At 47.1% G+C, this 61,250-nt stretch overlaps 1 pseudogene; it reads right to left on the reverse strand.

Moving 5' to 3' along the window:
• Positions 1 to 4,662: 4,662 nt before the first annotated feature.
• LOC121562420 lies at positions 4,663 to 50,398 on the reverse strand (annotated as a pseudogene).
• Between the last annotated feature and the right edge of the window lie 10,852 nt (positions 50,399 to 61,250).

Genomic DNA, 61,250 nt, shown 5'->3' on the forward strand with positions numbered 1-61,250 from the left:
CTACTGTTTATTTGTCCACCTCTTTGTCACATGTCTTCTTGACTGTTTGTTTATTCGTGAGAGGACAAAGCTTAGTTATTTATTCTATAAATGTATGTATTTAACATAAAGTAGGTCTCCGTATTTGTTAACGTTTGAGTTCAATCCATAATCTCCATCCCAAGGCACAATAAAATAGATTTACATCTGCGTTATTTAAATAATGAGCTTCAAGAAAAACGAGCCTCAAGACTACAGACGTTTTACCGTCCCGCAACACATGAAAATATCAAGTTTCCACCGGTGTTTTTGTTCTTGAATTTTATTTATTAATGATTTCAATTTTTCATAAGAACTTGGTACAAAAACAAAAAGTGAGGCTACTCTTAACCATTTACCAACTTCCATCAATCAACTTTTTAAATGCATCACCACCAAGATAAAACGACATTGGCACAGACGTTCCTATACACACTATCCACTGGACAGCCCCCCCCCCCTTATCATCAATGCCAAAGGAGAAAAAAAACCACTACTTCAACAGCCAAAAGACATTTCCATGTAATAAGTGTTCATCTTCTCTCCTGGTTTTGTTCCTCTTCCTCATCATGGCAGAAGATCACATTGAACATCGGCCAGCTCATAACTATGCATCATTGGAAAACGATAGAAAAACACTCCAATGTTTATTTTTTATTTATTTTTGTTCATCGTTGATAAAATAATATAAAAAAATAAAAATAAAGGAAAAAAACAAAAATCTGCATTTGTTCAAACGTTGTGTCTTGAGTGTATTAAAATATATCTGTATTAGCGCCGCACAGTTTCTCCCGGAGGATTCTGGGTGATGTAGTCTGGGAAACCTCTTGAGGGATAATGAATGAAGGGCACACAGTGGAGGTGGTAAAAGCTGCTTCACTAACCTCTGATCTGGAGTCAGTTAAGTTTGTTTTTATTCTGTATTCTCCTAATGTTAAAGTTAGGATGAGCTGATTCTAGATCTGTGGAGTTTTTTTGGGGGGGGGCAACTTCTACCTTGATGCGACATGGAGCACTGATATGGTACGAGTCTTCTAGTCCCCCTCTCTTTTGGGGATTTGATTCCCATCAGAGTGGTATGCTGTACGCTGTGCAGATGCCCGTCTCTGTCTCTGTCGTGGTCTGTCTGTGCTATTCCATGTGGGGAAGAGGCAGAGCTCATGATATGCACTGAATGTTAGACGAGACAAGACTTGGGAATGGTAAAAGCCCTATTAGATAGACAGCCCATACAAACTACTGCTCGGGTTTCAGTTGCACCTTATATAGGATCTTCCATTTTTGTTGGTTTGCGAAAGGCAAACTTGATATTGATGTCCTCAGTGTGTGTGAGGCTTGGTATTGATGTCCTCAGTGTGTGTGAGGCTTGGGGTGTTGATGTCCTCAGTGTGTGTGAGGCTTGGGGTGTTGATGTCCTCAGTGTATGTGAGGCTTGGTGTTGATGTCCTCAGTGTGTGTGAGGCTTGGTGTTGATGTCCTCAGTGTGTGTGAGGCTTGGGGTGTTGATGTCCTCAGTGTGTGTGAGGCTTGGGGTATTGATGTCCTCAGTGTGTGTGTGAGGCTTGGGGTATTGATGTCCTCAGTGTGTGTGAGGCTTGGTGTATTGATGTCCTCAGTGTGTGTGAGGCTTGGGGTGTTGATGTCCTCAGTGTGTGTGAGGCTTGGTGTTGATGTCCTCAGTGTGTGTGAGGCTTGGTGTTGATGTCCTCAGTGTGTGTGAGGCTTGGGGTATTGATGTCCTCAGTGTGTGTGTGAGGCTTGGTGTTGATGTCCTCAGTGTGTGTGAGGCTTGGTATTGATGTCCTCAGTGTGTGTGTGGCTTGGTGTTGATGTCCTCAGTGTGTGTGAGGCTTGGGGTATTGATGAGAGTTGGGACCGGTCCTCTCTATGACCCTGGTTCTGTCAACTACTCAGGTCCAAAGTGTGCTACACTACTACGTCATTGAGTCCTGTCCGGGTCAGGATCCGTGTAGCAAACAAGTCTTCTTGATATGAATTAGTATGATGACCTCCTAATTATTGCATTTTCCTCTCATTTGAGCAGTTTGGTTAATAATGTTGTCCTCTCTTTTGAGAATGATATATTTTGTCTTGATTCCCATTTTTTTTGTTCCTCAGTGTGTAATTGTAGAATAGAGGGATCCCACGACACAGCGTTGATTTGATCAACAGAAACGCATCATGATAATAGTTAAATCGAATAGAAATGTGTCAACACCTTTAGGACCCCCTTTTGTTGACAGCGGGAAGTCTAACTAGAGATCAACACTAAACTGTTGCAGAATGATATGACTGTTCTCCTCCCCGTCCCAGGTGACTGGTGTTTGATTGTTTACAAAATGATATAAGATGAAGAAACCCTGGTTGTATCTAGTTGTTCTTGAGGCAGTGTTCATTTGTACCGTCTAGCAGACTAGAAACAGTTCATTTGTACCGTCTAGCTCACTAGAAACTGTTCATTTGTACCGTCTAGCTCACTAGAAACAGTTCATTTGTACCGTCTAGCACACTAGAAACAGTTCATTTGTACCGTCTAGCAGACTAGAAACAGTTCATTTGTACCGTCTAGCACACTAGAAACAGTTCATTTGTACCGTCTAGCACACTAAAAACAGTTCATTTGTACCGTCTAGCAGACTAGAAACAGTTCATTTTGTACCGTCTAGCTCACTAGAAACAGTTCCTTTGTACCGTCTAGCACACAGAAACAGTTCATTTGTACCGTCTAGCACACTAGAAACAGTTCATTTGTACCGTCTAGCAGACTAGAAACAGTTCATTTGTACCGTCTAGCTCACTAGAAACAGTTCATTTGTACCGTCTAGCAGACTAGAAACAGTTCATTTGAAATTGCCGTCTAGCACACTAGAAACAGTTCATTTGTACCGTCTAGCAGACTAGAAACAGTTCATTTGTACCGTCTAGCACACTAGAAACAGTTCATTTGTACCGTCTGGCAGACTAGAAACAGTTCATTTGTACCGTCTAGCACACTAGAAACAGTTCATTTGTACCGAAACCACAGAAACCGTTCAAATCAGCAGGCTCTTCAAATGTCAAGTCATCATAATGAACAACATCACACAACTAGAGTTAAAAACCGAATATTGTGAAAGTGATAAAAACCGAATATTGTGAAAGTGACAAAATAGAAAACCTATAAAAATCAGGCAGGGGTAAAAAAGCATGCCAGACATATATATTTGATACGTACACAGGAGTTCCCAGTACTAAATGTAATGGGTTTTTGGCATATTTTCTATAGTGGTGAAAAGGAGATTCAAATGGTTGGATCACACAATTACAGGACAGTTCAAAATGGCCGCTTTGAGTACAGCTTTGGGGGGGAGCAGGAACATGTTGGGTTGTTGTTGTTGTTGTTGTTGTTGTTGTTGTTGTTGTTGTTGTTGTCCAGTAACAGTAACATGGAGAAGGACCTGGGATAACAATACAACTTATGTACAGTGATAGATCCTTCCATCAATACTCCTCAATACTCAGTAACTCGGTAATCAACAGCATGAAAATACTCAACTCTCCTCTAGAAATGCTAAAATTCTGTAGTCATCTTAAATACTTTTTATTTTATTTTAACTCCTTTAACTCTATACTAATACTGGAAAAAAAATTGATTCTCTGTTTTTTTTGTTTTGAAGGCTTGTACGCTTTTCCGTACATACACAATGAAATCTTCTCCCCACCTTTCACCTCACTCACCTGATAATCATGGCAAATATTGTTCAGAGACCTACTCCAACATAGCAGTAGAGTCCTTTAGTTCCACGTCTTCTTCATTCCTTCCATTGTTCATTTGTAACTAACTACGCTATCGTTGTCTCTCTCTATCTCTATATGCACAACAATTATTATACCAGGTTTTTTTTTTTTTTTTTATCTGAACGATTTTTCGGCCACACAGAAAATACCTATTTCAGTTGCAGCACTGTGATCTAACTTCTTATAGTCGTAATAAATACATTAAGGCCAAGAAACATTAATAATAAATAAAATAAAAAAACTATAAATAAAATAAATCTCGTTAAGCACTGTAGGTGTTGGGTTTAAAAAATACTTGTAATGAACTGTAGTGAAAGGAAGATGTTTCAGTTCTTCCCCCTCCACAACAACTCTCCAACCACGTGGTTCACTAATATTCAATGGTTTTCGATGGCGTCTCAGACGACTTCTTCTTCTTCAAAAAAAAATAGTTGTCTCAACGTTTTCTGTGAGGTGTCCTGCCATTCCGCAGGTGGCCACGTGGCATGGATGCTTCTGCTGAGGCACCCTATTCCCTATATAGAGCACTACTTTAGACCAGAGAATGGCACCCTATTCCCTATATAGTGCACTACTTTAGACCAGAGAATGGCACCCTATTCCCTATATAGTGCACTACTTTAGACCAGAGAATGGCACCCTATTCCCTATATAGTGCACTACTTTAGACCAGAGAATGGCACCCTATTCCCTATATAGTGCACTACTTTAGACCAGGGCTCTGACGCCAAATGGACACGTCTTCGAAACTGCCCCCCCCCATGGGGGTCCTGGTTAAAAGCAATGCACTATATAGGGGATAAAGTGCCATTTTGGTGGCGCACCCTTTGAACTGTGAACTGTGCCCCCTGGTGGGCTGGAATGGTGCTACAAGAGCTCAGTTGTTGCCCCGGGTCTGGCTCTGAGACTGTGGCACGGCCAGACTCTTCTGCTGCAGTAGCAAGACGGTCCAGCAGGGCGCTGTGTGGCTGGGGCTGCCGGAGGGTTTGATCCAGGGCAGGAGAGCAGGGACGCTCGGTGGTGGTGGTGGTGGCTGTACATGGTAACCTGGATCATCTGGTCTCTTTGGATCAGACGAATCAGAGCCTTGAGACGATCCAGGGAGGACTGGGTGTCCCTCTGCTGACCAATCAGACGCTCCCGCACGTCCATCACCTTCTGCTGGGACAGACACACAGGAACATAAACATTTCTAAGTACCGTGGAAGACTTCTGGCTAGTTAGTAGTAGTATACTTCACTGTTGAGATCCTTCTGACTAGTTAGTAGTAGTATACTTCACTGTTGAGATCCTTCTGGCTAGTTAGTAGTAGTATACTTCACTGTTGAGATCCTTCTGACTAGTTAGTAGTAGTATACTTCACTGTTGAGATCCTTCTGGCTAGTTAGTAGTAGTATACTTCACTGTTGAGATCCTTCTGACTAGTTAGTAGTAGTATACTTCACTGTTGAGATCCTTCTGACTAGTTAGTAGTAGTATACTTCACTGTTGAGATCCTTCTGGCTAGTTAGTAGTAGTATACTTCACTGTTGAGATCCTTCTGACTAGTTAGTAGTAGTATACTTCACTGTTGAGATCCTTCTGGCTAGTTAGTAGTAGTATACTTCACTGTTGAGATCCTTCTGGCTAGTTAGTAATAGTATACTTCACTGTTGAGATCCTTCTGGCTAGTTAGTAGTAGTATACTTCACTGTTGAGATCCTTCTGGCTAGTTAGTAGTAGTATACTTCACTGTTGAGATCCTTCTGGCTTGTTAGTAGTAGTATACTTCACTGTTGAGATCCTTCTGGCTAGTTAGTGGTAGTATACTTCACTGTTGAGATCCTTCTGACTAGTTAGTAGTAGTATACTTCACTGTTGAGATCCTTCTGGCTAGTTAGTAGCAGTATACTTCACTGTTGAGATCCTTCTGGCTAGTTAGTAGTAGTATACTTCACTGTTGAGATCTTTCTGGCTAGTTAGTAGTAGTATACTTCACTGTTGAGATCCTTCTGGCTAGTTAGTAGCAGTATACTTCACTGTTGAGATCCTTCTGGCTAGTTAGTAGCAGTATACTTCACTGTTGAGATCCTTCTGACTAGTTAGTAGTAGTATACTTCACTGTTGAGCTCCTTCTGGCTAGTTAGTATTAGTATACTTCACTGTTGAGATCCTTCTGGCTAGTTAGTAGTAGTATACTTCACTGTTGAGATCCTTCTGGCTAGTTAGTAGTAGTATACTTCACTGTTGAGATCCTTCTGGCTAGTTAGTAGTAGTATACTTCACTGTTGAGATCCTTCTGGCTAGTTAGTAGTAGTATACTTCACTGTTGAGATCCTTCTGGCTAGTTAGTAGTAGTATACTTCACTGTTGAGATCCTTCTGACTAGTTAGTAGTAGTATACTTCACTGTTGAGATCCTTCTGGCTAGTTAGTAGTAGTATACTTCACTGTTGAGATCCTTCTGGCTAGTTAGTAGTAGTATACTTCACTGTTGAGATCCTTCTGGCTAGTTATTAGTAGTATACTTCACTGTTGAGATCCTTCTGACTAGTTAGTAGTAGTATACTTCACTGTTGAGATCCTTCTGGCTAGTTAGTAGTAGTATACTTCACTGTTGAGATCCTTCTGGCTAGTTAGTAGTAGTATACTTCACTGTTGAGATCCTTCTGGCTAGTTAGTAATAGTATACTTCACTGTTGAGATCCTTCTGGCTAGTTAGTAGTAGTATACTTCACTGTTGAGATCCTTCTGGCTAGTTAGTAGCAGTATACTTCACTGTTGAGATCCTTCTGGCTAGTTAGTAGCAGTATACTTCACTGTTGAGATCCTTCTGACTAGTTAGTAGCAGTATACTTCACTGTTGAGCTCCTTCTGGCTAGTTAGCAGTAGTATACTTCACTGTTGAGCTCCTTCTGGCTAGTTAGTAGTAGTATACTTCACTGTTGAGATCCTTCTGTCTAGTTAGTAGTGGTATACTTCACTGTTGAGATCCTTCTGGCTAGTTAGTAGTAGTATACTTCACTGTTGAGATCCTTCTGGCTAGTTAGTAGTAGTATACTTCACTGTTGAGATCCTTCTGGCTAGTTAGTAGTAGTATACTTCACTGTTGAGATCCCTTCTGGCTAGTTAGTAGTAGTATACTTCACTGTTGAGATCCTTCTGGCTAGTTATTAGTAGTATACTTCACTGTTGAGCTCCTTCTGGCTAGTTAGTAGTAGTATACTTCACTGTTGAGATCCTTCTGGCTAGTTGTAGTAGTATACTTCACTGTTGAGATCCCTTCTGACTAGTTAGTAGTAGTATACTTCACTGTTGAGATCCTTCTGGCTAGTTAGTAGTAGTATACTTCACTGTTGAGATCCTTCTTGCTAGTTAGTAGTAGTATACTTCACTGTTGAGATCCTTCTGGCTAGTTAGTAGTAGTATACTTCACTGTTGAGATCCTTCTGGCTAGTTAGTAATAGTATACTTCACTGTTGAGATCCTTCTGGCTAGTTAGTAGTAGTATGCTTCACTGTTGAGATTTTTCTGGCTAGTTAGTAGTAGTATGCTTCACTGTTGAGATCCTTCTGGCTAGTTAGTAGTAGTATACTTCACTGTTGAGATCCTTCTGGCTAGTTAGTAGTAGTATACTTCACTGTTGAGATCCTTCTGGCTAGTTAGTAATAGTATACTTCACTGTTGAGATCCTGATCAATGGGAAATCCCTATGTTCTAAGACTGTAATCAGAGAGGAAGAGGCGAAGCGAGAGGGTTCACTCCCATCAAAATCTGTCCATGCGGGAATACAGCGATAAGCAGACCACCTGCCTTCCCGCCTTTGGGTCAGCGCCTCCCATTTTCAGGGTGGACACCATCTCAACATTATATACAGTATCTCTGCTGTAATTCAATCAAACTTGCAGTGTGGTAAAACCACATTCTAGGTATGGGTGAGGGATCAACCTAGTCTAGGGTACATGTGTGTTGAGGTTTCAGGGGTTAGAGATCAGAGGTCAGAGATCATACCGTGAGGGACTTGCTGAGTTTTTGGTCCTGTTCTCCAGGTGAGCACACTCCTTCTTCAGCTCCACGTTCCTCCTGAGCAGACTCCTCTTCTCCCCCTCTCTCACTAAACACACACACAATACACACCTATTATTAACACACACCTATTATTAACACACACCTATTATTAACACACAATACACACTTTATTAACACACAACACACACCTATTATTAACACACAATACACCTATTATTAACACAGAATAACACATGCCAGCTAAGTAAAGGTGTCCATTCTCACCCGTCTTGTGTGTAACGTAGGACTGTACAAAGTTCTGTGGCCACGACATGTTCTCTTTGTTCAGAACCTTCAGGAGGAGGGAGAATACACGTTTAGAAAATGGAGGACAATGTTGCCTTCCCTTCATATACTACATTCAGTAGTTTTGCTGTAGTCATTAGATGTCATTCAGTTTGTTTTGTTACAGTCATTAGATGTCATTCAGTAGTTTTGCTGTAGTCATTAGATGTCATTCAGTAGTTTTGTTACAGTCATTAGATGTCTTCAGTAGTTTTTGCTGTAGTCATTAGATGTCATTCAGTAGTTTTGCTGTAGTCATTAGATGTCATTCAGTAGTTTTGCTGTAGTCATTAGATGTCATTCAGTAGTTTTGCTGTAGTCATTAGATGTCATTCAGTAGTTTTGTTACAGTCATTAGATGTCATTCAGTAGTTTTGCTGTAGTCATTAGATGTCATTCAGTAGTTTTGTTACAGTCATTAGATGTCATTCAGTAGTTTTGCTGTAGTCATTAGATGTCATTCAGTAGTTTTGCTGTAGTCATTAGATGTCATTCAGTAGTTTTGCTGTAGTCATTAGATGTCATTCAGTAGTTTTGTTACAGTCATTAGATGTCATTCAGTAGTTTTGTTACAGTCATTAGATGTCATTCAGTAGTTTTGCTGTAGTCATTAGATGTCATTCAGTAGTTTTGCTGTAGTCATTAGATGTCATTCAGTAGTTTTGCTGTAGTCATTAGATGTCATTCAGTAGTTTTGTTAAGTCATTAGATGTCATTCAGTAGTTTTGCTGTAGTCATTAGATGTCATTCAGTAGTTTTGCTGTAGTCATTAGATGTCATTCAGTAGTTTTGTTATAGTCATTAGATGTCATTCAGTAGTTTTGCTGTAGTCATTAGATGTCATTCAGTAGTTTTGCTGTAGTCATTAGATGTCATTCAGTAGTTTTGTTACAGTCATTAGATGTCATTCAGTAGTTTTGTTACAGTCATTAGATGTCATTCAGTAGTTTTGCTGTAGTCATTAGATGTCATTCAGTAGTTTTGTTACAGTCATTAGATGTCATTCAGTAGTTTTGTTACAGTCATTAGATGTCATTGCAGCATTACAAAGTATCCATTCTACCCCAACCAGATGTATTTCCCCCTCCACTCTGTAGCTTCTCACCTTCTTCTGGCACTTGGGGCAGACCCAGACCCCCCGGGGGGGTGTTTTGAGAGGGGGGTGCAGGCAGTCAGGGTGGTAGGCTCTAGGGCAGTTGTGGCAGAGCTGCAGCTCTCCGTCCTCCTTACACACGGAGCAGTAGTCATCATGCTCCAGCTCCTCCTGTTTAGACAGACAGTCACACATTCAGTACCGCAGACAGCTGTTAGTGCTGCTATTCCACCTGCCATTCAGTACCACAGACAGCTGTTAGTGCTGCTATTCCACCTGCCATTCAGTACCGCAGACAGCTGTTAGTGCTGCTATTCCACCTGCCATTCAGTACCACAGACAGCTGTTAGTGCTGCTATTCCACCTGCCATTCAGTACCGCAGACAGCTGTTAGTGCTGCTATTCCACCTGCCATTCAGTACCGCAGACAGCTGTTAGTGCTGCTATTCCACCTGCCATTCAGTACCGCAGACAGCTGTTAGTGCTGCTATTCCACCTGCCATTCAGTACCGCAGACAGCTGTTAGTGCTGCTATTCCACCTGCCATTCAGTACCGCAGACAGCTGTTAGTGCTGCTATTCCACCTGCCATTCAGTACCGCAGACAGCTGTTAGTGCTGCTATTCCACCTGCCATTCAGTACCGCAGACAGCTGTTAGTGCTGCTATTCCACCTGCCATTCAGTACCGCAGACAGCTGTTAGTGCTGCTATTCCACCTGCCATTCAGTACCGCAGACAGCTGTTAGTGCTGCTATTCCACCTGCCATTCAGTACCGCAGACAGCTGTTAGTGCTGCTATTCCACCTGCCATTCAGTACCGCAGACAGCTGTTAGTGCTGCTATTCCACCTGCCATTCAGTACCGCAGACAGCTGTTAGTGCTGCTATTCCACCTGCCATTCAGTACCGCAGACAGCTGTTAGTGCTGCTATTCCACCTGCCATTCAGTACCGCGGGACAGCTGTTAGTGCTGCTATTCCACCTGCCATTCAGTACCGCAGACAGCTGTTAGTGCTGCTATTCCACCTGCCATTCAGTACCGCAGACAGCTGTTAGTGCTGCTATTCCACCTGCCATTCAGTACCGCAGACAGCTGTTAGTGCTGCTATTCCACCTGCCATTCAGTACCGCAGACAGCTGTTAGTGCTGCTATTCCACCTGCCATTCAGTACCGCAGACAGCTGTTAGTGCTGCTATTCCACCTGCCATTCAGTACCGCAGACAGCTGTTAGTGCTGCTATTCCACCTGCCATTCAGTACCGCAGACAGCTGTTAGTGCTGCTATTCCACCTGCCATTCAGTACCGCAGACAGCTGTTAGTGCTGCTATTCCACCTGCCATTCAGTACCGCAGACAGCTGTTAGTGCTGCTATTCCACCTGCCATTCAGTACCGCAGACAGCTGTTAGTGCTGCTATTCCACCTGCCATTCAGTACCGCAGACAGCTGTTAGTGCTGCTATTCCACCTGCCATTCAGTACCGCAGACAGCTGTTAGTGCTGCTATTCCACCTGCCATTCAGTACCGCAGACAGCTGTTAGTGCTGCTATTCCACCTGCCATTCAGTACCGCAGACAGCTGTTAGTGCTGCTATTCCACCTGCCATTCAGTACCGCAGACAGCTGTTAGTGCTGCTATTCCACCTGCCATTCAGTACCGCAGACAGCTGTTAGTGCTGCTATTCCACCTGCCATTCAATGCCGCAGTAATGTCAAGTCTAAACAACGTCCCGTTTTTTTCCGGGGGGGGCTTTCGACTGTAGATCCACTGTAAAGCACTGAATGATTGACTGATTGATCCAGTGTAAAGCACTGAATGATTGACTGATTGATCCAGTGTAAAGCACTGAATGATTGACTGATTGATCCAGTGTAAAGCACTGAATGATTGACTGATTGATCCAGTGTAAAGCACTGAATGATTGACTGATTGATCCAGTGTAAAGCACTGACTGATTGATCCACTGTAAAGCACTGAATGATTGACTGATTGATCCACTTTAAAGCACTGAATTATTGATTGATTGATCCAGTGACACACTGAATGATTGATTGATTGATCCAGTGACACACTGAATGATTGATTGATCCAGTGACACACTGAATGATCAAGGAACTATCTTCTACGATCATGATAGTCCTCTGTAGCTCAGCTGGTAGAGCACGGCGCTTGTAACGCCAAGGTAGTGGGTTCGATCCCCGGGACCACCCATACACAAAAAAAATGTATGCACGCACGACTGTAAGTCGCTTTGGATAAAAGCGTCTGCTAAATGGCATATTATATTATTTTATAATCCTAAAGTTTACAGGACATGCTAAAAGAGCGTTTTGACCCTGTAGAATAATCTTTACTGACAAAATTATACCCTTATCCCGGGCCCAGCTTCTCTTTTTAATTAAATTCCAACTTGTGGGAGGTTATCATGGTGTGTGATTTGAACAGCCAGTCAACCCCTGATCTGAATAATAAGAGTGTTGTGATCCAGCCTACAAAGAGAGAGTGACTTTGGGACTTCAGAAGATTTTGGGAAGGTGGCTTTGGACCTGCTGTTTGCCTGATATCTGTGTGAGCCAAACGCAGGCTTCAGTGAAATGTCAGAGCAGTTTAATCCTGACGGAGCAGTTTCATCCTGACGGAGCGATGTAGACATGACAATATACCATCTCTCTGATTACACCGTCCCCCAACAGTTCCTCTCAGTATACCCCACTACAACACCACTATCTACAGTATACCCCACTACAACACCACTATCTACAGTATACCCCACTACAACACCACTATCTACAGTATACCCCACTACAACACCACCAACACCACTATCTACAGTATACCCCACTACAACACCACTATCTACAGTATACCCCACTACAACACCACCATCTACAGTATACCCCACTACAACACCACTATCTACAGTATACCCCACTACAACACCACTATCTACAGTATACCCCACTACAACACCACTATCTACAGTATACCGCACTACAACACCACCATCTACAGTATACCCCACTACAACACCACTATCTACAGTATACCCCACTACAACACCACTATCTACAGTATACCCCACTACAACACCACTATCTACAGTATACCCCACTACAACACCACTATCTACAGTATACCCCCACTACAACACCACCATCTACAGTATACCCCACTACAACACCACCATCTACAGTATACCCCACTACAACACCACTATCTACAGTATACCCCACTACAACACCACTATCTACAGTATACCCCCACTACAACACCACTATCTACAGTATACCCCACTACAACACCACTATCTACAGTATACCCCACTACAACACCACTATCTACAGTATACCCCACTACAACACCACTATCTACAGTATACCCCACTACAACACCACCATCCACAGTATACCCCCACTACAACACCACCATCTACAGTATACCCCACTACAACACCACTATCTACAGTATACCCCACTACAACACCACTATCTACAGTATACCCCACTACAACACCACTATCTACAGTATGACTACAACACCACTATCTACAGTATACCCCACTACAACACCACCATCTACAGTATGCCCCACTACAACACCACCATCTACAGTATACCCCACTACAACACCACCATCTACAGTATACCCCCACTACAACACCACTATCTACAGTATACCCCACTACAACACCACTATCTACAGTATACCCCACTACAACACCACCATCTACAGTATACCCCACTACAACACCACCATCTACAGTATACCCCACTACAACACCACCATCTACAGTATACCCCACTACAACACCACCATCTACAGTATACCCCACTACAACACCACTATCTACAGTATACCCCACTACAACACCACTATCTACAGTATACCCCACTACAACACCACTATCTACAGTATACCCCACTACAACACCACCATCTACAGTATACCCCCACTACAACACCACTATCTACAGTATACCCCACTACAACACCACCATCTACAGTATACCCCACTACAACACCACTATCTACAGTGTACCCCACTACAACACCACTATCTACAGTATACCCCACTACAACACCACTATCTACAGTATACCGCACTACAACACCAGCATCTACAGTATACCCCACTACAACACCACTATCTACAGTATACCCCACTACAACACCACTATCTACAGTATACCCCACTACAACACCACCATCTACAGTATACCGGACCCCACTACAACACCACTATCTACAGTATACCGCATTACAACACCACTATCTACAGTATACCCCACTACAACACCACTATCTACAGTATACCCCACTACAACACCACTATCTACAGTATACCCCACTACAACACCACCATCTACAGTATACCCCACTACAACACCACCATCTACAGTATACCCCACTACAACACCACTATCTACAGTATACCCCACTACAACACCACCATCTACAGTATACCCCACTACAACACCACTATCTACAGTATACCCCACTACAACACCACTATCTACAGTATACCCCACTACAACACCACTATCTACAGTATACCCCACTACAACACCACCATCTACAGTATACCCCACTACAACACCACCATCTACAGTATACCCCACTACAACACCACCAACACCACTATCTGCGAGTATACCCCACTACAACACCACTATCTACAATATACCCCACTACAACACCACTATCTACAGTATACCCCACTACAACACCACTATATACAGTATACCCCACTACAACACCACTATCTACAGTATACCCCACTAACCACCAACACCAACCATCTACAGTATACCCCACTACAACACCACTATCTACAGTATAGCCCCACTACAACACCACTATCTACAGTATACCCCACTACAACACCACTATCTACAGTATACCCCACTACAACACCACTATCTACAGTATACCCCACTACAACACCACTATCTACAGTATACCCCACTACAACACCACTATCTACAGTATACCCCACTACAACACCACCATCTACAGTATCCCACTACAACACCACCATCTACAGTATACCCCACTACAACACCACTATCTACAGTATACCCCACTACAACACCACTATCTACAGTATACCCACTACAACACCACCATCTACAGTATACCCCACTACAACACCACCATCTACAGTATACCCCACTACAACACCACTATCTACAGTATACCCCACTACAACACCACTATCTACAGTATACCCCACTACAACACCACCATCTACAGTATACCCCACTATAACACCACTATCTACAGTATACCCCACTACAACACCACTATCTACAGTATACCCCACTACAACACCACCATCTACAGTATACCCCACTACAACACCACTATCTACAGTATACCCCACTACAACACCACCAACACCACTATCTACAGTATACCCCACTACAACACCACTATCTACAGTATACCCCACTACAACACCACTATCTACAGTATACCCCACTACAACACCACCAACACCACCATCTACAGTATACCCCACTACAACACCACTATCTACAGTATACCCCACTACAACACCACTATCTACAGTATACCCCACTACAACACCACTATCTACAGTATACCCCACTACAACACCACCAACACCACTATCTACAGTATACCCCACTACAACACCACCAACACCACCATCTACAGTATACCCCACTACAACACCACTATCTACAGTGTACCCCACTACAAAACCACTATCTACAGTATACACCACTACAACACCACCATCTACAGTATACCCCACTACAACACCACTATCTACAGTATACCCCACTACAACACCACTATCTACAGTATACCCCACTACAACACCACCATCTACAGTATACCCCACTACAACACCACTATCTACAGTATACCCCACTACAACACCACTATCTACAGTATACCCCCCACTACAACACCACCAACACCACTATCTACAGTATACCCCACTACAACACCACTATCTACAGTATACCCCACTACAACACCACTATCTACAGTATACCCCACTACAACACCACTATCTACAGTATACCCCACTACAACACCACCATCTACAGTATACCCCACTACAACACCACTATCTACAGTATACCCCACTACAACACCACTATCTACAGTATACCCCACTACAACACCACTATCTACAGTATACCCCACTACAACACCACCATCTACAGTATACCCCACTACAACACCACCATCACCACTATCTACAGTATACCCCACTACAACACCACTATCTACAGTATACCCCACTACAACACCACCATCTACAGTATACCCCACTACAACACCACCATCACCACTATCTACAGTATACCCCACTACAACACCGATGCCAGACACACACACAATATCCTAGCTGTAATCTAGTCATGCTACAGTCCTTACCTTCCAGCTGTAGTCTCCGGTGTCTAGCGTGCGTTAATACAGGAAGCAGAAAACAGGTTAGTAGCTGACTAACAGGTTAAGACGTGAGGGTGAGCAGCAGTTTGGGACCAGAGATGGGCGGGGGGGGAGGGGTGCAGCAGGGTTTTAGACAGGGAAACGTTAAAGCGATAGTCCCGCAACATCTCTGTTCTTGGGGGGAACGCAGCAACTCAGATCAACACAGACATGCTCAGTGTAATTACAGTACATGCTCTAGTCTAGTAGGGTACAGTGTAATTACAGTACATGCTCTAGTCTAGTAGGGTACAGTGTAATTACAGTACATGCTCTAGTCTAGTAGGGGTACAGTGTAATTACAGTACATGCTCTAGTCTAGTAGGGTACAGTGTAATTACAGTACATGCTCTAGTCTAGTAGGGTACAGTGTAATTACAGTACATGCTCTAGTCTAGTAGGGTACACTGTAATTACAGTACATGCTCTAGTCTAGTAGGGTACAGTGTAATTACAGTACATGCTCTAGTCTAGTAGGGTACAGTGTAATTACAGTACATGCTCTAGTCTAGTAGGGTACAGTGTAATTACAGTACATGCTCTAGTCTAGTAGGGTACAGTGTAATTACAGTACATGCTCTAGTCTAGTAGGGACAGTGTAATTACAGTACATGCTCTAGTCTAGTAGGGTACAGTGTAATTACAGTACATGCTCTAGTCTAGTAGGGTACAGTGTAATTACAGATGTGTTGATGGGGAAGTATACATGTGTTTTACCAGTCCTGTCTAGATGTGTTGATGAGGAAGTATACATGTGTTTTACCAGTCCTGTCTAGATGTGTTGTGTTGATGAGGAAGTATAAATGTGTTTTACCAGTCCTGTCTAGATGTGTTGTGTTGATGGGGAAGTATAAATGTGTTTTACCAGTCCTGTCTAGATGTGTTGATGAGGAAGTATACATGTGTTTTACCAGTCCTGTCTAGATGTGTTGTGTTGATGAAATATAAATGTGTTTTACCAGTCCTGTCTAGATGTGTTGTGTTGATGGGGCAGTATAAATGTGTTTTACCAGTCCTGTCTAGATGTGTTGATGAGGAAGTATAAATGTGTTTTACCAGTCCTGTCTAGTTGTGTTGATGAGGAAGTATAAATGTGTTTTACCAGTCCTGTCTAGTTGTGTTGATGGGGAAGTATAAATGTGTTTTACCAGTCCTGTCTAGTTGTGTTGATGGGGAAGTATAAATGTGTTTTACCAGTCCTGTCTAGATGTGTTGATGAGGAAGTATACATGTGTTTTACCAGTCCTGTCTAGATGTGTTGATGAGGAAGTATACATGTGTTTTACCAGTCCTGTCTAGATGTGTTGATGAGGAAGTATACATGTGTTTTACCAGTCCTGTCTAGATGTGTTGTGTTGATGAGGAAGTATAAATGTGTTTTACCAGTCCTGTCTAGATGTGTTGTGTTGATGGGGCAGTATAAATGTGTTTTACCAGTCCTGTCTAGATGTGTTGATGAGGAAGTATAAATGTGTTTTACCAGTCCTGTCTAGTTGTGTTGATGGGGAAGTATAGATGTGTTTTACCAGTCCTGTCTAGTTGTGTTGATGGGGAGGTATAAATGTGTTTTACCAGTCCTGTCTAGATGTGTTGATGAGGAAGTATACATGTGTTTTACCAGTCCTGTCTAGATGTGTTGATGAGGAAGTATACATGTGTTTTACCAGTCCTGTCTAGATGTGTTGTGTTGATGGGGAAGTATAAATGTGTTTTACCAGTCCTGTCTAGATGTGTTGATGGGCAGGTATAAATGTGTTTTACCAGTCCTGTCTAGTTGTGTCGATGGGGGTGTATAAATGTGTTTTACCAGTCCTGTCTAGTTGTGTTGATGAGGAAGTATAAATGTGTTTTACCAGTCCTGTCTAGTTGTGTTGATGAGGAAGTATAAATGTGTTTTACCAGTCCTGTCTAGTTGTGTTGATGAGGAAGTATAAATGTGTTTACCTCTCACTGATAGGAAGAGTGGGTTGTTCAGGTAATTTGATGCAAGGCGTTTACGCTGGAAGGTAGAAAGTGAGGAGAGGGAGAGAGACAGAAAATGTTTACTTCCCTCACATCTAACACAACAGGAATGTTGACACATTTTTAGCTCTGCAATGACTCAACAGCATTCACTGAATACTGAAGTTCTGTGGACAGCACTCTAGTAGAAACATTGTAGCACACGGTTTGGCCAGTGTAACTGAACAGCATGTATGAAGCTATATGGAATTGTTTTAAGAAGGTCATACCAAGGATCATTTAGCTATTTGCGTTAGAATTGTAAGACCCCTTGAAGTATCCCAAAAAAATATTTAAAAAGTATTTGATTAAACATTATTTTTGGCCTTACTGCTATTAGCCCATGCAAACGCATTGAATAACAGATTCACTACATGGATCAACAGATAGTCCCCCAAAAAATCGAAGGAAGTTGGTTTTAAAGTGTCTTTCCTATATCTGAGAGTTGTAAGAAAGATCAGGAATTTTGTTTAGTTATTTTTTTTACATGTATTTAACCCCTTATTTTTGTCACAATGTTTTGGGGACTGGTACCGTGCGACCTTCGGACGAGCCTTGTGAGGCCTGTGGGCGTCCTAGAGAAAAACAACTGACATGTACGTGTTCGGAGAGCCTCACCTTTACGACAGATATCTCTAGCTTAAACGGACAGATTTCTGTGGGGATCGTTTTATTATGCTAATTAGATTTATGCACGGGTGCGGACATCGACCTCATTAAACTCTGAATCAGACGCTGTCTATCACTACCCTACCTCCACATGAACATAAAGTAACGGACTGTATCTCTAACATCTCTTAAACATTTCAAACGTGTCTCATATCTCTCCTGAACAGCTCGGAGATCATATTTCCAGATAAGGGTCCATTGTGTGTGTGTGTGTGTGTGTGTATGTGTGTGTGTGTGTGTGTGTGTGTGTGTGTGTGTGTGTGTGTGTGTGTGTGTGTGTGTTACCTCTGGTTGGACCAGGCCGCTGTAGGCTGGGTTGGCTGTGCTTCGTCTCTTCCTCTCTTGTCTCTTGGTCTGGATCTCTGCCATGGTAGAGGAGCAAAGGGTTGATTATGTTACAGGGGCTTAGACGGTACAGCTAGATTGGGACAGACAGACAGACAGGTAGACACAGCCGGTACAGCTAGATTGGGACAGACAGACAGACAGGTAGACACAGCTAGATTGGGACAGACAGACAGACAGGTAGACAGGTAGACATAGCCAGTACAGGTAAAATATGTATCTGGCGCTGATGTGTGGGTGAACAAGTTTTAACACAGACATAAAACGGTTGGTATGATGAGTTGAATTGAAAGAACAGAGAAACCCGCACACTGCTCTGGCTGGTATCACTGTTTTTATTAAAGTTTACGTGTCGGCCTCTTGGCCTTCGTCAGAGTTTTTTTAAAAATATTTACAAAATATCACGGCCAAGAGGCCGACACGTAAACTTTAATAAAAACAGTGATACTAGCCAGAGCAGTGTGTGGGTTTCTCTGTTCTTTCAAGTTATCTCATTGTTACCCTGCACCTGCAACACCAGCTCAGATGTGCCAGAGCAGTGTGTGGGTTTCTCTGTTCTTTCAAGTTATCTCATTGTTACCCTGCACCTGCAACACCAGCTCAGATGTGCCAGAGCAGTGTGTGGGTTTCTCTGTTCTTTCAAGTTATCTCATTGTTACCCTGCACCTGCAACACCAGCTCAGATGTGCCAGAGCAGTGTGTGGGTTTCTCTGTTCTTTCAAGTTATCTCATTGTTACCCTGCACCTGCAACACCAGCTCAGATGTGCCAGAGCAGTGTGTGGGTTTCTCTGTTCTTTCAAGTTATCTCATTGTTACCCTGCACCTGCAACACCAGCTCAGATGTGCCAGAGCAGTGTGTGGGTTTCTCTGTTCTTTCAAGTTATCTCATTGTTACCCTGCACCTGCAACAACAGCTCAGATGTGCCAGTGCCTTTTTGAATGATGATTTAAAGTTTAATTAAATTAGTGTCAGAGGAAGAACTCACCTTCCAGTGTCTCTGTAGTGACCAGGCCAAGAGCCACCATGAAGGCCATTTTCTGTATGGGAGAGGGGACATGTTAGAGTGTGACACCCATATGAATACCATACAGTGAAAGGTAGAGATGGGACATGTTAGAGTGTGACACCCATTTCCATAACATACAGGTGGAGAGGGGACATGTTAGAGTGTGACATCCATATGAATACCATACAGTGAAAGGTAGAGAGGGACATGTTACAGTGTGACACCCATATGAATACCATACAGTGAAAGGTGGAGAGGGGACATGTTACAGTGTGACACCCATATGAATACCATACAGTGAAAGGTGGAGAGGGGACATGTTAGAGTGTGACACTCATAGGAATCACATACAGGAGGAGGGGGGACATGTTACAGTGTGACACCCATATTAATACCATACAGGTGGCGAGGGGACATGTTACAGTGTGACACCCATATGAATACCATACAGGTGGCAAGGGGACATGTTACAGTGTGACACCCATATGAATACCATACAGGTGGCGAGGGGACATGTTAGAGTGTGACACCCATAGGAATACCATACAGTGAAAGGTGGAGAGGGGACATGTTAGAGTGTGACACTCATAGGAATCACATACTGGTGGAGAGGGGACATGTTACAGTGTGACACCCATATGAATCCCATACAGGTGGAGAGGGGACATGTTAGAGTGTGACAGTCATAGGAATCACATCCAGGTGGAGAGGGGACATGTTAGAGTGTGACACCCATAGGAATACCATACAGTGAAAGGTGGAGAGGGGACATGTTAGAGTGTGACACTCATAGGAATGACATACAGGTGGAGAGGGGACATGTTAGAGTGTGACACCCATAGGAACCTCCATACAGGAGAGAGGGAAAGGTTCCATCATATAGATTCATAACAAAGTAGTGTATAGTTTTCCCATTCCAGTCCCACAGTGGGAGGCATGTCAACTGGGATGAGATATAATCTGCCTCCTCAATCCTCCAGAACCCATCTATTCTCCAGCTGGACAACCCTCAGGTTAGGGTTGGAATGTTCACAACTCTCAGCTTCAGGTTGTGAGTGTTCTCTCCTGAAGAGTCTGCTTCCCCTTATGGCTTATTCATGAAGAGTTTTCCCTTCCTCCCCTCCCTCCTCTCCCTCCCTCCCCTCCCTCCTCTCCCTCCCTCCCTCCTCCTCTCCCTCCCTCCTCCTCTCCCTCCCCTCCCTCCTCTCCCTCCCTCCTCCTCTCCCTCCCCTCCCTCCTCTCCCTCCTCTCCCTCCATCCCTCCTCTCCCTCCTCTCCCTCCTCTCCCTCCATCCCTCCTCTCCCTCCTCTCCCTCCTCTCCCTCCCTCCCTCCCTCCTCTCCCTCCTCTCCCTCCCCTCCCTCCCTCCCTCCTCTCCCTCTCCTCCCTCCTCTCCCTCCTCTCCCTCCCTCCCTCCCCTCCCTCCTCTCCCTCCTCTCCTCTCCCACCCTCCCTCCTCTCCTCCCTCCCACCCTCCCTCCCTCCTCCCTCCTCTCCCTCCTCCCTCCTCCCTCCCTCTCCTCCTCTCCTCCCTCTCTCCCTCCCTCTCCTCCCTCTCTCTCTCCTCCCTCTCCTCCTCTCTCCCTCTCTCCCTCCTCTCCCTCCTCTCCCTCCCCCCCTCCCTCCTCCTCCCCTCCCTCCCTCCCCCTCCTCTCCCTCCTCCTCTCCTCCCTCCCTCCTCTCCCTCCTCCCCTCCTCCCCTCCCTCCCTCTCTCCCTCCCCTCCCTCCCTCCCTCCTCCCTCTCTCCCTCCTCCCTCCCTCCTCTCCTCTCTCCCTCCCTCCCTCCTCCCTCCCTCCCCTCTCCTCCCTCTCCCTCCTCCTCTCCCTCCCTCCCTCACCTCCTCCCTCCCTCCTCCCTCCTCTCCCTCCTCCCCCTCCCTCCCTCCCTCCCTCCTCTCCCTCCCCTCCCTCCCTCCTCTCCCTCCTCTCCCTCCCTCCCCTCCCTCCCTCCTCTCCCTCCCTCCCCTCCCTCAGAGGGGGACGAGGGATAGAGGGGGACGAGGGATAGAGGGGGACGAGGGATAGAGAGGGACGAGGAATAGAGGGAGACCAGGGATAGAGGGAGACCAGGAATAGAGGGGACGAGGGATAGAGAGGGACGAGGGATAGAGGGGGACAAGGGAGAGAGGGGGACGAGATGGAGGGGGACGAGGATAGAGGGGGACGAGGATAGAGGGATGAGGGGGCGAGGATGGAGGGGACGAGGGATGGAGGGGGACGAGAGTAGAGGGGGACGAGAATAGAGGGGGACCAGGGATAGAGGGGACGAGGATAGAGGGGCGAGGGATGGAGGGGGGACGAAGGATGAGGGGGACGAGGAGATAGAGGGGACGAGGAATAGAGGGAGACCAGGGATGGGGGAAGAGAGATAGAGGGGGCGAGGGTGAGGGGGGACGAGGGATAGAGGGGGACGAGGGATAGAGGGGGACGAGAATAGAGGGAGACCGGGGATGAGGGGACGAGGGATAGAGAGGGACGAGGGATAGAGGGGGACGAGGGATAGAGGGGGGCGAGGGATGGAGGGGGACGAGATATAGGGGACGAGGGATAGAGGGATAGAGGGGGACGAGGGATAGAGGGCGAGGGATGGAGGGAGCGAGGGATGGAGGGGGACTGAGAGATAGAGGGGGACCAGGGATAGAGGGGGACGAGGGATAGAGGGGGACGAGGGATGGAGGGGGGACGAGAGATAGAGGGGACAGAGGGGGACGAGGGATAGAGGGGGACGAGGGATGGAGGGGGACGAGGGATGGAGGGGATGAAGGATGGAGGGGACCGAGGGATGGAAGGGGACCGAAGGATAGAGGGGGACGAGGGATAGAGGGGGACGAGGATAGAGGGGGACGAGGGATGGAGGGGGACGAGGGATGGAGGGGACGAAGGATAGAGGGGGACGAGGGATAGAGGAGGACGAGGGATAGAGGGGGACGAGGGATGAGGGGGACGAGGGGGAAGAGGGGGGACGAGGGATAGAGGGGGGACGAGGGATGGAGGGGGACGAGGGATAGGGGGACGAGGATAGAGGGAGGGAGGGATGAGGGGGACGAGGGATAGGGGGGAGGGAGGGATAGAGGGGACCGAGGGATAGAGGGAGGGAGGGATAGAGGGGGGACCAGGGATAGAGGGGGACAAAGGATAGAGGGAGGGAGGGATAGAGGGGGACGAGGGATAGAGGGGGACGAGGGATAGAGGGGACGAGGGATAGAGGGAGGGAGGGATAGAGGGGGACGAGGGATAGAGGGGGACGAGGGATAGAGGGAGGGACGGATAGAGGGGGACGAGGGAGTAGAGGGGGACGAGGGATGGATGGAGGAGGGGACGAGGAGGGATGGAGGGGACGAGGGATGGATGGAGGGAGGGATGGAGGGGGACGAGGGGGACGAGGGATGGATGGAGGGAGGGATGGAGGGGAGGGATAGAGGGGGACGAGGGATGGATGGAGGGAGGGATGGAGGGGGACGAGGGAGGGATGGAGGGGGACGAGGGGACGAGGGATGGATGAGGGAGGGATAGAGGGGGACGAGGGATGGATGGAGGGAGGGATAGAAGGGGACGAGGGATAGAGGGGGACAAGGGATGGATGGAGGGAGGGATAGAGGGGAGGGAGGGATGGATAGAGGGGGACGAGGGATGGATGGAGGGAGGGATGGATAGAGGGGGACGAGGGATGGATGGAGGGAGGGATGGATGGAGGGGGACGAGGGATAGAGGGGGACGAGGGATGGATGGAGGGAGGGATGGATAGAGGGGGACGAGGGATGGATGGAGGGAGGGAGGGATGGATAGAGGGGGACGAGGAATAGAGGGGGATAGAGGGGGACGAGGGATAGAGGGGGACCAGGGATAGAGGGGGACCAGGGATAGAGGGGGATAGAGGGGGACCAGGGATAGAGGGGGACCAGGGATAGAGGGGGATAGAGGGGGACCAGGGATAGAGGGGGACCAGGGATAGAGGGGACGAGGGAGGGATGGAGGGAAAGGAAGGCTGAGTCAGGATTATCTGGGATTATCTGACTGAATAATTAGATGGGTTAACCAATCAGAGTTAGAGTGATCAGATAGATTGACATCTGCTCCAGCTCTGAGTTAGCAGTAGCACCATATCAGAGAACCTAATAGTTAGCATATGGCTTAGATAAATGATGACGGTTTATTGGCTTTAAATCCTTATTTATGTAATAAAATACTATAGTGAGGCTTTTCTCTATTCTCTAATACAACATGGTTTGTGTTCTTGTTATTGAGGTATGATCATTTAGAATAGTGGTTTTACCTCTGGGACCTCATCCTTCTGCTTCTTCCTCTTCTTGGCTGGTGTAGAGGAGGGAGGGGTGGAGGGGTTGGGGGTCGGTGTAATGGAGGGGTTCTCCTGGGAGGGGCTGTCGGCCCCCTGGGGTCCTCCTGGGGAGTCCTGGGAGGAGCTGGGGGTCTCAGCCTCTGGCTGGATTATTATCACCTGGGAAAACACACACACACACACACACCACACACACACACACACACACACACACACACACACACACACACACACACACACACACACACACCACACACACACACACACACACACACACACACACACACACACACACACACACACACCACACACACACACACACACACACACACACACACACACACACACACATACACACACAGGCAGGGAGAGCACACACACACACACACACACACAGGGAGAGCAACACACCACACACACACACACACAGGGAGAGCAACACACCACACACACATACACACACACACACACACACAGGGAGAGCAACACACCACACACACACACACACACACACACACACACACACAGGAGAGCAACACACCACACACACACACACACACACACACAGGGAGAGCAACACACCACACACACATACACACACACAGGGAGAGCAACACACCACACACACACACACAGGGAGAGCAACACACACACACACACACACACAGGGAGAGCAACACACCACACACACATACACACAGGCAGGGAGAGCAACACACCACACACACACACACAGGGAGAGCAACACACCACACACACATACACACACACACACACACACACAGGGAGAGCAACACACCACACACACACACACACACACACACACACACACACACACACACACAGGAGAGCAACACACCACACACACACAGGAGAGCAACACACCACACACACACACACACACACACAGGGAGAGCAACACCACACACACACACACACACACACACACACACACACACACACACAGGGAGAGCAACACACCACACACACACAGGGAGAGCAACACACCACACACACACACACACACACACACAGGGAGAGCAACACACCACACACACACCACACACACACACACAGGGAGAGCAACACACCACACACACACACACACAGGGAGAGCAACACACCACACACACACACACACACACACACAGGGAGAGCAACACACCACAAACACACAGGCAGGGAGAGCGTTAGGCATCAGTTAGTTCATTGGCTGTTGGTTCTAGTAACCTTTTAGTGGGAAGGTTTAAACAATTGATTGTGATTGATTTAAATTAAGAATGATAACACACAATTTGATGATGCCTGTAATGATGCCTGTAATGATACCCGTAATGCTAACTGTAATCCTACCTGTAATGCTAACTGTAATTCTGCCTGTAATGCTAACTGTAATCCTGCCTGTAATGCTAACTGTAATTCTACCTGTAATGCTAACTGTAATTCTACCTGTAATGCTAACTGTAATTCTACCTGTAATGCTAACTGTAATTCTGCCTGTAATGCTAACTGTAATCCTGCCTGTAATGCTAACTGTAATTCTACCTGTAATGCTAACTGTAATTCTGCCTGTAATGCTAACTGTAATCCTGCCTGTAATGCTAACTGTAATTCTACCTGTAATGCTAACTGTAATTCTACCTGTAATGCTAACTGTAATTCTACCTGTAATGCTAACTGTAATTCTGCCTGTAATGCTAACTGTTATTCTGCCTGTAATGCTAACTGTAATTCTGCCTGTAATGCTAACTGTAATTCTGCCTGTAATGCTAACTGTAATTCTGCCTGTAATGCTAACTGTAATTCTGCCTGTAATGCTAACTGTAATTCTGCCTGTAATGCTAACTGTAATTCTGCCTGTAATGCTAACTGTAATTCTGCCTGTAATGCTAACTGTAATTCTGCCTGTAATGCTAACTGTAATTCTGCCTGTAATGTGAAGCCTTAGAGAAGATCAGCATGAAGTGTCTGATGATTGTAGAGACCATGCTGACAGAGACGGTCACTAGGGCTAGTAGGATGCGTAGGACAGTCTTTAACCTTATTGTCAGTGCTGAAGACCAGCGGCTGGACCTTGACTCCCTCACTGACGGCCCACACCCCGTTGTTCCCCGTATCGGCCGGCGGCGAGGCAGATATGATGGAGAAGGTCACACCGGGGGCTACCGAGGCTGAGGTGGCTGTCGGGCTGCTGGTAGAGGTGGGGGAGATGGTGGTGGTGGAGGGGCCTCCAGGCCAGGCTAGGGCCAGGGAGAGAGACTGGAGAGGGGGCTGGAGGGGGCTGGAGAGGGGGCGAGGAGGTTGCGTCTCCCTGGCCTTTGGAGAGGCGTTCTGTGCTGAACGTGCTGTTGGCTGTAGGCAGGGCCGGGCCGAGGGTGTGGCTCTGGATGAGGGTGTGGCTGGAGCTGTGGGTGTGGTTAAAGCTGTGAGCGTGGCTCTTAGGGCTGACTACAGCGGTAACTCTCTGGAGGTTGAGGAGACTGAGGGCCTGACTGGATGACTGTTTCTGGCTGGCTGGCTGCTCCTGAGGGAGGCGGAGGAGACTGAGGGCCTGACTGGATGACTGTTTCTGGCTGGCTGGCTGCTCCTGAGGGAGGCGGAGGAGACTGAGGGCCTGACTGGATGACTGTTTCTGGCTGGCTGGCTGCTCCTGAGGGAGGCGGAGGAGACTGAGGGCCTGACTGGATGACTGTTTCTGGCTGGCTGGCTGCTCCTGAGGGACAGACACATGGCTGTGGGGGAGGCTGTCTGGGATCACACTCTCTGGCTGAACCTGGAGGGAGGGAGGGATGGAGGGGAGGGAGGGAGGGAGAGGAGAGGAGGGAGAGGAGGGAGGGAGGGAGCATGTTAAGTAACCATGATTATAGTTTACTTTATTAACATACCTGTACAGATGAACTGACTAATACCATCTGAAGCAGTCAGTAACACCAACCATCTCTGTACTGAAGCAGTCAGTAACACCAACCATCTCTGTACTGAAGCAGTCAGTAACACCAACCATCTCTGTACTGAAGCAGTCAGTAACACCGACCATCTCTGTACTGAAGCAGTCAGTAACACCGACCATCTCTGTACTGAAGCAGTCAGTAACACCAACCATCTCTGTACTGAAGCAGTCAGTAACACCAACCATCTCTGTACTGAAGCAGTCAGTAACACCAACCATCCATGTACTGAAGCAGTCAGTAACACCAACCATCTCTGTGCTGAAGCAGTCAGTAACACCAACCATCCATGTACTGAAGCAGTCAGTAACACCAACCATCTCTGTACTGAAGCAGTCAGTAACACCAACCATCTCTGTACTGAAGCAGTCAGTAACACCGACCATCCATGTACTGAAGCAGTCAGTAACACCAACCATCTCTGTACTGAAGCAGTCAGTAACACCAACCATCCATGTACTGAAGCAGTCAGTAACACCAACCATCCATGTACTGAAGCAGTCAGTAACACCAACCATCTCTGTACTGAAGCAGTCAGTAACACCAACCAACCTTTCTCTCTCTCTCTCGCTCTCTCTCTCTCTCTCTCTCCTCTCTCTCCCTCCTCTCCCTCTCCCTCTCCCTCTCTCTCTCTCTCTCTCTCTCTCTCTCTCTCTCTCTCTCTCTCTCTCTCTCTCTCTCTGTCTCTCTGTCTCTCTGTCTCTCTGTCTCTCTGTCTCTCTGTCTCTCTGTCTCTCGCTCTCTCGCTCTCTCGCTCTCTCGCTCTCTCGCTCTCTCGCTCTCTCGCTCTCTCCCTCTCTCCCTCTCTCCCTCTCTCCCTCTCTCCCTCTCTCCCTCTCTCCGCTCTCTCGCTCTCTCGCTCTCTCCCTCTCTCTCTCTGTGTCTCTGTCTCTCTCGCTCTTTCTCAATTCAATTCAATTTGCTTTATTAGCATGACGTAACAATGTACGTATTGCCAAAGCTTACTTTGGATATTTACACTATTAACATAATTAATAATAATAATCAGTATTGTCAACGGGACAACAGTGACAACAATAACCAAGGGTCAAAATAACCATTGAACAATAACAATATAGAGGACATGTGCAGGTTGGTTGGTCTGTCAGACACTGTCCCTCATCTTATGGCAGGCAGCAATGTAGTGCGCTGCCAACCCACAGCTCTCTGCGTCCTCCCCCAACAGAGACTGGGTAGCCTATCCTGCCAACCCACAGCTCTCTGCGTCCTCCCCCAACAGGACGGGTAGCCTATCCTGCCAACCCACAGCTCTCTGTGTCCTCCCCCAACAGGACGGGTAGCCTATCCTGCCAACCCACAGCTCTCTGTGTCCTCCCCCAACAGGACAGGTAGCCTATCCTGCCAACCCACAGCTCTCTGCGTCCTCCCCCAACAGGACGGGTAGCCTATCCTGCCAACCCACAGCTCTCTGCGTCCTCCCCCAACAGGACGGGAAGCCTATTCTCATCAGAGAGCTCTTTGAAACCTTAAATAATGTTTTCAAATTTGGGGAAATAACACTCTCTAATTGTTTTATATATTTTTTACATTTTGTCAGGAAATGCAGCTCTGTCTCAGGTTCTGCTGTGGTGCAGTGGTTGCACAGCCTTTCCTCTACAGGGAGCCAGGTTTTCCTGTGTCTACCCTTCTCAATGGCAAGGCTGGGCTCACTGAGCCTGTACTTTGTCAAGGTTTTTCTAAGGTTTTGATCAGTCACCATGGTCAAATAGTGAGCCACGGTGTACTGTCGATTTAGGGCCAGATAGTACTGCATTTTACTTTGTGCTTGTGTTTCCCAAGAAGCAATGTAGTTTTGTTTTGACTGTGTTTTAATTTGGTTTGTTCTGATTGATTGGATGTTCTGGTCCTGAGGCTTCAGTGTGTTAGTAGAACAGGTTTGTGAACTCAGCACCAGGACCAGCTGGATGAGGGGACTCTTTTCTTTGCTCAGCTCTTGGCATTGCAGGGCTTGGTAATGATATGAGAGGGGGGTCACTGTATTTTAGATGTTTCCAAAACATAATGGCTCTTATTTAAGTTTGTATTATTAGTGGATATTGGCCTAATTCTGGCCTGCATGCATTGTTTGTAGTTTTCCTCTAGACATGTAGGAGAATCTTCCAGAACTCTGCATGCAGGGTTTCAATGGGGTGTTTGTCCCATTTGGTGAAATCTTGTTTTGCAAGTGGACCCCACACATCGCTGCCATAAAGTGCAATTGGGTTCAATGACACATTCAATTCGTTTTAGCCAAATTTTAATAGGTATTTCAATTTGATTTTTTTTTAATGGCGTTGAATGCCCTGCGTGCTTTCTCTCTCAGTTCATTCACTGCATCATTTAGGTGTCCAGTTGAGCTTATTTTTAAACCTAAGTAATTGTAGTGTACAGTACGCTATATATTTAAGCCTAAGTAATTGTAGTGTACAGTACGCTATATATTTAAGCCTAAGTAATTGTAGTGTGCGCAGTACTCTATATATTTAAACCTAAGTAATTGTAGTGTACAGTACTCTATATATTTAAACCTAAGTAATTGTAGTGTACAGTACTCTATATAGGTAAACTTAAGTAATTGTAGTGTGTGCAGTACTCTATACTGTATATTTTGTACCAATTGAGAACTTTGGTCTAAATCCCTGAGATCTGGACCTTCTTTGGAAAATCATTATTTTAGTCTTTTTGGGGTTTACTGCCAGGGCCCAGGTCTGACAGTACTGCTCTAGCAGGTCCAGGCTCTGCTGTAGGCCATGTGCTGTGGGTGACAGCAGGCACAGGTCATCTGCCAAGAGCAGGCATTTAAACACTGAATTGTGGAGACTCTCCCTAGCTCTCTGTCTCTTTCTCTCTCTCTCTCTCCCTAGCTCTCTCTGTCTCTCTCTGTTTCTCTCTGTCTCTCTCTCTCCCTAGCTCTCTCTGTCTCTCTCTCTCCCTAGCTCTCTCTGTCTCTCTCTGTCTCTCTCTCTCCCTAGCTCTCTCTGTCTCTCTCTGTCTCTCTCTCTCCCTAGCTCTCTCTGTCTCTCTCTCTCTCTGTCTCTCTCTGTCTCTCTCTCTCTCTCTCTCCCTAGCTCTCTCTGTCTTTCTCTGTTTCTCTCTGTCTCTCTCTCTCCCTAGCTCTCTCTGTCTCTCTCTGTCTCTCTCTCTCTCCCTAGCTCTCTCTGTCTCTCTCTCTCCCTAGCTCTCTCTGTCTCTCTCTGTTTCTCCCTCTCTCTCTGTCTCTCTCTCTCTCCCTCCCTAGCTCTCTCTGTCTCTCTCTGTCTCTCTCTCTCCCTAGCTCTCTCTGTCTCTCTCTGTCTCTCTCTCCCTCCCTAGCTCTCTCTGTCTCTCTCTCTCTCCCTCCCTAGCTCTCTCTCTCTCTCTCTCTCTCTCTCTCTCTCTCTCTCTCTCTGTTTCTCCCTCTCTCTCTGTCTCTCTCTCTCTGTTTCTCTCTGTCTCTCTCTCTCTCCCTAGCTCTCTCTAACACACACAGAAGATAACCTGTTCATTCAGACTCAACACGAGAGACCGACAGAGAACTGACACACACATTTACTATCTACCCTCTAGTCTACCCTCTAGTCTACCAGACAGACAGGCAGACAGGCAGACAGACAGACAGACAGACAGACAGACAGACAGACAGGCAGGCAGGCAGGCAGGCAGGCAGACAGACAGACAGACAGACAGACAGACAGACAGACAGACAGACAGACAGACAGACAGACAGGCAGGCAGGCAGGCAGGCAGGCAGGCAGGCAGGCAGGCAGGCAGACAGACAGACAGACAGACAGACAGACAGACAGCTCCGTGTCAGACCACTGTCACTCTGTTCTTCTCTGTGAGTGTTGACAGGACCAGACGTGATCTGGGTTGTAACACTGCTGCTGGAGAACAGACAGACAACAGACCTGGTGAAAGGCAGCAGAGTCCTCTGGCTTTGTTTGTTTGTTTGGTTGGTGTCTGTACTTTGGATTAGCTGGTTCATATAATACCTAGAGGGGCAGTCTTCTCAGTAGAACGACAGTAAGACGGGACCAGACGTACCCTGACTTGATTGATTCTAATGACTGGCACGGGCGCTACTGATGTGTTGGTCTGTGTATTGGATTAGCTGGTCCATAATATCATGAGCTCTGCTTCTGCTCCGTTTGCCTTGTGCGGCACTGTGTTACGGACAGCAGGATTTGTAACACTATTTTTTTTTTTTTTATGAGCTGAGAGATGGGTTTGGTTTGTAATGGTGTGCTGCCACCTGGTGGTCACTTCAACACCTGCACTCTGATGCACCACCAGGTCCTCCAGAGATATGAGCAGAGAGATTTATAGCCTGCCTGGGTGACCTCTCAGATCTGCCATCACAGACGTTTAATATACTACAGCCAGTCACAGGCTAAGTTGTGTTTTGTTTTGCTGTGGTTCTTCCTCTGAGGGTTTTAGCAGACGATATGCTGCGTTGCTATTTCTGGTTCAGACCATTAGAGCCTCCTAGCAGTCTAAGAAACACAATGTTCCTCTATATATCAGGGTTTCTTTATTTTGGAAGAAAAGTTCAGAGATTCACTTCAGTGTTGTTGTGTTGTAGTTGAGGTGTGTTGGTGTGTTGTAGTTGAGGCGTGTTGTTGTGTTGTAGTTGAGGTGTGTTGTAGTTGAGGTGTGTTGTAGTTGAGGTGTGTTGTTGTGTTGTAGTTGAGGTGTGTGTGTTGTAGTTGTTGTGTGTTGTGTTGTAGTTGTTGTGTGTTGTGTTGTAGTTGAGGTGTGTTGTTGTGTTGTAGTTGAGGTGTGTTGTTGTGTTGTAGTTGAGGTGTGTTGTTGTGTTGTAGTTGAGGTGTTTTAGTTGATGTGTGTTGTTGTGTTGTAGTTGAGGTGTGTTGTAGTTGAGGTGTGTTGTAGTTGAGGTGTGTTGTAGTTTGAGGTGTGTTGTTGTGTTGTAGTTGAGGTGTGTTGTTGTTGTAGTTGAGGTGTGTTGTAGTTGAGGTGTGTTGTTGTGTTGTAGTTGAGGTGTGTTGTAGCTTAGTGGTTAAGAGCGTTGTGCCAGTAACCGAAAGGTCGCTGGTTCTAATCCCCGAGCCCACTAGGTGAACAATCTGTCGATGTGCCCTTGAGCAAGGCACTTAACCCTAATTGCTCCTGTAAGTCGCTCTGGATAAGAGCGTCTGCTAAATGACCAATTATTTTTATTTTTATTTTATTATTGTTGTGTTGTAGTTGAGGTGTGTTGTTGTGTTGTAGTTGAGATGTGTTGTAGTTGAGGTGTGTTGTAGTTGAGGTGTGTTGTTGTGTTGTAGTTGAGGTGTGTTGAGGTGTGTTGTTGTGTTGTAGTTGAGGTGTGTTGTTGTGTTGTAGTTGAGGTGTGTTGTAGTTGAGGTGTGTTGTTGTGTTGTAGTTGAGGTGTGTTGTAGTTGAGGTGTGTTGTAGTTGAGGTGTGTTGTTGTGTTGTAGTTGAGGTGTGTTGTACTCCTGAGTGGCGCAGTGGTCTAAGGCACTGCATCACAGTGCTAACTGTGCCACTAGAGATCCTGGTTCGAATCCAGGCTCTGTCGCAGCCGGCCGCGACCGGGAGACTCATGGGCGGCGCACAATTGGCCCAGCGTCGTCCCAGCGTCGTCCAGGGTAGGGGAGGGAATGGCCGGCAGGGATGTAGCTCAGTTGATAGAGCATGGCGTTTGCAATGCCAGGGTTGTGGGTTCGATTCCCACGGGGGGCCAGTATAAAAAAATATGTATTCACTAACTGTAAGTCGCTCTGGATAAGAGCGTCTGCTAAATGACTAAAATGTAATGTAAAATGTGTTGTAGTTGAGGTGTGTTGTTGTGTTGTAGTTGAGGTGTGTTGTTGTGTTGTAGTTGAGGTTTGTAGTTGAGGTGTGTTGTTGTGTTGTAGTTGAGGCGTGTTGTTGTGTTATAGTTGAGGCGTGTTGTAGTTGAGGCGTGTTGTTGTTGAGGTGTGTTGTAGTTGAGGTGTGTTGTTGTGTTGTAGTTGAGGTGTGTTGTAGTTGAGGTGTGTTGTTGTGTTGTAGTTGAGGTGTTGTGTTGTAGTTGAGGTGTGTTGTTGTAGTTGAGGTGTGTTGTAGTTGAGGTGTGTTGAGGTGTGTTGTAGTTGAGGTGTGTTGTTGTGTTGTAGTTTAGGTGTGTTGTTGTGTTGTAGTTGAGGTGTTGTGTTGTAGTTGAGGTGTGTTGTAGTTGAGGTGTGTTGGTGTGTTGTAGTTGAGGTGTGTTGTAGTTTAAGTGTGTTGTTGTGTTGTAGTTGAGGTGTGTTGTAGTTGAGGTGTGTTGTTGTGTTGTAGTTGAGGTGTGTTGTTGTGTTGTTGTGTTGTAGTTGAGGTGTGTTGTAGTTGAGGTGTGTTGTAGTTGAGGTGTGTTGTTGTGTTGTAGTTGAGGTGTGTTGTTGAGGCGTGTTGTTGTGTTGTAGTTGAGGCGTGTTGTTGTGTTGTAGTTGAGGTGTGTTGTTGTGTTGTAGTTGAGGTGTGTTGTAGTTGAGGTGTGTTGTAGTTGAGGTGTGTTGTTGTGTTGTAGTTGAGGTGTGTTGTTGTGTTGTAGTTGAGGTGTGTTGTAGTTGAGGTGTGTTGTTGTGTTGTAGTTGAGGTGTGTTGTTGTGTTGTTGTGTTGTAGTTGAGGTGTGTTGTAGTTGAGGTGTGTTGTAGTTGAGGTGTGTTGTAGTTGAGGTGTGTTGTTGTGTTGTAGTTGAGGTGTGTTGTTGAGGCGTGTTGTTGTGTTGTAGTTGAGGCGTGTTGTTGTGTTGTAGTTGAGGTGTGTTGTTGTGTTGTAGTTGAGGTGTGTTGTAGTTGAGGTGTGTTGTAGTTGAGGTGTGTTGTTATGTTGTAGTTGAGGTGTGTTGTTGTGTTGTAGTTGAGGTGTGTTGTAGTTGAGGTGTACCTGAGGTAGCCCAGTGTTGCCCTGTCCAGACAGCCGGTGTAGAGAGCTGACCTGAGGAACCTTGATGGGCACTACTGTTAGGTTTCCCAGCATCTAGAGAGGAGAGAGAGGGGGGAGAGGGGGGAGGGGGAGGGAGGGGAGGTGGAGGAGGAGGAGGGGGGAGAGGGGGGGAGGAGAGGGGGGAGGGGGAGGCGGAGGGGGGAGGAGAGGAGGAGGGGAGGCGGAGGAGGGGAGGAGAGGAGGGAGAGAGGGGGGGGGAGGAGGGGAGGGAGAGAGGGGGAGGAGGAGGGGGAGGAGAGGAGGGAGAGATTGAGATTGAGGGGGAGATGGGGGAGATAGGGAGGGAGAGAGCGGTTTAGTTTTACCAGAACATATTGTAATATAACAGGTATGGAGAGCGACCTTGTCTGTATTTGGTCCCATATTCCTAGAACACAATGACTACATTAACCTTGTGACTCTACAAACTGGTTGGATGCATTGGCAGTTTGTTTTGGTTGTGTTTCAGATTATTTTGTGGCCAGTAGAAATGAACGGTAAATAATGTATTGTGTCATTTGGAGTCACTTTTATTGTATATAAGAATATAATATGTTTCTAAAGACTTCTACATTAATGTGGATGCTACCATGGTTAAGGATAATCCTGAATGAATCGTGAATAATGATGAATGAGAACGTTACATAGGCATAAATATCATAACCCACCAAAAAATGCTAACCTGCCCTGTTGTTGGTAATGGTGAGAGGTTAGCATGTTTTGGGGACATGATTTTTGTGCCCCCAACAAAAACACACACACACACACACACACACACAGTGAAGTACAACTGTCTCTCCTGAACTCTCCTTGACACTCAACAGGATGTGTTGAAGGACAGAAACACAGTGAGAACCCTCCTTGACACTCAACAGGATGTGTTGAAGGACAGAAACACAGTGAGAACCCTCCTTGACACTCAACAGGATGTGTTGAAGGGACAGAAACACAGTGAGAACCCTCCTTGACACTCAACAGGATGTGTTGAAGGACAGAAACACAGTGAGAACCCTCCTTGACACTCAACAGGGATGTGTTGAAGGACAGAAACACAGTGAGAACCCTCCTTGACACTCAACAGGATGTGTTGAAGGACAGAAACACAGTGAGAACCTTCCTTGACACTCAACAGGATGTGTTGAAGGACAGAAACACAGTGAGAACCCTCCTTGACACTCAACAGGATGTGTTGAAGGACAGAAACACAGTGAGAACCCTCCTTGACACTCAACAGGATGTGTTGAAGGACAGAAACACAGTGAGAACCCTCCTTGACACTCAACAGGATGTGTTGAAGGACAGAAACACAGTGAGAACCCTCCTTGACACTCAACAGGATGTGTTGAAGGACAGAAACACAGTGAGAACCCTCCTTGACACTCAACAGGATGTGTTGAAGGACAGAAACACAGTGAGAACCCTCCTTGACACTCAACAGGATGTGTTGAAGGACAGAAACACAGTGAGAACCCTCCTTGACACTCAACAGGATGTGTTGAAGGACATAAACACAGTGAGTGCCAGAGCCTTGACAAGCAGCTAGCTAGAGCACAATGGCAGGGCCCATCAAACAGTTGTTTGAAAGCTTTGTGTGTGTGTGTGTGTGTGTGTGTGTGTGTGTGTGTGTGTGTGGTGAAGTCTGTCTCTGTCAGTGCAGCTTTGATTTGTTGTGGTTGTTCCTCGTTCTAGAAACGCTTCACCAAGGACATCTTATACCATTCCTCCTGTAGTCGTCTCTTTCTCTCTTTCTAGTTGTCCTGTAGGAGGAGGGAAGGAGGGAGGGAGGGAGAGGAGAGGAGAGGAGAGAGGAGAGGAGAGGAGAGGAGAGGAGGGATAGAGGAGGAGAGGAGGGAGGGGGGAGAGAGGAGAGGAGGGGAGGGGGGAGAGGAGAGGAGGGAGGGAGGGGGAGAGGAGAGGAGGGAGGGAGGGGAGAGGAGGGAGGGAAGGGAGGGAGGGAGGAGAAGAGAGGAGGGAGGGAGTGGAGAGGAGAGGAGAGGAGAGGAGAGGAGACCCACTGGGCAAAAACTGGTTGAATCAATGTGGAAAACTGATTGGATTTGCAAAAAGTCATCAACTTAAGGGCATTTTGTTTTTTAACCTAAATCCAATGACTTGGTGAAAACTGGTTGAACTGAAATCTGTGTCCAGTGGGGGAGCAGGCAGTCCCCGTCTTAGACTAATAACGATCCACCTCTATTAAAACACTACAGACACAAGCTGTGATGAGAACCACCTGACCTCTACCAACCTTTCATTTGTCATCCTGCATAATTACAGAGTCTGCTACTAAAATACAACAGCTGAGTTATAATGTAATATTACAGTGCTTTATTCACAGTCCTCATGTGTCTTCCAGTGTGTGTGTGTCTGTGTGTGTGTGTGTGTGTGTGCGTGGTGTGTGTGTCTGTGTGTGTGTGTCTTTGTGTGTGTGTGTGTCTGTGTGTGCGTGTGGTCTGTGTGTGTGTGTGTGTGTGTGTGTGTGTGTGTGTGTGTGTGTGCGTGGTGTGTGTGTGCGTGGTGTGTGTGTGTGTGTCTTTGTATGTGTGTGTGTCTGTGTGTGCGTGTGGTCTGTGTGTGTGTGTGTGTGTGTGTGTGTGTGTGTGTGTGTGTGTGTGTGTGTGTGTGTGTGTGTGTGCGTGGTGTGTGTCTGTGTGTGTGTGTCTTTGTGTGTGTGTCTTGTGTGTGTGTGTGTGTGTGTGTGTGTGTGTGTGTGTGTGTGTGTGTGCGTGGTGTGTGTGTGTGTGTCTGTGTGTGCGTGTGGTCTGTGTGTGTGTGTGTGTGTGTGTGTGTGTGTGTGTGTGAACATGTCAGTGTGTTGCTTCTATAAGCGTCTCAAAGCTCTCTTTCTCATTAACGCTGCTTTGAGGTCTAAGAAAACACACACATTCTCTCTAAAGATGTCTAACACACACACACACACACACACAAACACCCACACCACACGCACACACAGACACACACACACTGGAAGACACATGAGGACTGTGAATAAAGCACTGTAATATTTCATTATAACTCAGCTGTTGTATTTTAGTAGCAGACTCTGTGCTGTAAGCCAAACTCTTTTCTCAGCCCAGGCTAACAGGAGTGTATTTAGAAGAACTGCTCTGACAACTGATGCTTAAAGTTAGTAGGAGTTAAATTACTTCTCTTTGGGAAGGCTAAACATGTGCTCTGTTAAGTACCACTGTGAACATACGATGATGATTTCACACGGTTGTTCTGAAAATAGCAGAGAGAGAGAGAGAGAGAGAGAGAGAGAGAGAGAGAGAGAGAGAGAGAGAGAGAGAGAGAGAGAGAGAGAGAGAGAGAGAGAGAGAGAGAGAGAGAGAGAGAGAGAGAGAGAGAGAGAGAGAGACCAGTTCCCATGGAAACAAGCTAAGATGGAAATTCATGGAGTGGTGGAGGACACAAGCGAGGGCTTCCATTTTCCTAATTGCCGCCTCTTTTCTTCAAGGCAGCATCCCAATAACACCCTATTCCCTACATAGTGCATTCCTTTCGACCAGAGCTCTTGTCTAAAGTAGTGCACTGTGTAGGGAATATGGTGCCATTTGGGATGCAGACCAAGCCAAGCACCTTTCCTTAGGTCCTCCTCTGGAGTGGACCGCTGTCTGCTGCACACCACACCACAACCTGCTGGACTAAATAACCCAAGGCTGTTCCAGGCAACCTGCTGGACTAAATAACCCAAGGCTGTTCCAGGCTGCCTGCTGGACTAAATAACCCAAGGCTGTTCCAGGCTGCCTGCTGGACTAAATAACCCAAGGCTGTTCCAGGCTGCCTGCTGGACTAAATAACCCAAGGCTGTTCCAGGCTGCCTGCTGGACTAAATAACCCAAGGCTGTTCCAGGCTGCCTGCTGGACTAAATAACCCAAGGCTGTTCCAGGCTGCCTGCTGGACTAAATAACCCAAGGCTGTTCCAGGCAACCTGCTGGACTAAATAACCCAAGGCTGTTCCAGGCTGCCTGCTGGACTAAATAACCCAAGGCTGTTCCAGGCTGCCTGCTGGACTAAATAACCAAGGCTGTTCCAGGCTGCCTGCTGGACTAAATAACCCAAGGCTGTTCCAGGCTGCCTGCTGGACTAAATAACCCAAGGCTGTTCCAGGCTGCCTGCTGGACTAAATAACCCAAGGCTGTTCCAGGCTGCCTGCTGGACTAAATAACCCAAGGCTGTTCCAGGCTGCCTGCTGGACTAAATAACCCAAGGCTGTTCCAGGCTGCCTGCTGGACTAAATAACCCAAGGCTGTTCCAGGCTGCATGATGGACTAAATAACCCAAGGCTGTTCCAGGCTGCCTGCTGGACTAAATAACCCAAGGCTGTTCCAGGCTGCCTGCTGGACTAAATAACCCAAGGCTGTTCCAGGCTGCCTGCTGGACTAAATAACCCAAGGTTGTTCCAGGCTGCCTGCTGGACTAAATAACCCAAGGCTGTTCTAGGCTGCCTGCTGGACTAAATAACCCAAGGCTGTTCCAGGCTGCCTGCTGGACTAAATAACCCAAGGCTGTTCCAGGCTGCCTGCTGGACTAAATAACCCAAGGCTGTTCCAGGCTGCCTGCTGGACTAAATAACCCAAGGCTGTTCCAGGCTGCCTGCTGGACTAAATAACCCAAGGCTGTTCCAGGCTGCCTGCTGGACTAAATAACCCAAGGCTGTTCCAGGCTGCATGATGGACTAAATAACCCAAGGCTGTTCCAGGCTGCATGATGGAATAAATAACCCAAGGCTGTTTCCAGGCTGCATGATGGACTAAATAACCCAAGGCTGTTCCAGGCTGCCTGCTGGACTAAATAACCCAAGGCTGTTCCAGGCTGCCTGCTGGACTAAATAACCCAAGGCTGTTCCAGGCTGCCTGCTGGACTAAATAACCCAAGGCTGTTCCAGGCTGCATGATGGACTAAATAACCCAAGGCTGTTCCAGGCTGCATGATGGACTAAATAACCCAAGGCTGTTCCAGGCTGCCTGCTGGACTAAATAACCCAAGGCTGTTCCAGGCTGCCTGCTGGACTAAATAACCCAAGGTTGTTCCTGTCAGGTACAGGCCACTTACTCTACACTGAACCCTCTGATCAGAACCACTCTTCTGCCCCCCCATGACCCCCAACCTTCTCCCTCCTCCTCATGTCCCCCATGACCCCCAACCTTCTCCCTCCTCCTCATGTCCCCCATGACCCCCAACCTTCTCCCTCCTCCTCACGTCCCCCATGACCCCCAACCTTCTCCCTCCTCCTCCCGTCCCCCATGACCCCCAACCTTCTCCCTCCTCCTCATGTCCCCCATGACCCCCAACCTTCTCCCTCCTCCTCATGTCCCCCATGACCCCCAACCTTCTCCCTCCTCCTCATGTCCCCCATGACCCCCAACCTTCTCCCTCCTCCCTATGTCCCCCATGACCCCCAACCTTCTCCCTCCTCCTCATGTCCCCCATGACCCCCAACCTTCTCCCTCCTCCTCATGTCCCCCATGACCCCCCAACCTTCTCTCCTCCTCCTCATGTCCCCATGACCCCAACCTTCTCCCTCCTCCTCATGTCCCCCATGACCCCAACCTTCTCCCTCCTCCTCATGTCCCCCATGACCCCCAACCTTCTCCCTCCTCCCTCACGTCCCCCATGACCCCCAACCTTCTCCCTCACTCCTCCGTCCCCCATGACCCCCAACCTTCTCCCTCCTCCTCACGTCCCCCATGACCCCCAACCTTTCCTCCTCCTCACGTCCCCCACGACCCCCAACCTTCTCCTCCTCCTCCCGTCCCCCATGACCCCCAACCTTCTCCCTCCTCCTCATGTCCCCCATGACCCCCAACCTTCTCCCTCCTCCTCATGTCCCCCATGACCCCGCAACCTTCTCCCTCCTCCTTACGTCCCCCCCATGACCCCCAACCTTCTCCCTCCTCCTCACGTCCCCCCATGACCCCCAACCTTCTCCCTCCTCCTCCCGTCCCCATGACCCCCAACCTTCTCCCTCCTCCTCACGTCCCCCATGACCCCAACCTTCTCCTCCTCCTCTACGTCCCCCATGACCCCAACCTTCTCCCTCCTCCTCCGTCCCCCCATGACCCCCAACCTTCTCCCTCCTCATGTCCCCCATGACCCCCAACCTTCTCCCTCCTCCTCATGTCCCCCATGACCCCCAACCTTCTCCCTCCTCCTCATGTCCCCATGACCCCCAACCTTCTCCCTCCTCCTCATGTCCCCCATGACCCCCAACCTTCTCCCTCCTCCTCATGTCCCCCATGACCCCAACCTTCTCCCTCCTCTTGTCCCCCCATGACCCCCAACCTTCTCCCCCTCCTCTTGTCCCCCATGACCCCCAACCTTCTCCCTCCTCCTCACGTCCCCCATGACCCCCAACCTTCTCCCTCCTCCTCACTTGTCCCCCATGACCCCCAACCTTCTCCCTCCTCCTTACGTCTTCCATGACCCCCAACCTTCTAACTCCTCCTCCACGTCCCCCATGACCCCAACCTTCTCCCTCCTCCTCACGTCCCCCATGACCCCCCAACCTTCTCCCTCCTCCTCACGTCCCCCCATGACCCCAACCTTCTCCCTCCTCCTCACGTCCCCCATGACCCCAACCTTCTCCCTCCTCCTCACGTCCCCCATGACCCCCCAACCTTCTCCCTCCTCATGTCCCCCATGACCCCCAACCTTCTCCCTCCTCCTCATGTCCCCCATGACCCCCAACCTTCTCCCCCTCCTCCTCATGTCCCCCATGACCCCCAACCTTCTCCCTCCTCCTCATGTCCCCCATGACCCCCAACCTTCTCCCTCCTCCTCATGTCCCCATGACCCCCAACCTTCTCCCTCCTCCTCACGTCCCCCATGACCCCCAACCCACACACCTTCCCACCCCAATTACACACACACCTTCCCACCCCAATTACCCCAATTACACACACACACCTTCCCACCCCAATTACCCCAACTACACACACACACCTTCCCACCCCAATTACCCCAACTACACACACACACCTTCCCACCCCAATTACCCCAATTACACACATACACCTTCCCACCCCAATTACCCCAATTACACATACACACCTTCCCACCCCAATTACACACACACACCTTCCCACCCCAACTACACACACACACCTTCCCACCCCAATTACCCCAATTACACACACACACCTTCCCACCCCAATTACCCCAATTACACACATAAACATTCCCACCCCAATTACACATACACACCTTCCCACCCCAATTACACACACACCTTCCCACCCCAATTACACACACACACCTTCCCACCCCAATTACACACACACACATACACACCTTCCCACCCCAATTACACACACACCTTCCCATCCCAATTACACACACACACCTTCCCACCCCAATTACACACACACACATACACACCTTCCCACCCCAATTACACACACACACCTTCCCACCCCAATTACACACACACACCTTCCCACCCCAATTACACACACACACATACACACCTTCCCACCCCAATTACACACACACACACACACACCTTCATCCCAATTACACACACACACCTTCCCACCCCAATTACACACACACCTTTCCCACCCCAATTACACACACACATACACACCTTCCCACCCCAATTACACACACACACACACACACCTTCCCACCCCAATTACACACACACCTTTCCCACCCCAATTACACACACACCTTCCCACCCCAATTACACACACCTTCCCACCCCAATTACACAACACACCTTCCCACCCCAATTACACACACACACACACACACCTTCCCACCCCAATTACACACACACACACACACACCTTCCCACCCCAATTACACACACACCTTCCCACCCCAATTACACACACACACCTTCCCATCCAATTACACACACACATACACACCTTCCCACCCCAATTACACACACACCTTCCCCCCCCCAATTACACACACACCTTCCCACCCCAATTACACACACACACCTTCCCACCCCCAATTACACACACACACATACACACCTTCCCACCCCAATTACACACACACACACACACACCTTCCCACCCCAATTACACACACACACCTTCCCACCCCAATTACACACACACACCTTCCCACCCCAATTACACACACACACATACACACCTTCCCACCCCAATTACACACACACACACACACACCTTCCCACCCCAATTACACACACACCTTCCCACCCCAATTACACACACACACACACCTTCCCACCCCAATTACACACACACACCTTCCCACCCCAATTACACACACACACCTTCCCACCCCAATTACACACACACCTTCCCACCCCAATTACACACACACACACCTTCCCACCCCAATTACACACACACACACCTTCCCACCCCAATTACACACACACACCTTCCCACCCCAATATACACACACACCTTCCCACCCCAATTACACACACACACACACACACACCTTCCCACCCCAATTACACACACACCTTCCCACCCCAATTACACACACACACCTTTCCCACCCCAATTACACACACACACACACACCTTCCCACCCCAATTACACACACACACCTTCCCACCCCAATTACACACACACCTTCCCACTCCAATTACACACACACACCTTCCCACTCCAATTACACACACACACCTTCCCACCCCAATTACACACACACACCTTCCCACCCCAATTACACACACACATCTTCCCACGCCAATTACACAGGAAAGGCACGTCTGTGGCTGTTAAAAGTTGTCTGGTGTGGTTCTGTTTAAAGGGTTCTGGTGTGGTTCTGTTTAAAGGGTTCTGGTGTGGTTCTGTTTAAAGGGTTCTGGTGTGGTTCTGTTTAAAGGGTTCTGGTGTGGTTCTGTTTAAAGGGTTCTGTTAAAATGCAGTCAAAGGGAAAGTGTCACAAATGGAACCCTATCCCCTTCATAGTGCACTACTGTTGACAAGAACCCTATGGGGGAATAGGGTGCCATTTGTTATAAAAATCCTCTAACTTTCACAGTAGCATCACTCTGTCTCTGTCTTCCAAGGTCAACAAACAAGAACTACTGCTGCATTAGTGGCCAACTGAGACCAGAGATACTACAGAGATCCTATTAAATGACTTCTGGTAAAGAAAAACGACAGCCAATAGCTGAAAGCACTTGAAAAAGCCCTATAGTTATCCTGTGTTGTTCACAGGCAAAATGTATTCTATTCCTTGAAAGAGAGGAGGGCAGAGGAGAGAGGAGAGGAGAGAAGGAGAGAAGGAGAGAGGAGAGAGGAGAGGAGAGGAGAGAGGAGGGGAGAGGAGAAGAAAGGAGGAGAGAGGGGAGAGAGAGGAGAGGAGAGGAGAGGAGAGGAGAGGAGAGGAGAGGAGAGGAGAGGAGGAGAGGAGAGGAGAGGAGAGGAGAGGAGAGTTTATATAACAGCCTGGATCCTAGTCCAGCAGTTTGTCTCCGGCTAGTCTGTTTGTTATCGTTTGTCGTGTCATCACTGTTACTCACAGCAGGAGAGAGGAGAGAGAGAAACACACTGCAGAGAGCGATAGGGAGAGAGAGAGATGGAGGGACTGAGGGAGAGAGGGAGAGAGCGAGATAGGGAGAGAGAGAGGCAGGAAGAGATAGGAGGGAGAAGTTGGAGAGAGGGAGGAGAGTGATAAGGGGAGAGGGGAAGAGAGATAGAGAGAGATGGAAAGAGTGAGGTAGAGCTAAGCTGTGTGTTTCTCTGTGTTTATCAGGGGGTTATTTCTGTAGCACTGCTAAGCTGTGTGTTTCTCTGTGTTTATCAGGGGGTTATTTCTGTAGCTCCGCTAAGCTGTGTGTTTCTCTGTGTTTATCAGGGGGTTATTTCTGTAGCACTGCTAAGCTGTGTGTTTCTCTGTGTTTATCAGGGGGTTATTTCTGTAGCACTGCTAAGCTGTGTGTTTCTCTGTGTTTATCAGGGGGTTATTTCTGTAGCACTGCTAAGCTGTGTGTTTCTCTGTGTTTATCAGGGGGTTATTTCTGTAGCTCTGCTAAGCTGTGTGTTTCTCTGTGTTTATCAGGGGGTTATTTCTGTAGCATTGCTAAGCTGTGTGTTTCTCTATGTTTATCAGGGGGTTATTTCTGTAGCTCTGCTAAGCTGTGTGTTTCTCTGTGTTTATCAGGGGGTTATTTCTGTAGCACCGCTAAGCTGTGTGTTTCTCTATGTTTATCAGGGGGTTATTTCTGTAGCTCTGCTAAGCTGTGTGTTTCTCTGTGTTTATCAGGGGTTATTTCTGTAGCTCTGCTAAGCTGTGTGTTTCTCTGTGTTTATCAGTGGGTTATTTCTGTAGCACTGCTAAGCTGTGTGTTTCTCTGTGTTTATCAGGGGGTTATTTCTGTAGCTCTGCTAAGCTGTGTGTTTCTCTGTGTTTATCAGGGGGTTATTTCTGTAGCTCTGCTAAGCTGTGTGTTTCTCTTTGTTTATCAGGGGGTTATTTCTGTAGCACCACTAAGCTGTGTGTTTCTCTGTGTTTATCAGGGGGTTATTTCTGTAGCTCTGCTAAGCTGTGTGTTTCTCTGTGTTTATCAGGGGGTTATTTCTGTAGCTCTGCTAAGCTGTGTGTTTCTCTGTGTTTATCAGGGGGTTATTTCTGTAGCTCTGCTAAGCTGTGTGTTTCTCTGTTTATCAGGAGGTTGTTAAGCTGTGTGTTTCTCTATGTTTATCAGGGGGTTATTTCTGTAGCTCTGCTAAGCTGTGTGTTTCTCTGTGTTTATCAGGGGGTTATTTCTGTAGCTCTGCTAAGCTGTGTGTTTCTCTGTGTTTATCAGGGGTTATTTCTGCAGCACTGCTAAGCTGTGTGTTTCTCTGTGTTTATCAGGGGGTTATTTCTGTAGCTCTGCTAAGCTGTGTGTTTCTCTGTGTTTATCAGGGGTTCTTTCTGTAGCTCTGCTAAGCTGTGTGTTTCTCTGTGTTTATCAGGGGTTATTTCTGTAGCTCTGCTAAGCTGTGTGTTTCTCTGTGTTTATCAGGGGGTTATTTCTGTAGCTCTGCTAAGCTGTGTGTTTCTCTGTGTTTATCAGGGGGTTATTTCTGTAGCACTGCTAAGCTGTGTGTTTCTCTGTGTTTATCAGGGGGTTATTTCTGTAGCTCTGCTAAGCTGTGTGTTTCTCTGTGTTTATCAGGGGGTTCTTTCTGTAGCTCTGCTAAGCTGTGGGCGCATCCTATTCCTTTATGGGTCCTGGTCAAAAGTAGCACACTATAAAGGGAATGGGGTGCCATTCTCTGGTCTAAAGTAGCACACTATAAAGGGAATGGGGTGCCATTCTCTGGTCTAAAGTAGCACACTATAAAGGGAATGGGGTGCCATTCTCTGGTCTAAAGTAGCACACTATAAAGGGAATGGGGTGCCATTCTCTGGTCTAAAGTAGCACACTATAAAGGGAATGGGGTGCCATTCTCTGGTCTAAAGTAGCACACTATAAAGGGAATGGGGTGCCATTCTCTGGTCTAAAGTAGCACACTATAAAGGGAATGGGGGTGCCATTCTCTGGTCTAAAGTAGCACACTATAAAGGGAATGGGGTGCCATTCTCTGGTCTAAAGTAGCACACTATAAAGGGAATGGGGTGCCATTCTCTGGTCTAAAGTAGCACACTATAAAGGGAATGGGGTGCCATTCTCTGGTCTAAAGTAGCACACTATAAAGGGAATGGGGTGCCATTCTCTGGTCTAAAGTAGCACACTATAAAGGGAATGGGGTGCCATTCTCTGGTCTAAAGTAGCACACTATAAAGGGAATGGGGTGCCATTCTCTGGTCTAAAGTAGCACACTATAAAGGGAATGGGGTGCCATTCTCTGGTCTAAAGTAGCACACTATAAAGGGAATGGGGTGCCATTCTCTGGTCTAAAGTAGCACACTATAAAGGGAATGGGGTGCCATTCTCTGGTCTAAAGTAGCACACTATAAAGGGAATGGGGTGCCATTCTCTGGTCTAAAGTAGTGCACTATATAGGGAATGGGGTGCCATTTGGGACGTAAGCTGTGTGTGACTCTACCTGCTATTCTGTCTGTTGATCACCATGACCACATGAAGGAAGACTAGTCATCTCCTGTAGAGATCACACAGACATGTCTGTTAAATGTAGCCTACGGTCTGTCTGACTGGGTTCTACATTCAAGACGTGACCAATGAGAAGGTAACGTATGTTGGAATCACAAATATAGCTTCAGTAGATTCAATGCCAATACATTTAGGATGTATACAGATTGGAAACATAGTTTCATCAGTCTATCGTTATGCATTATCTATTGATTTGCCTCAATTAGTTCATATTACTAGACTCTAGTATCAATTAGTTAATATTACTAGGCTCTAGTATCAATTAGTTCATATTACTAGACCCTAGTATCAATTAGTTCATATTACTAGACCCTAGTATCAATTAGTTCATATTACTAGACCCTAGTGTCAATTAGTTCATATTACTAGACTCTAGTGTCAATTAGTTCATATTACTAGACTCTAGTATCAATTAGGCCCTAGTTGCAGTCAGCAGACATGAGTCTTATCAGGATTTGTCTCCCAAATGGCACCATCTATCTCTCTCTCTCTCTCTCTCTCTCTCTCTCTCTCTCTCTCCCTCTCTCCCTCTCTCCCTCTCTGCTATTCCCTCTCTCCTTCTCTGTCTCTCTGCTATTCCCTCTCTCCTCTCTGTCTCTCTGCTATTCCCTCTCCCTCTCTGTCTCTCTGCTATTCCCTCTCTCCTTCTCTCCCTCTCTGCTATTCCCTCTCTCCATCTCTGTCTCTCTGCTATTCCCTCTCTCCTTCTCTGTCTCTCTTCTATTCCCTCTCTCCTCTCTGTCTCTCTGCTATTCCCTCTCTCCTCTCTGTCTCTCTGCTATTCCCTCTCCCTCTCTGTCTCTCTGCTATTCCCTCTCTCCTTCTCTGTCTCTCTGCTATTCCCTCTCTCCCTCTCTGTCTCTCTGCTATTCCCTCTCCTTCTCTGTCTCTCTGCTATTCCCTCTCTCCTTCTCTGTCTCTCTGCTATTCCCTCTCTCCTCTCTGTCTCTCTGCTATTCCCTCTCTCCTTCTGTCTCTCTGCTATTCCCTCTCCTTCTCTGTCTCTCTGCTATTCCCTCTCTCCCTCTCTGCTATTCCCTCTCTCCCTCTCTGTCTCTCTGCTATTCCCTCTTCTACCACTAGAGGGCACTGTGTGTGAACTAAACCCCCCATCACCTCCACACTACACGTTACTCTCATCTTCCCTGTGTGGTTTTTCATTTCATTCATACACATAGGATGCTTCCCAAATGGCACCCTATTCTCTTTACAGTGCACTGTTCTGGTCAAAAGTAGTGCACTATATAGGGTGCCACTTGGGACTCAACCAGAGATGCTGAAACTCCTGCCTGCCTCCTGCCTGCCCGTTGCTGTGAAATGTAGATATTAATATGGATATTGGAGTCCTGTTTGGTGATTCAACAAATAGAAACCTGAGCTATATAGAGGGAGAGGAGAAAAGCAGAATATTCACTGAGGGAAATATGACCACTGTGTTTAAATGCACTTTCTAGTGCACACACACACACACACACACACACAGTAGTAGCCAGCTCTGTCCCTCCCGGGGTGCTCTAGGGGTGGGCACAGCGCCCATCCCGTTTATTTCCTGCCAGACCAGAAGTCTGAAATGCTCCCCAGAGCCACGACACATGCAGACTCTCCATGCCAAGGCCTCTGAGTGTGTGTTAGTGTGGAGTTATGTTGTGTTTTATTGTTGGAGTCTGTGTTAGTGTGGAGTTATGTTGTGTTTTATTGTTGGAGTCTGTGTTAGTGTGGAGTTATGTTGTGTTTTATTGTTGGAGTCTGTGTTAGTGTGGAGTTATGTTGTGTTTTATTGTTGGAGTCTGTGTTAGTGTGGAGTTATGTTGTGTTTTATTGTTGGAGTCTGCGTTAGTGTGGAGTTATGTTGTGTTTTATTGTTGGAATCTGCGTTAGTGTGGAGTTATGTTGTGTTTTATTGTTGGAGTCTGTGTTAGTGTGGAGTTATGTTGTGTTTTTATTGTTGGAGTCTGTGTTAGTGTGGAGTTATGTTGTGTTTTATTGTTGGAGTCTGTGTTAGTGTGGAGTTATGTTGTGTTTTATTGTTGGAATCTGCGTTAGTGTGGAGTTATGTTGTGTTTTATTGTTGGAGTCTGTGTTAGTGTGGAGTTATGTTGTGTTTTATTGTTGGAGTCTGCGTTAGTGTGGAGTTATGTTGTGTTTTATTGTTGGAATCTGTGTTAGTGTGGAGTTATGTTGTGTTTTATTGTTGGAGTCTGTGTTAGTGTGGAGTTATGTTGTGTTTTATTGTTGGAGTCTGTGTTAGTGTGGAGTTATGTTGTGTTTTATTGTTGGAGTCTGTGTTAGTGTGGAGTTATGTTGTGTTTTATTGTTGGAGTCTGTGTTAGTGTGGAGTTATGTTGTGTTTTATTGTTGGAGTCTGTGTTAGTGTGGAGTTATGTTGTGTTTTATTGTTGGAGTCTGTGTTAGTGTGGAGTTATGTTGTGTTTTATTGTTGGAGTCTGTGTTAGTGTGGAGTTATGTTGTGTTTTATTGTTGGAGTCTGTGTTAGTGTGGAGTTATGTTGTGTTTTATTGTTGGAGTCTGTGTTAGTGTGGAGTTATGTTGTGTTTTTATTGTTGGAGTCTGTTTTAGTGTGGAGTTATATTGTGTTTTATTGTTGGAGTCTGCGTTAGTGTGGAGTTATGTTGTGTTTTATTGTTGGAGTCTGTGTTAGTGTGGAGTTATGTTGTGTTTTATTGTTGGAGTCTGTGTTAGTGTGGAGTTATGTTGTGTTTTATTGTTGGAATCTATGTTAGTGTGTTTTATGCTTCTGTAATGTTGTACAGTGGCTTTGCTGTGTCCTTGAGGGTTTGTGTTACTTTGACTATAGTATAGTAGTAGTATAGTAGTAGTAGTATAGTAGTAGTAGTATAGTAGTAGTAGTATAGTAGTAGTAGTATAGTAGTAGTAGTATAGTAGTAGTAGTAGTAGTAGTAGGGTAGTAGTAGTAGTAGTAGTAGTATAGGGTAGTAGTAGTTGTAGTGAGTATAGTAGTAGTAGTAGTATAGTAATAGTAGTATAGTGGTAGTAGTATAGTAGTAGTAGTGGTATAGTAGTAGTGGTATAGTAGTAGTATAGTAGTAGTAGTAGTAGTAGTAGTGGTAGTATAGTAGTAGTATAGTAGTAGTATAGTAGTAGTAACCACCCATACACAAAAATGTATGCACGCATGACTGTAAGTCGCTTTGGATAAAAGCGTCTGCTAAATGGCATTATTATTATTATTATTTAGTAGTATAGTAGTAGTATAGTAATAGTAGTATAGTAATAGTAGTATAGTAATAGTAGTATAGTAGTAGTAGTAGTAGTAGTAGTAGTGGTGAGTAGTAGTAGTGGTAGTAGTAGTAGTATAGTAGTAGTATTCTAGTAGTAGTATTCTAGTAGTAGTATAGTAGTAGTAGTATTCCAGTAGTAGTATAGTAGTGAGTATAGTAGTAGTAGTAGTAGTAGTAGTAGTAGTAGTAGTATAGTAGTAGTATTCCAGTAGTAGTATAGTAGTAGTATAGTAGTAGTAGTAGTAGTAGTAGTGTAGTAGTAGTGAGTATAGTAGTAGTATAGTAGTAGTAACCACCCATACACAAAATGTATGCACGCATGACTGTAAGTCGCTTTGGATAAAAGTGTCTGCTAAATGGCATATTATTATTATTATTTAGTAGTATAGTAATAGTAGTATAGTAATAGTAGTATAGTAGTAGTAGTAGTAGTATAGTAGTAGTAGTAGTATTCTAGTAGTAGTATAGTAGTAGTAGTATAGTAGTAGTAGTAGTATTCTAGTAGTAGTATAGTAGTAGTAGTAGTAGTATAGTAGTAGTAGTATAGTATTAGTAGTATTCCAGTGAGTAGTATAGTAGTAGTAGTAGTAGTGGTAGTAGTGAGTATAGTAGTAGTATAGTAGTAGTATAGTAGTAGTATTCTAGTAGTAGTATTCTAGTAGTAGTATAGTAGTAGTAGTATAGTAGTAGTAGTATAGTATTAGTAGTATCCCAGTAGTAGTATAGTAGTAGTAGTAGTAGTAGTATAGTAGTAGTATTCCAGTAGTAGTATTCTAGTAGTAGTATAGTAGTAGTAGTATAGTAGTAGTAGTATTCTAGTAGTATTCCAGTAGTAGTATAGTAGTAGTATTCTAGTAGTATTCTAGTAGTATTCCAGTAGTAGTATGGTAGTAGTAGTATTCTAGTAGTATTCTAGTAGTATTACAGTAGTAGTATAGTGTAGTACCTCTCTCCTGCTGTAATGCTGTAGCACCGCTCCTCCCGCCCTCTATTGGTCTGCAGGTTGATGGAGGATGTCTGGAGAGGAGGAGGAGAGGAGGAGCTCCCTGGGGCTGCCGTTCCCGACAACACCTTTTGGCCACCGGTCATGTGTGCGGTCACCATGGCAACGGGAGCTGTCTTGGTGGCCGGGTTGGCCGGTAGAACGGAGATGGAGATGCTTTGGGAGGAGGGAGGAGGAGGGGGCTTGATGAGGGAGAGGGGCTTGGTGGTCCCCCCTATGGGACAACTTCTAACAGCCATTTTCTGTTGAGGGAGAGAGAGGGGAGAGAGGAGGAGAGAGGAGGAGGAGAGAGAGAGAGAGAGAGAGAGAGAGAGAGAGAGAGAGAGAGAGAGAGAGAGAGAGAGACGGTTAGAAACTAGAGATAAAAACAGGAATGGCCAGTGGTTTGGTAGTGGTGGTGACCTTGGGAGTGTTGCTTGACTCAAAGTGATGCAGATTCAATGCTGCTTCATTAACTCTGGAGTACATTTAGAGAACACCTTGGTGCTTCAAACATGCACAGTGGAAATGATGCTAAAACTGAACCTAAAGGAGAAATTTCTAAACATTGGCACAGATCCAGGGTCAGTGGGAGAGACAGGGTTGTGACTAGACTGAGGTAGATCAATGGTAGAGACAGGGTTGGCACAGATCCAGGGTCAGTGGTAGAGACAGGGTTGGCACAGATCCAGGGTCAGTGGTAGAGACAGGGTTGGGACTAGACTGAGGTAGATCAATGGTAGAGACAGGGTTGGCACAGATCCAGGGTCAGTGGGAGAGACAGGGTTGGGACTAGACTGAGGTAGATCAGTGGTAGAGACAGGGTTGGCACAGATCCAGGGTCAGTGGTACAGGGTCTCCTGTCTCTCTAAACCCACACCCCTCTACTCTCCTGTCTCTCTACTCCCACCCCCTCTACTCTCCTGTCTCTCTACCCCACCCCTCTACTCTCCTGTCTCACTACCCCACCCCTCTACTCTCCTGTCTCTCTACCCCCCACCCCCACCCCTCTACTCTCCTGTCTCTCTACCCCCACCCCCTCTACTCTCCTGTCTCTCTACCCCACCCCCTCTACTCTCCTGTCTCTCTACCCCCACCCCCTCTACTCTCCTGTCTCTCTACCCCCACCCCCTCTACTCTCCTGTCTCTCTACCCCCACCCCCTCTACTCTCCTGTCTCTCTACCCCCACCCTCTACTCTCCTGTCTCTCAACCCCCACCCCCTCTACTCTCCTGTCTCTCTACCCCACCCCCTCTACTCTCCTGTCTCTCTACCCCCACCCCCTCTACTCTCTGTCTCTCTACCCCCACCTCCTCTACTCTCCTGTCTCTCTACCCCCACCCCCTCTACTCTCCTGTCTCTCTACCCCCACCCCCTCTACTCTCCCTGTCTCACTACCCCCAACCCCCTCTACTCTCCTGTCTCTCTACCCCCACCCCCTCTACTCTCCTGTCTCTCTACCCCCCACCCTCTACTCTCCTGTCTCACTACCCCCCACCCCCCTCTACTCTCCTGTCTCTCTACCCCACCCCCTCTACTCTCCTGTCTCACTACCCCCACCCCCTCTACTCTCCTGTCTCTCTACCCCCACCCCCTCTACTCTCCTGTCTCACTACCCCACCCCCTCTACTCTCCTGTCTCTACCCCACCCCCCTCTACTCTCTGTCTCACTACCCCCACCCCCTCTACTCTCCTGTCTCTCTACCCCCACCCCCTCTACTCTCCTGTCTCTCTACCCCCACCCCTCTACTCTCCTGTCTCACTACCCCCCACCCCTCTACTCTCCTGTCTCTCTCTACCCCCACCCCTCTACTCTCCTGTCTCTCTACCCCCACCCCTCTACTCTCCTGCTCTCTACCCCACCCCTCTACTCTCCTGTCTCTCTACCCCACCCCCTCTACTCTCCTGTCTCACTACCCCCACCCCTCTACTCTCCTGTCTCTCTACCCCCACCCCCTCTACTCTCCTGTCTCTCTACCCCCACCCCCTCTACTCTCCTGTCTCTCTACCCCCACCCCCTCTACTCTCCTGTCTCTCTACCCCCCACCCCTCTACTCTCCTGTCTCTCTACCCCACCCCTCTACTCTCCTGTCTCTCTACCCCCACCCCTCTACTCTCCTGTCTCTCTATCCCCACCCCCTCTACTCTCCTGTCTCTCTACCCCCACCCCCTCTACTCTCCTGTCTCTCTACCCCCACCCCTCTACTCTCCTGTCTCTCTACCCCCACCCCTCTACTCTCCTGTCTCTCTACCCCCACCCCTCTACTCTCCTGTCTCTCTACCCCCACCCCCTCTACTCTCCTGTCTCTCTACCCCCCACCCCCTCTACTCTCCTGTCTCTCTACCCCCACCCCCTACTCTCCTGTCTCTCTACCCCCACCCCTCTACTCTCCTGTCTCTCTACCCCCACCCCCTCTACTCTCCTGTCTCTCTACCCCCCCCCCCCTCTACTCTCCTGTCTCACTACTCCACCCCCCTCTACTCTCCTGTCTCTCTACCCCCACCCCTCTACTCTCCTGTCTCACTACCCCCACCCCCTCTACTCTCCTGTCTCACTACCCCCCACCCCCCTCTACTCTCCTGTCTCTCTACCCCCACCCCCTCTACTCTCCTGTCTCTCTACCCCCACCCCCTCTACTCTCCTGTCTCTCTACCCCCACCCCTCTACTCTCCTGTCTCTCTACCCCCACCCCCTCTACTCTCCTGTCTCTCTACCCCAACCCTCTACTCTCCTGTCTCACTACCCCCCCCCCCTCTACTCTCCTGTCTCTCTACCCCCCACCCCACCCCCCTCTACTCTCCTGTCTCTCTACCCCCCACCCCTCTACTCTCCTGTCTCTCTACCCCCACCCCTCTACTCTCCTGTCTCTCTACCCCCACCCCCTCTACTCTCCTGTCTCTCTACCCCCCACCCCTCTACTCTCCTGTCTCTCTACCCCCACCCCTCTACTCTCCTGTCTCTCTACCCCCACCCCCTCTACTCTCCTGTCTCACTACCCCCCACCCCTCTACTCTCTGTCTCTCTACCCCCACCCCCACCCCCTCTACTCTCCTGTCTCTCTACCCCCACCCCTCTACTCTCTGTCTCTCTACCCCCACCCCCTCTACTTTCCTGTCTCTCTACCCCCACCCCCTCTACTCTCCTGTCTCTCTACCCCCACCCCCTCTACTCTCCTGTCTCTCTACCCCCACCCCCTCTACTCTCCTGTCTCTCTACCCCCACCCTCTACTCTCCTGTCTCTCTACCCCCCACCCTCTACTCTCCTGTCTCACTACCCCCACCCCCCTCTACTCTCCTGTCTCTCTACCCCCACCCCTCTACTCCCCTGTCTCTCTACCCCCACCCTCTACTCTCCTGTCTCTCTACCCCCCACCCCTCTACTCTCCTGTCTCTCTACCCCCACCCCTCTACTCTCCTGTCTCTCTACCCCCCACCCTCTACTCTCCTGTCTCTCTACCCCCCACCCCCTCTACTCTCCTGTCTCTCTACCCCCACCCCCTCTACTCTCCTGTCTCACTACCCCCACCCCCTCTACTCTCCTGTCTCACTACCCCCACCCCCTCTACTCTCCTGTCTCACTACCCCCCACCCCTCTACTCTCCTGTCTCTCTACCCCACTCCCTCTACTCTCTGTCTCTCTACCCCCACCCCCTCTACTCTCCTGTCTCACTACCCCCACCCCTCTACTCTCCTGTCTCTCCCCCCCACCCCCTCTACTCTCCTGTCTCTCTACCCCCACCCCCACCCCCTCTACTCTCCTGTCTCACTACCGCCACCCCCTCTACTCTCCTGTCTCTCTACCCCCACCCCCTCTACTCTCCTGTCTCTCTACCCCCCACCCCCTCTACTCTCCTGTCTCACTACCCCCCACCCCCTCTACTCTCTCCTGTCTCTCTACCCCACCCCCTCTACTCCCCTGTCTCTCTACCCCCCACCCCCTCTACTCCCCTGTCTCTCTACCCCCACCCCCTCTACTCTCCTGTCTCACTACCCCCACCCCTCTACTCTCCTGTCTCTCCCCCCCACCCCCTCTACTCCCCTGTCTCTACCCTCACCCCCTCTACTCCCCTGTCTCTCTACCCCCCACCCCCTCTCTAGTCAGTTAAGAAAATACATCTTCCAAAGCCTATATAAGTGTATCTCTGTTTCGCTCTTCTTCACCCTGCTAGCACCACTGACAGAACAGGCAGGCACTCTAAATATTTTATATTCCATTCCACTGCCCCCTTCCTATTTCAACGCTCTCTTTTATGGTTTTCTATGGAGTACAGGGGGGTGGGGGAGAGGTGGAGACGGGGAGGAGAAAAGAGGGGGAAAGTGCTTTTCAGTTCTCAGCTGGGTTCTGTCTAAAAGGCGTCCGCATGCTCCAAACAGTTCGGATCAGTTGGTGCCTTTACTGTACAATGACGACATACTGTGATCTTTTTGTTCGTTTTGTACTTCGGCAAGGGGTTTACTCTCGAGGTAAGCCGAGGTAAGTCGGTAGCCGAAGTCCACGCCTCCTCGTCGGCGATTGGTCAACAGTAGGGATTCTTGAGTGAAGTGACTGTTGACATTCAACCAGAGACGACTAGTCCCCATGCACATCCTTTCACTTGAGAAATACTGCACCAAACATCCTGGTCAGATGCTAAATTGTGCGACTAAGATCTCCTTGGCAAAAATGTCAAAATCAATGACATATTTCTTGAGTTATCTTAGATTAATTCAGACTATTTTGAGAAGTGATTACTGGCTAAGGTGTCTGAAAATGGACAAACAGTACTAATACAGATTTTTTTTCTTGTTTTTCAATCAAATGTCTTTTAAGGAAGTATGCGAGCACAATCTTTCGGTTTGGCTAGCCAAGCTCAGCTAGGCACCAGCCGAACTCTCTCTCTTTCTCTTTGTCTTTCTCTCTACTCGAACACTCTGTTCTACAGGCATCACACAGGGGCTTTATTTAGTAAACTGTTCTACAGGCATCACACAGGGCTTTCTTTAGTAAACTCTGTTCTACAGGCATCACACAGGGCTTTATTTAGTAAACTGTTCTACAGGCATCACACAGGGCTTTATTTAGTAAACTCTGTTCTACAGGCATCACACAGGGGCTTTATTTAGGAAACTCTGTTCTACAGGCATCACACAGGGCTTTATTTAGGAAACTCTGTTCTACAGGCATCACACAGGGGCTTTATTTAGTAAACTCTGTTCTACAGGCATCACACAGGGCTTTATTTAGGAAACTCTGTTCTACAGTCATCACACAGGGCTTTATTTAGTAAACTCTGTTCTACAGGCATCACACAGGGCTTTATTTAGGAAACTCTGTTCTACAGGCATCACACAGGGCTTTATTTAGTCAACTCTGTTCTACAGGCATCACACAGGGCTTTAGTAAACTCTGTTCTACAGGCATCACACAGGGCTTTATTTAGTAAACTCTGTTCTACAGGCATCACACAGGGCTTTATTTAGTCAACTCTGTTCTACAGGCATCACACAGGGCTTTATTTAGTCAACTCTGTTCTACAGGCATCACACAGGGCTTTAGTAAAGAGCTTTCAGAACGCTCCCTGCCTCCTGATGGTTCTTTGAGTACTCCACAAATAGATAACACTCAGTTCACACTAACATTATCAACTCAACTACTCCCAGAAAGAAAAGACGGGATGTTCAGAAAGAAAGAAAGAAGGCAAGAAAGAAAGGTAGAGAATGAAAGAGTCCAGGTGACCAACCACTTCTGGGGCTCAGTCTGTCTGGAACGTCTTGAGTCATTCTGTTGACTGTCCTTTAGTTCAGTCTGTCTTGAGTCATTCTGTTGACTGTCCTTTAGTTCAGTCTGTCTTTAGTCATTCTGTTGACTGTCCTTTAGTTCAGTCTGTCTTTAGTCATTCTGTTGACTGTCCTTTAGTTCAGTCTGTCTGGAACGTCTTGAGTCATTCTGTTGACTGTCCTTTAGTTCAGTCTGTCTTGAGTCATTCTGTTGACTGTCCTTTAGTTCAGTCTGTCTTTAGTCATTCTGTTGACTGTCCTTTAGTTCAGTCTGTCTGGAACGTCTTGAGTCATTCTGTTGACTGTCCTTTAGTTCAGTCTGTCTTGAGTCATTCTGTTGACTGTCCTTTAGTTCAGTCTGTCTTGAGTCATTCTGTTGACTGTCCTTTAGTTCAGTCTGTCTGGAACGTCTTGAGTCATTCTGTTGACTGTCCTTTAGTTCAGTCTGTCTTGAGTCATTCTGTTGACTGTCCTTTAGTTCAGTCTGTCTGGAACGTCTTGAGTCATTCTGTTGACTGTCCTTTAGTTCAGTCTGTCTTGAGTCATTCTGTTGACTGTCCTTTAGTTCAGTCTGTCTTGAGTCATTCTGTTGACTGTCCTTTAGTTCAGTCTGTCTTGAGTCATTCTGTTGACTGTCCTTTAGTTCAGTCTGTCTTGAGTCATTCTGTTGACTGTCCTTTAGTTCAGTCTGTCTTGAGTCATTCTGTTGACTGTCCTTTAGTTCAGTCTGTCTTTAGTCATTCTGTTGTCTGTCCTTTAGTTCAGTCTGTCTGGAACGTCTTGAGTCATTCTGTTGACTGTCCTTAGTTCAGTCTTCTATTCTGTTGTTTATTAGTTCAGTCTGTCTTGAGTCATTCTGTTGACTGTCCTTTAGTTCAGTCTTCTGGACGTCTTGAGTCATTCTGTTGACTGTCCTTTAGTTCAGTCTGTCTGGACGTCTTGAGTCATTCTGTTGACTGTCCTTTAGTTCAGTCTGTCTGGAACGTCTTGAGTCATTCGTTGACTGTCCTTTAGTTCAAGTCTGTCTGGGCCGTCTTGAGTCATTCTGTTGACTGTCCTTTAGTTCAGTCTGTCTAATCTGAGTCATTCTGTTGACTGTCCTTTAGTTCAGTCTGTCTGGAACGTTTGAGTCATTCTGTTGACTGTCCTTTAGTTCAGTCTGTCTTGAGTCATTCTGTTGACTGTCCTTTAGTTCAGTCTGTCTTGAGTCATTCTGTTGACTGTCCTTTAGTTCAGTCTGTCTTGAGTCATTCTGTTGACTGTACTTTAGTTCAGTCTGTCTTGAGTCATTCTGTTGACTGTCCTTTAGTTCAGTCTGTCTTGAGTCATTCTGTTGACTGCTCCTTTAGTTCAGTCTGTCTTTAGTCATTCTGTTGACTGTCCTTTAGTTCAGTCTGTCTGGGCGTCTTGAGTCATTCTGTTGACTGTCCTTTAGTTCAGTCTGTCTTGAGTCATTCTGTTGACTGTCCTTTAGTTCAGTCTGTCTTGAGTCATTCTGTTGACTGTCCTTTAGTTCAGTCTGTCTTTGAGTCATTCTGTTGACTGTCCTTTAGTTCAGTCTTGGTCTTGAGTCATTCTGTTGACTGTCCTTTAGTTCAGTCTGTCTTTAGTCATTCTGTTGACTGTCCTTTAGTTCAGTCTGTCTTGAGTCATTCTGTTGACTGTCCTTTAGTTCAGTCTGTCTTGAGTCATTCTGTTGACTGTCCTTTAGTTCAGTCTGTCTTAGTCATTCTGTTGACTGTCCTTTAGTTCAGTCTGTCTTTAGTCATTCTGTTGACTGTCCTTTAGTTCAGTCTGTACTTGAGTCATTCTGTTGACTGTCCTTTAGTTCGGTCTGTCTTTAGTCATTCTGTTGACTGTCCTTTAGTTCAGTCTGTCTTGAGTCATTCTGTTGACTGTCCTTTAGTTCAGTCTGTCTTTAGTCATTCTGTTGACTGTCCTTTAGTTCAGTCTGTCTTGAGTCATTCTGTTGACTGTCCTTTAGTTCAGTCGAGTCATTCTGTTGACTGTCTGCTTTAGTTCAGTCTGTCAGCTTTAGTCATTCTTTCATTGACTGTCCTTTAGTTCAGTCTGTCTTTAGTCATTCTGTTGACTGTCCTTTAGTTCAGTCTGTCTTGAGTCATTCTGTACACTGTCCTTTAGTCTGAGTATGTCTTAGTCATTCTGTTGACTGTCCTTTAGTTCAGTCTGTCTGCTTAGTCATTCTGTTGACTGTCCTTTAGTTCAGTCTGTCTTTAGTCATTCTGTTGACTGTCCTTTAGTTCAGTCTGTCTTTAGTCATTCTGTTGACTGTCCTTTAGTTCAGTCTGTCTTTAGTCATTCTGTTGACTGTCCTTTAGTTCAGTCTGTCTGTGAGTCATTCTGTTGACTGTCCTTTAGTTCAGTCTGTCTTTAGTCATTCTGTTGACTGTCCTTTTAGTTCAGTCTGTCTTTAGTCATTCTGTTGACTGTCCTTTAGTTCAGTCTGGGTCTTTAGTCATTCTGTTGACTGTCCTTTAGTTCAGTCTGTCTGGAACGTCTTGAGTCATTCTGTTGACTGTCCTTTAGTTCAGTCTGTCTTTAGTCATTCTGTTGACTGTCCTTTAGTTCAGTCTGTCTTGAGTCATTCTGTTGACTGTCCTTTAGTTCAGTCTGTCTGAGCTGGACTGCTTTGTAGTCGTCTTGAGTCATTCTGTTGACTGTCCTTTAGTTCAGTCTGTCTTTAGTCATTCTGTTAGACTGTCCTTTAGTTCAGTCTGTCTTTAGTCATTCTGTTGACTGTCCTTTAGTTCAGTCTGTCTGAACGTTGAGTCATTCTGTTGACTGTCCTTTAGTTCAGTCTGTCTTTAGTCATTCTGTTGACTGTCCTTTAGTTCAGTCTACGTCTTTAGTCATTCTGTTGACTGTCCTTTAGTTCAGTCTGTGGAAGCTTGAGTCATTCTGTTGACTGTCCTTTAGTTCAGTCTGGGTCTTGAGTCATTCTGTTGACTGTCCTTTAGTTCAGTCTGTCTTGAGTCATTCTGTTGACTGTCCTTTAGTTCAGTCTGTCTTTAGCTCATTCTGTTGACTGTCCTTTAGTTCAGTCTGTCTTGAGTCATTCTGTTGACTGTCCTTTAGTTCAGTCTGTCTGGAGCACGTCTTGAGTCACTCTGTTGACTGTCCTTTAGTTCAGTCTGCCTTTGATCATTCTGTTGACTGTCCTTTAGTTCAGTCTGTCTGGAGCGTCTTGGAGTCATTCTGTTGACTGTCCTTTGGATTCAGTCTGTCTGGAGCGTCTTGAGTCATTCTGTTGACTGTCCTTTCGTTCGGTCTTGTCTTTGTCATTCTGTTGACTGTCCTTTAGTTCAGTCTGTGGAACTTAGTCCATTCTGTTGACTGTCCTTTAGTTCAGTCTGGCTGGAACGTCTTGGGTCATTCTGTTGACTGTCCTTTAGTTCAGTCTGCTTTAGTCATTCTGTTGACTGTCTTTAGTGCCAGTCTGTCTGGAACGGATTAGTCTCGTTGACTGGGGTCCTTTAGTTCAGTCTGTCTGGGGCGTCTTGGGTCATTCTGTTGACTGTCCTTTAGTTCAATTGTCTGTCTTTAGTCATTCTGTTGACTGTCCTTTAGTTCAGTCTGTCTTTAGCGTTGACTGTCCTGTGTTGAGTCATTCTGTTGACTGTCCTTTGTTCAGTCTGTCTTAGTCATTCTGTTGACTGTCTTTAGTTCAGTCTGTCTTGAGTCATTCTGTTGACTGTCCTTTAGTTCAGTCTGTCTTGAGTTATTCTGTTGACTGTCTTTTAGTTCAGTCCGTCTTGAGTCATTCTGTTGACTGTCCTTTAGTTCAGTCTGTCTTGAGTCATTCTGTTGACTGTCCTTTAGTTCAGTCTGTCTTTAGTCATTCTGTCTGCAGTGCAGTATGTCCATTATGTATCTTCCTCTGTGAAGAAACATGAGAAGTAAGTCTCTCTATTGCGGGTGTAATTTACTTTGAAGAATAATCCAACCAAATGATCTCTAGTCAGTTCAGAAGAACAGAGAGTGGGAGAGAGAGGGGGAGATGGTGTGGGATGGAAAGATTGTACACTAAAACCAGATAACAGAGACCAGACCAGGACACACAGAGACCAGACCAAGAACACAAATGGGTAAAGCAGCATATGAGAATGTTAATCAGGTAGCTAAGGACCATCCCTGTCAGACTCCATTAATGACTCAGTTCGAGGGAGAGGAGAGGAGAGGAGAGGATGGAGAGAGGGAGAGAGAGGAGGGTAGTAGTGTGGTGGGTGGGAAGGGGAGAGAGAGAAGTGGTGGAAAAGAGGAGAGAGTAGAGTTGTTGGGGTAGGTCCCTATATGGGTTAGGGAAGAGGAGAGAGTAGAGTTGGGGGTGGGGGTCCGATTATAAAAGAGGGAGAGGGGGTGGGGTCGGATGATAAGGGTAAGGGGAAGAGGGGAGAGGAGAGAGGGGGTGGGGGTCCGTTATAAGGGGTTAGGGAAGAGGAGAGAGGTAGGAGTTGGGGTGGGGGTGTATTTTATAAGGGTAGGGAAGAGGAGAAGAGGGGTGGGGAGGTAGGAAGGAGTAGAGTTGGGGTGGGGCGTATAGGGAAGAGGAGAGAGTAGAGTGGGGGTGTGGGGGTCGTATTTATAAGGGTTAGGGGGAAGAGGGAGAGATAGAGTTGGGGTGGGGGTCGATTTGGCAAGGGTTAGGGAAGAGGAGAGAGTAGAGTTGGGGTGGGGGTCGATATAGGGGTAGAAAGGAGAGAGTAGAGTTGGGGTGGGGGTAGAAAGGGGTTAGGGAAGAGGAGAGAGTAGAGTTGGGGTGGGGGTTCATGATATAAGGGTTAGGGAAGAGGGAGAGAGTAGGAGTTGGGGTGGGGTTCAGCATTTGGTAGGGAAGAGGAGAGAGTAGAGTTGGGGTGGGGGTCGTAGTGGGAGAGGGGAGAGAGTAGAGTGGGGTGGGGTAAATTTAGGGATAGGGAAGAGGAGAGAGAGAGTTGGGGGTGGGGGGGAAAAGGAGAGAAGAGAGAGAGGGGGGGGAGATTTTTATAAGGGAGGAAGAGGAGAGAGTAAAGAGTTGGGGTGGGAAGGGGAGGGAAGAGGAGAGAGTAGAGTTGGGGTGGGGGTCCGTATTATAAGGGTTAGGGAAGAGAGAGAGTAGAGTTGGGGTGGGGGGTCCGTACTATAAGGGTTAGGAAGAGGAGAGAGTAGAGTTGGGGTGGGGGTCCGTATCATATGGGTTAGGGAAGAGGAGAGAGGGGGTGGGGGGGGTGTATATATGGTTAGGAAGAGGAGAGAGGGGGTGGGGGTCGTATATAAGGGTTAGGGGAAGAGGAGAGAGTAGAGTTGGGGTGGGGGGTAGTATATAAGGGGTTGAGGAGAGGGGTAGTTGGAAAACTAA

The sequence above is a fragment of the Coregonus clupeaformis genome, unplaced genomic scaffold (genome assembly GCF_020615455.1).
Source record: "Coregonus clupeaformis isolate EN_2021a unplaced genomic scaffold, ASM2061545v1 scaf2896, whole genome shotgun sequence".
Lineage (NCBI taxonomy): Eukaryota > Metazoa > Chordata > Actinopteri > Salmoniformes > Salmonidae > Coregonus > Coregonus clupeaformis.